Source organism: Ranitomeya imitator, chromosome 1 (assembly GCF_032444005.1).
Source record: "Ranitomeya imitator isolate aRanImi1 chromosome 1, aRanImi1.pri, whole genome shotgun sequence".
In the NCBI taxonomy this organism is placed as follows: Eukaryota; Metazoa; Chordata; class Amphibia; order Anura; family Dendrobatidae; genus Ranitomeya; species Ranitomeya imitator.
The window spans coordinates 360,753,629-360,825,717 of record NC_091282.1 but is presented as its reverse complement, the minus strand read 5'-3'; the positions used below and the strand labels follow the sequence as shown (position 1 = coordinate 360,825,717).

Genomic DNA, 72,089 nt, shown 5'->3' with positions numbered 1-72,089 from the left:
CAAACTGCTATTGGCAGAACACAAAAAGTCCATCACTTTGTGCAGATATAAACCACTTCAATGTACTGAATCCTTATGTACATTATCTGCAAAGGGAAATGTTTACATAGGGAAAACATAACAAAGTAGATGACAGCTCTGCTACACCTCAGAGGCAACTGCACTACAACTTGGGGGCAATACAAATAAACGTAAATTGATAATTCTTTAGCGAGACTGGCTGTGACTGCCTTGAAAATGGCAAAACGCATTGCACAACAAATGCACTTCTTTGAAGAATTTTTTCGTAAACACTTTCATGAATCTGCCCCATTGTGTCAATCTTTTCTGATTGTGGGAAAAACTGATTTTACTAATCTTACAATATTAAATCCTGGTAATCTATACCATTGCTTTTATGATTAATATATGCACCGGGAGGCCAGGAACAAATGTACCATGCATCTGTTTCTACTTGTCTTCTTTGCAATCTTTCTGGACCAGGTCCATGGAGCAGTACAATATTCTCTGCCAGCATTACACACCTTTGTGTATACAGCCCACCAGCTGCAGGGAAGTAGGTTGGATATAAGGTAAAACACCAATGCTGTTAAATGATTCCTAGGATTTGTGGTTCTCCTGAGGAAGAAGTGAGTGCACTACAAAACACAATGAGCATGAAACCACATTACCTGTTCTACCTTCTCAGGTTATTTCTGGACATTTACCGTATATTTATCATAAAGCCAGCAGTGCAGCATATCCTTTTTTCCATATCTATTCATTAATAGGATTTAATCGTTTTTTTTTTATGCTGTTTTTTATTCTGCACAGAGAGAAAGAGGGACACTTTTTTTAAAGCCTGGCAATCAAAGATCATCACATTTCGCAAGTTACCAGTAACAGTTTGGAAGAAATATGAAAGAGGAAATCCAATCATGATAGTCAGTTCAAATTTCCTACTGTAAATTCATGTTACAATATGACATTGGTAGAATTTCTGACCTCAGGCCTTTGTCGTTGCTAGGACCCTACAGTCAAAGTTACCTGCACACTTTGATGTTTAGGTGATGCAAGAAATCATATTTATTATACTCAGTGAAAATAGGAAACAATAGGCAAGATACATGAAAAAATTACAGAGCGACTATACTCAATTATACTCAACTTTATCATTACGTCGCTGTAAGAAAGAAAGATACATAAGTGACGTGTTCATACACAACATCAAAATGATCATGATATCGAATGACAACTGAAGTCAAAAAGGTATTAGATATATTACAATCCATGCTAAAACAGCATAATGACATATGTGGAGTATAAGGTGAACCTGTTGTGTCCCCAATAGGGTGGGGGAGGTTAGTAGGAATGGTCTACAATATAGAGTTAACCTATCCAGGTATTGTGAAGAAGGTAATGGTAGCTGACCTATAGTCATGAAGAATGCTTACTTTAACGCTGGAGATAAAGGTAACTATGGCCTGTAGTGGGACAGTCCCCAGAGTCCGAAATAGTGTGTGCATTTAAAATCAGGGATTGTAATATATCTATTTCCTTTTTGACTTCAGTTGTCATTCAATATCATGATCATTTTTTTTCCATGTTTTGAATGAACATGTCACTTTTGCATCTTTCTTTCTTACAGTGACGTAATGAATAAGACCTAGGACAGGTTGAAACGTCTACAATTGTATATAGTCGCCCTATAATTTTTTCCTGCATCTTGCCTTTTGTTTCCTGTTTTCACTGACTATAATAAATATGATTTTCTTGTATCTGGAGCACCTGCCTGGGCCTAGGGGTTACTTGGTACAGAGTCCAGACGTCATGAAAGAGGTGGTCACGGTGGCAGCGACCCAGTCCGTGGCCCTGGGAGTTCAAATTAATGGGAAAGCCTTTAAAGGGGTTATTAGAAATAAGAATGTTCATGACGCCACCTGTGGTATTCGGTCAAGGGTGACCGATGCTGTTTAAAGGGGTCCTCTGGGGAGTGATGGTACTGAAGCCAGGATGGTATGGCTTCCCACAGGTGAAGCTGGGTCCCCAGGGCTCCCGGGGTATTTGGCAAAGATAGTGTGGTGCCAGAAATAATCAGAGGACACTGGTGGTTTACGGCCACAGTCCAGGGTACCAGCAACAGGTGACAGTGGAGTCCAGGTAGCCTGGAAACTAGTTGAATTCCCTTTGCCAGGTCAAATTGGGAGCCTTCCACTACCTGCTGTATAATAGTCCATGATGTCTAGGGCTTCTTTCAAGGTCCTATCTCACTCCCTGTTCTGGGACAGTACCTGCATGGTAGGTAACGCAAGATGTTTTATAGGGGTCTCTATTCACGGTGACTCCGGGCTCTGTGTGCTACTGTACTTCAGGGTGTAGGTGTGGGCAAGTAACTTTCAATCTCCTGCCCTCCGGTTTCTGCTGTGGGGCATACAGTCCCACACAGCCTCGGACTCCCGGTGTCCGGTTCCTGTGCTTCAGCGTGGAGGGAGCCCAATTGCAGCTCTCCTCCAGCTCCTTGCTTCTCCTGTGCTCCTTCCTCTTTCACTGTCTCACACAAACTCCAGACTGAACTAAATTCTCCTCCAAGCCAGAATATATATCTAGGGAAGTTCTCCTAAAACCGGGTCTAGAGCTCCTCCTTCTGGCCTGGAGTCAGAACATGTTGCATGTACAGGTTACCTGTCAAACGGATCCTCCTCGTTTCCAGGCATGGCATCACCCTTCCCCAGAGGAAGGCAGTACCACTGTGGTACTCGAACTCCTGGGGTGCCACACATCCCCTAAACATTAGAGTGTGCGGTGAATTTTGACTGCATGACCTAATGGTCATTTGACCCATTGCACCAGCACCTCGCTATGTGACAGAGTACAGGCCAAAACCTCCTCTTCAAAGTTTCTAGGACCCTGGCAGTAATCAGTGTATTCAATTCATAGATCATGTCTGCTAGCTTGTTTCTAAGTAACTAATTTGCGAGTGCCACACTATGTGAGAAACATATCCGCAGGATGGAAGCAGCGGCTGCGATGAATAAGAGACATTAAGTTTGTCAATTAGCATAGTGACTTATCAAAGGCAGTCTGTCACGAACATGGAGGCTTTGTATTTAGCATAGGGCATTGTAGATGTCGTAGATAATATTACTGCTATTATGGGGAATTGTTAATGGCATAAAAGCATTAATATAGGGAGTACTGTGACTTGGAGGGGTGCTGTAGCTACTGTGGGTGCATTCAAGAGATACTTTGGTTTTCATAGACACTGTTTTGTAAAAGTGAGGTGCTTGAGAAGTGAACTCTGCAGAGGCCCCAAATGGCTAGAAATTCGGTATGGGGTAATTGAAGCACAATCTTTGACATTTCAGCTATAGCTTTTGGGAGCTGTAGCGACTGTGAGTGTACCAGTGCTTCAATGCCGATAATAAAAGATTCTTCCGACCACCCATTGACCCTAGGTCTGTAAGACAATCCCCACTGTAAACACGTAGTCAACCATCATGACCAGACTGGCCATCTGGCAATTCTGTAAGTGCCAGAAGGGTCTGTCTGGTCGTGAGCCACCTTGTCTGCTACGTTGTTAACAGAGTCGGTGTTCTCAAGACACCCATACTGTTAAGAGTTGTGATGGAGGTATCATTAGAAATATTGGACTTGTAGTAAATCTTGCTTTCCTCCATGCACGGTAATATTAGTAATATATCCCATCTGGTGCATGGGGATTATGATTTCAAATGCCAGGGCTGAAGTTCACCCCCAGTCCATACCTGTAAACCATCCATATGCAGCATCGAGTCAGAATTGATCTCGAAGATGAGGTTAAGCATGGAGATTGGCCTTATGTGGCTGTAAAAACAATTTCACAATCTGTTTCCGGGATATGCGGTGAGAAAGAACTGAATATAGCAGAGAGGCTTGCAGTGAGTAACTCATGACGCCTGGATGAAACCCTAGTAAACATTTGCTATTCTCCATGAGTCTGTAATAACAAAATTGTATTCTTTTTAAACTAAAAAACTGAGCCTATTATTTGTGAGAAACTAATATGCCTTTTACTTTTATTTTGAGTAATAAAAAGAAATTGTGCATGCCCCAGAATTTGTATGTTCACGAGACTTTATTGGGCCCTAAAATATACCATATCACAGGGTAAAATTGTGATACATTCAGTTGTCTCTACAAATTGCATTGGCTTGAATGCTGAAACTTTTAGAATGCTGTCAGTTTTCAAGCGATATTTCTGATTGGTTTATATTCAGTATATATTTATTCATTAAAAATAACCTATATTAAAAAAAATCTCTCCAACTTACCTTGAAAAAGGAACATTTTCCTTAAACTGTTAGAGGCATGATGCTCAAATAGTGAACTTTAAAGGAAACCTGTCACCCCGAAAATCGCGGGTGAGGTAAGCCCACCGGCATCAGGGGCTTATCTGCAGCATTCTGTAATGCTGTAGATAAGCCCCCGATGTTACCTGAAAGAGGAGAAAAAGACGTTATATTATACTCACCCAGGGGCGATCCCGCTGCTGGTCAGGTCGGATGGGTGTCTCCGGTCCGCTGCGGCACCTCCCATCTTCATTACAAGACGTCCTCTTCTGATCTTCTGCCACGGCTCCGGCACAGGCGTACTTTGCTCTGCCCTGACCTTTCCGGCGCCTGCGCACTACAGTACTATCCTCTTCCCTCAAGAGGGCAGAGCAAAGTACGCCTGCGCCGGAGCCGTGGCTGAAGATCAGAAGAGGACGTCTTGTAATGAAGATGGGAGGCGCCGGAGCGGACCAGAGACGCCCGTTTGACCGGACCAGCAGCGGGACCGCCCCTGGGTGTGTATAATATAACGTCTTTTTCTCCTCTTTCAGGTAACATCGGGGGCTTATCTACAGCATTACAAAATGCTGTAGATAAGCCCCTGATGCCGGTGGGCTTACCTCACCCGCGATTTTCGGGGTGACAGGTTCCCTTTAAAGTGAAAGAATATATATATATTTATATTTGAACATCATGCTTCTTTAGCAGCTTAAGGAAAATGTTCTTTCATGGTAATGTGGGGAGAATTTTTTTTAATATAGATTTTTAAAAAAAATGAATAAATATTCAAAGGCAACTTCTAAAAATGAACTCTCCCTCATTTCACCCCAGAGCAGTTCCAATATTCTGCTGGCCTAGTGCAGTGAATTTTCATTGCCCCTTTGAGATGTCAATGTGTCCGCTACGTGTGGTGACAGTTTTCACACATACTGGAGACACTTACACATGTAGACCCATTCAAGTTAATGGGTTTATGCACGTCAGTGTATTTCCACTGACCCTGTGTCTGTGGGCAAAATACGCTGACATGTCCATTTTTAATAGCAGCATGAGCTGCAAAACATCCCACACATGTGCACATTGATGACACATGAATGTTATCCGTGTGTCATCAGTACCACACGTACCGGCTCCAGGGAAGCAGTGGTACAGTTAGCGCTATTCTAAGGCGCCCGGTGCTGAAGACTGCTGACATCACCTGTCCCCTGCTCTGCTGGTGATCAGCACAAGTAGGGGAGAACCCTGAGATTTATATTAAACAGATAACAGTGAAAGCAGGTTGCAGCTGATGGGACTACTACTCCCACCAGTTTACACCTGCTGCCATTAATAATAGTGAGTGCAGGCAGTGGCTGACAACTATTTTTGACAACCAGCCTTTCTAAAGCAGAAAGCTGGGGGCTGGTATTCTCAGGCTGGTAAGGGGCCTTGGATATTCGTCTCCCCAGCCTTAAAAAAGGCAGCCCACAGCTGCCCAGAAAAGGCACATCTATTAGATGCGCCAATTCTGGTAATTTGCCTGGTTCTTCCCACTTGCCCTGTAGCAAGTGGGGTTCATATTTGTGGGGTTGATGTCACCTTTGTATAGTCTTGTGACATCAAGCCCATGGCTTAGTAATGGAGAAGCGTCTATAAGATGCCTATCCATTACTAATCCTATAGTTGTATTGTAAATAAAAACACAGTAAGTATAAAGTCCTTTATTTGAAATCAAAACAAAACACACCATTTTTATTTAAGCAAGCAAGGCTTGCAATTTATAAGGCAATTATTCCTGACTAGATGCCTGTCATACGCTATACCTAGTGCAATACCTCACTATAGACAAATTGCAAATAACAGCAGTATTATTGTAGAATATAGAAGGGTTTTGTACCGTCCCTGAAAAGATATTTTCTTGTACGTGGCAGCAACAAACTCTGAATGAACGCTAGTAACACTGGTAACTTTGATTCATTTTTTATTACAGATCACCGTAAAAAACATGAATTGGCCAATGAGTGCATGGAAAAAAGTAGCAAGGCTTAACCCCTTCAAGACAGAGCCCTTTTTCGTTTTTGCATTCCTGTTTTTCGCTCCCCTTCTTCCCAGAGCCATAACTTTTTTATTTTTCCGTCAATATAGCCATGTGAGGGCTTGTATTTTGTGGGACAAGTTGTACTTTTGAACAACACCATTGATTTTACCATATTGTGTACTCAAAAAGTGGAAAAAAAACTCAAATGCAGTGAAATGGCAAAAATAGTGCAATTCCACAAAGTTTTTGGGGATTTTTGTTACCATGTTCCCTAAATGCTAAAACTGACCTGCCATTATGATATTCCAGGTCATTATGAGTTCATAAAAATTAGAAAAACCATGGCAAAACCGTGCAGGTGAGCAAGTAAGGTCCCACACCAGTGAATATAATATAATATTTAACTATCAGTCGGCACACTGAGGAAGGTCACTGTATGACCAAAACGCTTAACAGAAGTACTACTAATGGATTATATTGAATCTACTCAACTAAATACCAAATCTGAGTGCCAAGTCTTATTATATTACGAGTTCATAGACACCAAACATGTCTAGGTTCTTTTTTATTTAACTGGTAAATAAAATCCAAAGTTTAATAAAAGAAAAAAAAAAGTGCTATTTTCCGATACCCGTAGCGTCTCCATTTTTCATGATCTCGGGTTGGATGAGAGCTTATTTTTGCGAGCCGAGATGACAGTTTAATGATACCATTTTAGTGTAGATACGATCTTTTGATCGCCCGTTATTGCATTTTAATGTAATGTTGCGACGACCAAAAAATGTAATTCTGGCATTTTAAATGTTTTTTGTCATTACGCCGTTTAGCAATTGGGTTATTTCTTTTTTATATTGATAGATCGGGAGATTCTGAACACGGTGATACCAAATATGTGTATGTTTGATTTTTTTATTGTTTTATTTTGAATGGGGCGAAAGGGGGGTGATTTAAACTTTTATATTTTTTTAATTAAAATATTATATAACACTAATAATAATTTAATATAATAATAATAATAATAATTTAATATTCTAAAAAACATTTTTTTTGTTACTTTTGGCATTCTTTAATTGTCTCCATGGGAGGGGGAGGAGGAGGGTAAGGAGGGTAAGGAGGAGGAGGAGAAGGAGGTGCAGGAACTACTGTGGAAGGTGAGGGAAACCCTGATTGAACCAGGGCCCGCTATTCTCGGTGTCGGCAGCACATGTTCCAGCCCAGTGTTTGACTGGTTTCCAGCTTCCAAAATGTTCACCCAGTGTGACGTCAGGAAAATTTAGCATCCCTGACCACAAGCATTGCCATGAGGTTGCGGAAAGCTTCTGTCTCCACAAGCCTAAATGGCTACATTTCCAGCGCAAGTAGTCTGATAGTGTGGCCATTTAGCATTGTGGCCTGTAGGTGTATTTGGATCACCCCCCAAGGGCCGTGGTGTACTCGGTACCGGGTCCTGCGGTTCACAGGGGAATGTCATGGTGGCTGACCCAGTCCGTGGCCCTGGGACGTCCGTGTAAAAGGGAAAGGTCTTTAAGAGAATTGGTCATGACGCCACCTGTGGTATTCGGTCAGGGTGACCGATGCTGCTTTAAGGGGTCATCTGGGGTGATGTTATGGCAGCACAGGTGAAATATGTCCCCAGGGCTACCCGGTGGGTAGATGGTGATATGGTGAATGGCGCAGAGAATAACGAGGACACAAGGTTGCAGTCTTTTTACCTTTACTGAAGACTTCAGCATCCACAGTCCAGAGCACCAGATCACAGGGCAGGCAGAGTCCGGCCAGTTTGAAGGCAAGTCCAGAGTCTCCTTGTCCAGATGGAAATCAGTAGCCTTCCGTTGCGCTGCAGTGGTGTAGTCCCTTACTGCCTATGGCTCCACATAAGGGTCTCACAGATGTGGTGTCTCTCTCTCTCTGTCCCACATAGTCGGATAGGACAAAACCCGTATGACTGGTGTCTTGAGGCTGTTTATAGGGACTCTAGAGTGTCCCGGCCTCTGAGGGGTGCCACCGTGCCTCCTGGGAATAGATGCAGACAGGTAACTTGCAATTAGCTGTCCTGCTGGTCTCTGAAGTAATTCATAAAGATCCTTACTCCCTCGGGGTTCCGGCTACCGGGATTCTGCGCCTCAGAGGGAGGCAGCCTATTCTGGGCTGGTCCCCCTCTGGTATCCTCTCCTTTGCTCTGACTTCCTTCACGCTCGCAGCAATACAGTTCTGCCTTCTGAATGTCTCTTTCTGGGAGCTGCAGCTCTGAGGGCATGCACAGCTCCTTGGACTCTCTGTCCACCTCTGACTACTGTCTGGAACTCTCTAACTGAACTCCTGTCTGGAGCTATGTCAGGAACTAACTAACTTTCCCTACAGAATACCAGTTATATATATATGGGGAGTGACCTAATAAATAACAGCAAAAGCTCCCCCTGGTGGTCTGGAGTATGAAATGTGTTGCATGTTTGTGATACCTGGATGCAGTTATCCTTCTTTGCCTCCAAACGTAGCATCACTCTCCCCGAGAGGAAAGCAATACCACTGCGATGACCAGGACCCTGTGGTGCCACATATTTATGCTTGCGTTCCAAGGACTATGGTAGGGATAACTGAGCGCTGCACTGGGACAATGACATGGTTGCTGATGATAGCTGCTAGTGTGCAACAACAGGTGTAGGGTGGGAGACATCTTCACTTACATCTCGGACAGAGGACTGGCATGCACAAAAAACAGAGAAAGTGGAAGTGGTGTCACCTGCAGGCACTGTTTCTGCACCCTTGCATTCGGCCAAGTAGTCGGATTCTTTGCTTGCATGTGCCTGAGCATGCTGGTGTGGTCAGGCTGATAGTTATGATGCCCATCCTGACGCTGGTATGGCAGATGTTGCAAATGGCCATTTTCTGGGTTAACTGGACTTTTTTGTTTAAATGCGCCAGACTTGGAAATACATAAACCTTGGCATGGCAACTTCACCTATGTTGGTGCTCTGAGGAACAGTTGCCCGCCTTGTGTCTCTGGCCACCCCACTGCCTGTTGTATTCATGTGAATCCGTTGCCCTGTGCACTGATGTCCTCGCAATGCATGTCACCTTCCCAGGTTTGGTCAGTGACTTCATCGTCCACCACCTCATCTTCCACTTCTGCACCTTGGTCCTCTTCCTGACTCGTCCTGACTTGCTGACAAAACACATCACTTGTTCACAATTGTTTCTCATCATCATCCCCCACTTGAAACAGTAATTGCATTTTCCCACTGTGCATTTTCCTTACTTCTTGTGAGTGTGTCTGATCAAATATTTGGGCATCGCTATATGCAATCTCCCAATGTCCAGCTTCAAACAGGCAGAGTGAGAGCCCAGAATCCATAAATGAAAATGTGAACAGCTCTTTGGAGTGTCCAAGTGTGGGATCTTTTGTGTCCAGGCACTCAACATGGTGGAAGGAAGAAGCATCTGGGTGGTGATTATGTTGTCCAGAAGCATGGCTACTGAGACTGAACCGTGTGGAAGACAGAGTGGTGCTGGCAAAGTGACTGGAATCATTCTCTGCTATACATTCAACAACCTTTTCACATTGGCCTGGCTTCAAGAGTGGTATTCTGCTGCCCCCTAGAAAGTGGGATATGAAGTGTGTGTTTGTTGTGCTCCCACAGCAGGCACAGTTTCACCTTGCACATGGTGCTAGCACTGCTCAGTGTCTGGTGTTGAACTCTTATGAGCTGACTGATGTCACCACGAGCATGAGAAAGTCCTCACGCTTGCGGTGCCTTCATAAAGGTCCTGGGAGTTCACAGCCAATGAACTAGGTTCAACTCACTAACGTCAGCGTGAGCACTGTGGGAAAAGTTGTTATGCTTTTGTTGGCTTTTTCCCCGGCTCTCCCCCCCTGTGATGGTGGCAAGTGGGATTCATATTTCTGGGGTTGATGTCACCTTTGTATTGTCCAGTGACATCAAGCCCATGGCTTAACCCCTTTCTGTCATTAGGCGAACTATTCCGTCCATGTGGGGTGGGCCCTTCTTCCCAAAGACGGAATAGTACGTCCAGAGCGATCAGCCGCGCTCACGGGGGGAGCGCGGCCGATCGCGGCCGGGTGTCAGCTGACTATCGCAGCTGACATCCGGCACTATGTGCCAAGAGCGGTCACGGACCGCCCCCATCACAGTAACCCCCGGCACATTGTGATCAAACATGATCGCAGTGTTCCGGCAGTATAGGGAAGCATCGCGCAGGGAGGGCGCTCCCTGCATGCTTCCCTGAGACCCTCGGAGCAACGCAATGTGATCGCATTGCTGCGAGGGTCTCTTACCTCCTCCACCCTGCAGGCCCGGATCAAAAATGGCCGCGGGACTGCATCCGGGTCCTGCAGGGAGGTGGCTTACCAGTGTAATGACCAGAGGTCCGAATAAGATCTAGTGAGTCACAAACCAAGACCAAGGCAGAAATCTCCAACGGTATTTACTCAAAGGCAAATTAATCAAGGTAATATGGAGAATATTAAGGCAGATGCACCCCAAAGATACACTAATTCAGCAGCAGCTGAAATCACTGTGCCACTCAAAGGTCTCCTGAGAACTGTGTACTACAACAGACTAGTAAGAAATTTACCTAACAGGCAACTAAAAACAGGAACAAGTGTAAATTGAATGTAGTGTTATTAAGGAAGCCCCTGGAATGGCACATTGAGTATAACTTACACAACTCTAATATAAGATACACCTCTAAAGTAACAACTTAACACTCTGAGCAGAGATACCCGGGTATCTATAACTATGGTACCGTATCCTGAGATGGATTTCCTCTCAGGCAGGAATCCGCAGAGGCTGTAGCCAGTTCATATCTTCAGCGCCAATAAGTTACAGCAAGCTCCTCTTGTCTTGTCGGCCGATGCCGAGCCCAAACGCCGGGGACTTAGTTAGTGGTCTCACGATGTAGTCTCTGCTTCTGTAGCTCCTAGGAATGCTTCCACGACAATCCGTCCGTCTCTGTATCAGCAGTCTGTCCAGACTTGTTCCTCCACTCAATGCACAGGGAATCCACAGACTTCCAAATTCGTACTGGGTTCTTAGCAAAGTCTCCGTCTTTTCTTAGATCAAGGGTTAGCTCCTCTCCAGGAAACGTTAGCAACACAAGTCTCTCACAGAGTTAAACAAAAGGTTAGCTCTTCTCCAGGGGAACGTTAGCAACAAAAAGTCTCTCAAAAGCTTCTTTTCCTCCAAAAACACTTGCAGTAAATCCACACAGTCTCTTTTTAAGATCTCACAGCAGCTTCTCCTTTTCTTCCCGCCTTTTCTCTCTCAGCTCTCACTTCCTACTTTCACTTTACACTCGAGACACTAGACCCCCCCCCCGCAGCACACATTGTCTCTGGCAGGTCTGTCCTCTGCTGCAACAGGCAAAAACCACAGTGTCCTAGTGCCCTCTCAGTGGGACTACAGTTCACCCTCTTACATGCCACCCCACTAGAGGTTGGCGTCCTCGACATACCTTCCCACTCAAATTCATCTTGAGCATATCGCTGAGGCGGTATTCCTGCCGTAGATCGTGTAGTTCTCCTGAGTCCTACATCAACAGGTGCGACCTTAGAGGGAGCTAGAGTCTCTTCCGTGGTCGTGTTAGTGGGCGTAAGTGGAGTTGTCTCCTCCTGCGGCTCGATGTCCTGTGATACAGCGTCAGGACCAAGCAGTTGACCTGATGCACTCTCCTCAACAACATCCTCCATATCCCCAACATTCTCATCACCCGAGGCCAGATCGGTCACAGGGGGCAAATAAGCAGGCGCAGGAGTAAGCACACCATCAAACTCAAGATCATTCAGAGCTTCCGCCCCTTGGAACATGGCCTCTGGCTCTAGGGGGGTAGGCGCCGAATCTTCAAACCAGCACCGTTGTAACATGTTACGATGCAAATTACGGGTTGGCCCCCCTGTCCCCACCGGTTCGACCTCGTACACTGGAATCTCAGGGTTCACCTGTTTTTTTATCAGATACGGTATCGCCTCCCATCGGTCACTCAGCTTTCCTGACCGTCGTTTTATCCTCACCAACACTCTGTCCCCCGGAGAGAACAGCTCTGTTTGTATAGGTCGCGTGTCCTTATGGACCACCTGTCGAAGGCGGTCGCCCACCACCTGATGCACCACCCTCAACCGCCGCCGATGCTCTCGTACCCACTCGGATGCAGTCCGAAGGGGGGCGGAGGAGGGATCTGGCATGTTCAAATCCTCAATGTCTCGGCCAGGTCTACCAAACATCAACATGTGTGGTGAGTAACCAGTAGTACTGTGCACCCTGTTATTGTAAGCCCACATCTATTCGGGGAAATACTCAGGCCAGCATGTCTGTTGCTGACTCTCTAAGGACCTCAACATTTGCAACAGGGTCCGATTAAAACGCTCACACGCCCCGTTACCCTGAGGGTGGTAAGGTGTTGTTCTCGACTGCTCGATACCATAGAGCTGGTGCAACTCTTTCATCAGCGTCCCCTGAAAGCAGGCCCCTTGATCTGAATGTATTCTCTGCGGACACCCGAACACTTGGAAGAAATGTCGGCACACTGCCTCAGCCGCCGACTTGGCCGTCTGATCTCTTGTCGGCACCGCTACAGCATACTTGGTAAAGTGATCTGTCATCACCAGGCAATAGGAGTACCCTGACGTAGAGTACCCTATCAACACGTAGTCAATCATGAGTAGCTCCAGTGGAGCTGAAGTCTTAATAGACTGTGTGGGAGCCCGCTGCTCAGGGCTTTTGTTGAGCCCACAAATTCGGCACTGCCGACACGCGTCAGCCACCATCCCTCCCAACTCAGGGCAGTAGAGGACTCGCTGCAACCACTGAAGTGTCTTTTCACTTCCAAAATGGGCCCCCTTCTCATGCGCCTCACGAGCGACCACTGGCCCCATCCCCACAGGAATTATCAGTTGGTACCGATGCTGCAGCTCCGATGGCAGGTACACCTTACGATACAAAAGACCTTGCTCCACACACAATTTATCCCATTGTCGAAGGAGTTTCATTCCTTCCATGGACAACTGAGCCTTGTCCTCTGCACTGGGCCAGGCCTTGTTTTGTACCCAACGGCGCACAAGTGCAATGTCCGGACACTCATCCTGGACTCTTGTCCAATCTGAGGGTGTTTTACCCAGGACACAGGGCATCCCGGTGGCCACCCCACTTGAGTGTACCACACTTTGGAAGATAGGTATCTGCCCCAAAGCTGGAGTTTCAGTATCCTCAAGTTGTTCGTCAACATCTTCCCCGGATGACCCAAGGGGCACCCTTGACAATGCATCTGCATTGCCGTTCTCTCGACCAGAGCGAAATTTAATGCGGTAATTGAACTTGGCCAGTCTGGCGACCCACCGCTGCTCCAATGCCCCCAGTTTTGCATTCTCTAAGTGAGCTAGCGGGTTGTTATCTGTCATGACTAGCACCTCAGCCCCTGTTAGATACTCGGCGAAGCGTTCTGTCATTGCCCACACCAGGGCCAGCTATTCCAGCCGGAATGAGCTGTAGTTAGCCGGATTTCGCTCGGAGTCTCTTAAAGATCTGCTGCCATAAGAAATCACTCGTTCTCGGCCGTCCTGCACCTGTGCTAGTACTGCCCCCAACCCATGAAGACTACCATCGGTATACAACAAAAAAGGGGTGTCAAACCGGGCGTAGGCCAGCAATGGGGCACTCGTTAGGGCGGTTTTCACTCCATCAAATGCCTTTTTCTGTAGGGGCCCCCATGGTATGGGGCGATTTCGAGGACCCAGCGCTGTCCCTCTCAAAAGTTCATTCAAGGGACTCACCACTTGTGAGAATTTAGGCACAAACCGCCGATAGTATCCTGCTAGGCCCAGGAAGGCCCGCACTTCTCGCAGGTCACAAGGAGGTGGCCACTCTTGTACCGCCTTAATCTTACTGGCTAAAGGTAGTACCCCGTCCGGGGTCACCAGATGCCCCAAATATTCAATCTGGTTTCGTAACAGTTGACATTTTTTTGGCTTTATTTTCAGGCCGTAGCTCTTGAGCCGCCGCAGAACTTGACGCAGCTTCTCCAGATGATCTTCAAATGAGGTTCCGAACACCACAATGTCGTCTAGATATATCAGGACTGATTCAAAATTTAGATCGCCCAAGCAATGTTCCATCAGGCGTTGGAAGGTTCCTGGGGCGGTAGCGAGGCCAAAGGGCATCCGGTTGAACTCAAAGAGCCCCATTGGCAAGACAAACGCCGTCTTGGCCCGATCTTTTTCAGCCATTGGGACCTGCCAGTACCCGCTTGCCAAATCCAACGTTGAGAAATACTTGGCCCGACCCAGGGCCGACAGGGATTCTTCAATACGGGGTAAAGGATATGCGTCCCGTACGGTGTGGGCATTCAATTTCCGATAGTCCACACAAAATCGGAGTGTCCCATCCTTCTTGCGGACCAAGACTACAGGGGCCGCCCAGGGACTCCGGCTCTCTCGGATCACTTGGTTGTCCAGCATACTGGCCACCATGCTCTTCACCTCTTGATAGAGCGCCGGAGGAATTTGACGATATCTTTCTCTAATGGGTGGAGTATCCCCCGTTGGAATCTCATGCTCAATCGTCTGGGTACACCCGAAGTCCTCTCCATGTCGGGAAAATGTCTCTTGATGTTCCCACAAAACTCTCTCCAACTGCTCCAACTGCACGGGGGTCAGCTTCTCCCGATCCACTCCCATCTGCTCCATGATCACATGAACATTCCATTCCTCCGTAGGAGGTTCAGTCCGGCCTACCTCGACCGCGAATGTCCAGGATGACTGTTGGTCTGGTCGCAATTCGAACCCTGCATTTTCCGGCACCTTCTCTGCCGGCACGAACAGTTCAGCCAGTATGGTCCCAGCGGGAATTGCAACAGCTTCATCTAAAACATTGATGCATCGGACCGGCACTCGTCCATTCTTCACAATCGCCAAAGACCGGGCCACATGTACCTTGGCAAATGAGGAACCCTCTCGGGCGGGCTCAAGTAGCACTTCAAGCCCATTCAATCTCTGTGCAGCTCCCACAGGCAGCATTAAGAGTTCCTCTTGTCTGGGTCCCAGCAGGATCGGGGCCCTCGAAGTCACTCGGACCCGGCCCACCCGGCCACCTGGGACCGCACTTTTCAGCAAGTCGCAACTCAGCACTAGACGGTGTAGAATTCTCTGTGTGGGTCGGTGTCTTGTCGCACGGGCCCAGTATCGGGGTCCTTCACTGGCATACATCCGGTGATTCAAATCTCGCAGCACGTTCATTCCGAGCGTCACTTCCATCCCTCTTCTAGGGGGGTGATCCACCAGTACTACCCCTTTCTGCCCCAGCTCTTGACCAAACATTTTTAGCTGCATCCACACGATCCCTTTGACTGACAATTGACCATTATTTGCGGCGGTCAGTCGTATCACTCGGCCATCCTCTGGAATCACTAGTCGACTGAAGTATCTCTCATATACTTCTAGAGGCATTCAGGGCCGTATTTGCCACTAGGCACTTGAGGGCACGTGCCTAGGGCGGCGGGATGCGGGGGGGCGCCCTTGAGCTAGGTTTTTTCTTTTTTTTTAATTTTTTTATTTTATAAAACTCCGGGGTCAAGTTTCCGCCCCCCCTCCTCCCTCCCCCCTTCCCGCCCCCCCTCCTCCCTCCTTCCCGCCCCCCTCCCTCCCTCCCTGAAGACGTAATACTCACCTTCCTCCAGCGGTGGCTGCAACTGCGTCTCAGCGCCGTCCTGTCTTCAGCGGTCACATGGTACCGATCATTAAGGGTGATGAATATGCGCATATTCATCACCCTTAATTAGCGCTACCATGTGACCGCTGAAGACAGGAAGGAAGACGCTGAGATGCCAGGAAGTTCTGTGCTGCGCGCCGGTGAGAGGTAAGTATGACAGGGAAAAAAAGTGGGGTGCCGTGCACACAGGGGAGGAGGATGGGGAGCCATGCATACAGGGGAGAAGGATGGGGAGCCGTGCATACAGGGGAGAAGGATGGGGAGTCGTGCATACAGGGGAGAAGGATGGGGAGCCGTGCACACAGGGGAGAAGGATGGGGAGCCGTGCATACAGGGGAGAAGGATGGGGAGCCGTGCATACAGGGGAGAAGGATGGGGAGTCGTGCATACAGGGGAGAAGGATGGGGAGCCGTGCACACAGGGGAGAAGGATGGGGAGCCATGTACACAGGGGAGAAGGATGGGGAGCCGTGCACACAGGGGAGAAGGATGGGGAGCCGTGCACACAGGGGAGAAGGATGGGGAGCCGTGCATACAGGGGAGAAGGATGGGGAGCCGTGCATACAGGGGAGAAGGATGGGGAGCCATGAACGCAGGGGAGAAGGATGGGGAGCCATGAACGCAGAGTGGGAGGATGGGGGAGCCATGAACGCAGAGTGGGAGGATGGGGGAGCCATGAACGCAGTGTGGGAGGATGGGGGAGCCATGAACGCAGGGGAGAAGGATGGGGGAGCCATGAACGCAGGGGAGAAGGATGGGGAGCCATGAACGCAGAGTGGGAGGATGGGGGAGCCATGCTTGCAGGGGAGAAGGATGGGGGAGCCATGAACGCAGGGTGGGAGGATGGGGGAGGCATGAACGCAGTGTGGGAGGATGGAGTATAAATATGGAGTATAAATACTGGGCCCTATAAGGGGGACACAGTGTGAGAGGACAGTGTGAAGAGGGGACTGGTATAGAAAGGAGAGGACAGTGTGAAGAGCATGTACCATAAGAAGGACAGTGTGGGGGTCATACTTTGTGCAGACAATATAGTGAGGGGCAATTTTTTATTTGGGAGCATTATAATGACACTTGTATCTTTAAGGGCGTCATGTGGAGACTTTCTGCAAAAGAGCGGCGAAGATGGAAGTCTGCAGAGACGGCTGTGGATGAGAAAACTCATCATGGGATCTGGACAAGATGAAGAAAAGGAGAACGGCTCCAGAGGCGACGTCATCTATCAGGTACCTGGATGTAAATATTATTTGTGATGCTAACTCTCATGTTTTTATATATGTTAGGAGATTTAAAGGGACACTGTCACCTGAATTTGGAGGGAACAATTTTCAGCCATAGGGGTGGGGTTTTCGGGTGTTTGATTCACCCTTTCCATACCCGCTGGCTGCATGCTGGCTGCAATATTGGATTGAAGCTCATTCTCTGTCCTCCGTAGTACATACTGTACCTGCACAATCTGCAATCTTGCCTTGCGCAGGCGTGTACTATGGAGGACAGAGAATGAGCTTCAATCCAATATTGCAGCCAGCATGCAGCCAGCGGGTAAGGAAAGGGTGAATCAAACACCCGAAAGCCCCGCCCCTATGGCTGAAAATTGTTCCCTCCAAATTCAGGTGACAGAGTCCCTTTTAAAGGGGATGTCCAGGCTTGTGATGAGTCTGCAGTCATTCTTTGTGACTGCAGACTTCTGAATTCTCACAGTGCACACTGCACGCTGTCAGGATTCTCTCATGCTGGGGATTTACATTAATGCGATCACGTGCTGACTAGACATGCGTGACCTCCGTCAATGAAAATGAACTGAGCGAGGCCGGGCACATCTAGTCAGAATGTGGTCAGAAGTCTACAAATCACATACTTGTGCTGACATGACCGTCCACCGGCAAGGGAGAATCCTAAAAGTGCAGTGCATGCGTTGTGAGAATTCAGAAGCTGCGATGTCAGGATTCAGCTCTGCAAGTTCCAGTAGTCGTCACATGGACACGTCACTCATATGCGATTTTTCAGACTTAGGGTGTGTGTCCACGTTCAGGATTGCATCAGGATTTGGTCAGTATTTTACATCAGTATTTGTAGCCAAAACCAGGAGTGGGTGATAAATACAGAAGTGGAGCATATGGTTCTATTATAGTTTTCCTCTAATTGTTCCACTCCTGGTTTTGGCTACAAATACTGATCAAAAATCCTGACCAAATCCTGATGCAATCCTGAACGTGGACACATACTCTTATGGTCCTGTGACATCGAGCTTCTCTTCTGCTTCTCTTAGTTTTTCACTGAACATTGAGAGCATTAGGGAGAGGAGCTCGTGGGCACATGACTGCAAATCACATATGTCCTTGGCGGAGGGGGGGCACCAAAATGAATTCTTTCCCCGGGTGCCAGAAACCCTAGATACACCTCTGCTGGTATGCTACTGCGAGCGGTGATTACCGGGTGCGGTGGAGGGAGGTCTGTGCACAGGCAGTGAGGCAGGGACTGAGGGTGTGCACAGAGAGGATGGAGACCCGGAGGCTGCCCGTCCCAGTCTACGCCGTAGCCTAGAGCCCTCATTATCATAGGAATATGGCAGTTAATAAATTGCTTTCTGAAGCTTTATAGTGTAGTTTTAGGTCAGGGAGGGTTGGATAGGGATGAGCTAGCAAGGTGCAGGGACAGGTAGTGATGGCTACTTGCGAACATGTGCGGCAATTGCGGTTTTGCACTTACGATGATACATAAAACACTGCTAGTAGTGTTTTTTCTCATTGCTGCAAGTACCGCATTTGCCGGATGGCGGCAAAACCTCAAGAGCCGCACATGTCTGTAAGTCCCATAGGGAATGAATGAGGCCGAACGCAGTGTTGCCCTAAGTGATCCATTACGCGGCAGATGCGGAAAAACTGTCGGATCTGCTGCAAAAGGCGACTTTCACATCAGCGATTTTTGCCAAAGTCACTGCCGATAGTGTCATACTCACCAAAGGGGGAGGCAGCACTAAAAGTGCCTAGGGCAGCAGAAACTCTAAATACGGCCCTGGAGGCATTATAGTACATTCGGATCCCGTGTCAACCAAGCACCTCATCTTCCGCCCTTCAAACTCTGCTTCTATCACTGGACTACATGCAAACAAATCTTGTTCATTCCGTCGAGGGCTTTGTGTGGGTGGGGCCGCTGCTGCTTGCCCTCTCATGGCAGCGGCCGGGAGTTTAAAGCCGGCGACGGGGTTTCTGGGGCTGTAAGCGCCCGGCAGTAACGCGAGATGTGTCCCTGGCGGCCACACTTCCAGCAGGTGATTGTTCCTCGTGGGCGAGGGCTTGACTCATTCTGATAGGACGACCTGGCCATTTGCGGGGTCACCGTTCCAGGGGGTGGGGCAGGAGGTTCCCGTGAGGTGGTAGAGGCGGGATCAACTGTCAGTTGAGACAATTTCAGCTTCAACTCCTTCACCTCAGCACGCAAAGCTTGTACCACGCTTACAAGCCCATCTCCCCCCGACCCTGATGACACACCTTCCTCCAGCTGGGCACTGTTCACTGACCCCTCGGGAACATAGGCTGATTTCTCTTCCCTTTCCACTGCAGCTCGGTAAATCTGCCATAAAGATAACTCTGGTGCAACCCGGGCCATTTCCAACAGTTTGTCCCGGAGAAGTCTATGGGCTAAACCGGTGATGAATTGGTCCCGGAGCAAGCGGTCTACCTCCCGGAACGCCCCCATGGCCCCCGGGTCTAGTCGCTGCATCTCATTCAACATCTCTTGTAAAATATTAGAGTACTGCATCAGGGACTCACACTCTCTCTGGGGACGATTAAAGAATAGGGACCGAAGCTGGGCCACACGCGCTCGGCCCCCCAAACTCCCCTCTAACAGTTCCAAAATCTTTTCTAATGTATCCCTCTCTGATTCTGGGCGCACCATCACCATACGCCTAATATCACCCTCCAGTGCATTTAATGCCAGCTCAGCGCGTAACGCGGGGGTCAAATTACACATGCGCAGAATACTCCGGATTCTCTCAGCCCAATCTTGCAACGCCATATTGCGCCCATCGTATTTCGGCATGTGCTGAAGTAAAGCTCCTACAGGCACATACCCTCCCGGAGTCGCAGCAGCTGCCAGGGGAACCCCAACCCCCGAGGAGGATGCGGATACAGCGGGGTCATTTCCACCCTCGCCCTCGTCCATGACAAACACTGGATCCTGCCGACTACGCCAAAAATGTAATGACCAGAGGTCCGAATAAGATCTAGTGAGTCACAAACCAAGACCAAGGCAGAAATCTCCAACGGTATTTACTCAAAGGCAAATTAATCAAGGTAATATGGAGAATATTAAGACAGATGCACCCCAAAGATACACTAATTCAGCAGCAGCTGAAATCACTGTGCCACTCAAAGGTCTCCTGAGAACTGTGTACTACAACAGACTAGTAAGAAATTTACCTAACAGGCAACTAAAAACAGGAACAAGTGTAAATTGAATGTAGTGTTATTAAGGAAGCCCCTGGAATGGCACATTGAGTATAACTTACACAACTCTAATATAAGATACACCTCTAAAGTAACAACCTAACACTCTGAGCAGAGATACCCGGGTATCTATAACTATGGTACCGTATCCTGAGATGGATTTCCTCTCAGGCAGGAATCCGCAGAGGCTGTAGCCAGTTCATATCTTCAGCGCCAATAAGTTACAGCAAGCTCCTCTTGTCTTGTCGGCCGATGCCGAGCCCAAACGCCGGGGACTTAGTTAGTAGTCTCACGATGTAGTCTCTGCTTCTGTAGCTCCTAGGAATGCTTCCACGACAATCCGTCCGTCTCTGTATCAGCAGTCTGTCCAGACTTGTTCCTCCACTCAATGCACAGGGAATCCACAGACTTCCAAATTCGTACTGGGTTCTTAGCAAAGTCTCCGTCTTTTCTTAGATCAAGGGTTAGCTCCTCTCCAGGAAACGTTAGCAACACAAGTCTCTCACAGAGTTAAACAAAAGGTTAGCTCTTCTCCAGGGGAACGTTAGCAACAAAAAGTCTCTCAAAAGCTTCTTTTCCTCCAAAAACACTTGCAGTAAATCCACACAGTCTCTTTTTAAGATCTCACAGCAGCTTCTCCTTTTCTTCCCGCCTTTTCTCTCTCAGCTCTCACTTCCTACTTTCACTTTACACTCGAGACACTAGACCCCCCCCCCCCCCCCGCAGCACACATTGTCTCTGGCAGGTCTGTCCTCTGCTGCAACAGGCAAAAACCACAGGGTCCTAGTGCCCTCTCAGTGGGACTACAGTTCACCCTCTTACACCAGCACCTGCTCAGAGCAGGCGCCGGGAAGCCTCCCTGCTGTGCATGTCAGATCGTCGATCTGACACAGTGCACAGCAAAGTGTCAGATCAGCGATCTGTCACTTTACTGTGATGTCCCCCCTTGGGGCAAAATAAAAAAGTAAAAAAAAAAAAAAATTCCTAAATAAATAATAATAATAAAAAAATATTGTTCCAATAAATACATTCCTTTATCTAAATAAAAAAACAATAAAAGTACACATATTTAGTATCGCCACGTCCATAACAACCCGAGCTATAAAACTGTCCCACTAGTTAACCCCTTCAGTGAACACCGTAAAAAAAAACAAGGCAAGAAACAACGCTTTATTATCAAACCGTCGAACATAAAGTAGAATAACACGCGATCAAAAAGACAGATATAAATAACCATGATACTGCTGAAAACGTCATCTTGTCACGCAAAAAACGAGCTGTGATGCAGCATCATCAGCAAAAAAATAAAAAAGTTATAGTACTCAGAATAAAGTGATGCAAAAATAATTATTTTTTCTATAAAATAGTTTTTATCGTATAAAAGCGCCAAAACATAAAAAAATGATAATTGAGGTATCGCTGTAATCGTACTGACCCGAAGAATAAAACTGCTTTATCAATTTTACCAAACGCGGAACGGTATAAACGCCTCCCCCAAATTCATGAATAGCTGGTTTTTGGTCATTCTGCCTCACAAAAAACAGAATAAAAAGCGATCAAAAAATGTCACGTGCCCGAAAATGTTACCAATAAAAACGTCAACTCGTCTCGCAAAAAACAAGATGTCATATGACTCTGTGGACCAAAATATGGAAAAATTATAGCTCTCAAAATGTGGTAACGCAAAAAATATTTTTTGCAATAAAAAGCATCTTTTAGTGTGTGACGGCTGCCAATCATAAAAATCCGCTAAGAAACCCGCTATAAAAGTAAATCAAACCCCCCCTTCATCACCCCCTTAGTTAGGGAAAAATAAAAAAATAAAAAAAATGTATTTATTTCCATTTTCCCATTAGGGTTAGGGTTAGGGTTGGGGATAGGGTTGGGGCTACAGTTGGGGTTGGGGCTACAGTTAGGGTTAGGGTTTGGATTACATTTACGGTTGGGAATAAGGTTGGCATTAGGGTTAGGGGTATGTCAGGGTTAGGGGTGTGGTTAGGGTTACCATTGAGATTAGGGTTAGGGTTGTGTTTGGATTAGGGTTTCAGTGAGAATTGGGGGATTTCCACTGTTTAGGCACATCAGGGGCTCTCCAAACGCGACATGGCGTCCGATCTCAATTCCAGCCAATTCTGCGTTGAAAAAGTAAAACAGTGCTCCTTCCCTTCCGAGCTCTCCCGTGCCCCCAAACAGGGGATTACCCCAACATATGGGGTATCAGTGTACTCAGGACACATTGGACAACAACTTTTGGGGTTCAATTTCAACTGTTACCCTTGGAAAAATACAAAACTGGGGGCTAAAAAATAATTTTTGTGAAAAAAAAAGAAAACTAGTGAAACACTTGGGGGTTCAAAGTTGTCACAACACATCTAGATAAGTTCCTTGGGGGGTCTAGTTTCCAATATGGTGTTACTTGTGGGGGGTTTCTACTGTTTAATTACATCAGGGGCTCTGCAAATGCAACGTGACGCCTGCAGACCAATCCATCTAAGTCTGCATTACAAATGGCACTCCTTCCCTTCCGAGCCCTCCCATGTGCCCAAACGGTGGTTCCCAGCTTACTCAGGACAAATTGTACAACAACTTTTTGGGTCCAATTTCTCCTGTTACCCTTGGTAAAATAAAACAAATTGGAGCTGAAGTAAATTTTTTGTGAAAAAAAGTTAAATGTTCATTTTTATTTAAACATTCCAAAAATTCCTGTGAAACACCTGAAGGGTTAATAAACTTCTTGAATGTGGTTTTGAGCACCTTGAGGGGTGTAGTTTTTAGAATGGTGTCACACTTGGGTATTTTCTATCATATAGACCCCTCAAAATGACTTCAAATGAGATGTGGTCCCTAAAAAAAATGGTGTTGTAAAAATGAGAAATTGCTGGTCAACTTTTAACCCTTATAACTCCCTAACAAAAAAAAAAATTTGGGTTCCAAAATTGTGCTGATGTAAAGTAGACATGTGGGAAATGTTACTTATTAAGTATTTTGTGCGACATATCTCTGTGATTTAATTGCATAAAAATTCATAGTTGGAAAATTGCAACATTTTCAAAATGTTTGCAAAATTTCCATTTTTTTCACAAATAAATACAGGTAATATCAAAGAAATTTTACCAATATCATGAAGTACAATATGTCACGAGAAAACATTGTCAGAATCACTGGGATCCGTTGAAGCGTTCCAGAGTTATAACCTCATAAAGGGACAGTGGTCAGAATTGTAAAAATTGGCCCGGTCATTAACGTGCAAACCACCCTTGGGAGTAAAGGGGTTAATAATGGAGAGGCATCTATAATACATCTGTCCTTTACTAATCCTAAAGTTATATTGTAAATAAACACACAGCCAGAATAAAGCCTTTATTTGAAATAAAAACAAAACACACTTTTCCTTTTTCATTTAAAAATAACAAACACATTTACAGTATACTCACCTAACACCCATTCCATTGAAGTCTTTGTCTACTTTAATAAAACAAAAATTAAAAGCAACCATATCTCTCACTTGTCTGTTTTCAACCTGGATGGTGCCAAGATGTGACCGTCCAGGCTGAGAACCTCTGAGGAATAAGCTGCTGGGAGCTCAGCCTCAGTGACCAGCAGTGACGTCATTGCAGCTATTGCCGGTCACTGAGGCTGCATTCTGCCCTGAACTGCGGTGAACTCTGCACCATGAGAAAAAGTAAGTGAATTTATCGCAGTTCAAGCTCAGTGAGTTCACCGCAGTTCAGCTCACAACGAACTGTGCTGTTCTCACTGAGCTTGAACTACTTACAATAGCTGTAAAATTTGCACACCTCAGATGTACTGGTTACACTGCAGGAGCAATATACCAGTGCTATTGATATCCAACCAAGTCTGGCAGCATGCTTTTGATACACAACTGCTGCAGTAAAAATGATGTCTAATATTTGCCTGCTCAGAACAATTTGCAGAATTAAAAGCAAAAAGAATATTAGCTCTGAGAAGGAGTTTTGGTATCAGTTGCAGGCTGCAGCATAAAGGACATACAATTCATCCTACCCTGTCCTACATGATCCCTTCAGCACAATCTCTCCCAAAATGATACTAACAGCAGTATTATTATCTACTATATAATTGTCTAAGGATCACTTCTGTCTTTCTGTCTATCTTTCTGTCTGTCTTTGTGTCACGGATATTCATTGGTCGCGGCCTCTGTCTGTCATGGAAATCCAAGTTGCTGATTGGTTGCGGCAAAACAGCCAAGACCAATCAGCGAGCGGCACAGTCTGGCGGAAAAATGGCCGCTCCTTCCTCCCCACAGCAGTGCCCGCTCTGTACTCTAATCCAGTCAGCCCTCACACAGGGTTAATGCCAGCGTTAATGGACCGCGGTGTAACGAACTCCATTAACGCAGCTATTAACCCTGTGTGACCAACCTTTTACTATTGATGATGCGTATGCAGCATCATTAGTAAAAAAAATCTAATGTTACAAATAATAATAATAAGAAAAAAAAGGTTATTGTCACCCTCCGCCGTCACATCCTGTCCTCGGCAGTGCAAGCGGCAGGTTCTGGGGCCAAGGATGGTATGCGAAAAGGACCTTCCTTGACATCACGGTTATGTGACCGTGACGTCCTCACAGGTCCTGCGCTCATCCAACCCTGGGACCGGAAGCTGCCGCCTGCACACAGGCGACAGGACTACAAGTGCTCCCTCGGAAGTTGAGTATATGTTTATTTTTTATTTTAACTCTTTTTTAACCTGTTACATACGTGTCTGGGCAATATACTACGTGGCTGGGCAATATACTACGTGACTGGGCAATATACTACGTGGCTGTGCTGCATACTACGTCGCTGTGCAATATACTACGTGACTGGGCAATATACTACCTGGCTGGGAAATATACTATGTGGCTCTGTGTTGTATACTACGTGGCTGGGCAATATACTACGTGGCTGGGCAATATACTACGTGATTGGGCAATATACTACTTGACTGGGCAATATACTATGTGACTGGGCATTATACTACGTGGCTGTGCTGCATACTACGTCGCTGTGCAATATACTACGTCGCTAGGCAATATACTATGTGACTGGGCAATATACTACCTGGCTGAGCAATATACTATGTGGCTCTGTGCTGTATACTAAGTGGCTGGGCAATAAACTACATGACTGGGCAATATACTACGTTACTGGGCAATATACTACGTGGCTGTGCTGTATACTACATCGCTGTGCAATATACTATGTCGCTAGGCAATATACTACGTGACTGGGCAATATACTACCTGACTGGGCAATATACTACGTGGCTCTGTGCTGTATACTGCGTGACTGGGCAATATACTACATGACTGGGCAATATACTGCGTGACTGGGCAATATACTACATGGCTGGGCAATATTCTATGTGGCTGGGCAATATACTACGTGGCTGGGCTGTATACTACCTGTCTGTGCTGTATACTACGTGGCTCTGTGCTGTATACTACGTCGCTGTGCAATATACTATGTAGCTGGGCAATATACTATGTGACTGGGCAATATACTACGTGGCTGGGCAATATACTACGTGACTGGGCAATATACCACGTGGCTGGGCAATATACTACGTGGCTGGGCAATATACTACGTGACTGGGCAATATACTACATGGCTGGGCAATATACTATGTCACTGGGCAATATACTATGTGACTGGGCAATATACTACGTGACTGGGCAATATACTACGTAGCTGGGCAATATACTACGTGGCTGGGCAATATACTACGTGACTGGGCAATATACTACGTGTCTGGGCAATATACTACGTGTCTGGGCAATATACTACGTGGCTGGGCAATATACTACGTGTCTGGGCAATATACTACATGGCTGGGCAATATACTACGTGGCTGGGCAATATACTACGTGACTGGGCAATATACTACATGTCTGGGCAATATACTACGTAGCTGGGCAATATACTACGTGGTTGGGCAATATACTACGTGGCTGGGCAATATACTACGTGGCTGGGCTGTATACTACCTGTCTGTGCTGTATACTATGTCGCTGTGCAATATACTATGTCGCTAGGCAATATATTACGTGACTGGGCAATATACTACCTGGCTGGGCAATATACTATGTGGCTCTGTGCTGTATACTACCTGTCTGTGCTGTATACTATGTCGCTGTGCAATATACTACGTCGCTAGGCAATATACTACGTGACTGGACAATAAACTACATGACTGGGCAATATACTACGTTACTGGGCAATATACTACGTGGCTGTGCTGTATACTACATCGCTGTGCAATATACTATGTCGCTAGGAAATATACTACGTGACTGGGCAATATACTACCTGGCTGGGCAATATACTACGTGGCTCTGTGCTGTATACTGCGTGACTGGGCAATATACTACATGACTGGACAATATACTGCGTGACTGGGCAATATACTACATGGCTGGGCAATATTCTATGTGGCTGGGCAATATACTACGTGGCTGGGCTGTATACTACCTGTCTGTGCTGTATACTACGTGGCTCTGTGCTGTATACTACGTCGCTGTGCAATATACTATGTAGCTGGGCAATATACTATGTGACTGGGCAATATACTACGTGGCTGGGCAATATACTACGTGGCTGGGCAATATACTACGTGACTGGGCAATATACTACATGGCTGGGCAATATACTATGTCACTGGGCAATATACTACGTGACTGGGCAATATACTACGTGACTGGGCAATATACTATGTCACTGGGCAATATACTACGTGACTGGGCAATATACTATGTGACTGGGCAATATACTATGTGGCTGGGCAATATACTACGTGACTGGGCAATATACTACGTGTCTGGGCAATATACTACGTAGCTGGGCAATATACCACGTGGTTGGGCAATATACTACGTGGCTGGGCAATATACTACGTGGCTGGGCTGTATACTATGTGACTGGGCAATATACTACGTGTCTGGGCTGTATACTACCTGTCTGTGCTGTATACTACGTGGCTCTGTGCTGTATACTACGTCGCTGTGCAATATACTATGTAGCTGGGCAATATACTATGTGACTGGGCAAAATACTACATGGCTGGGCAATATACTACGTGACTGGGCAATATACTACGTGGCTGGGCAATATACTACGTGGCTGGGCAATATACTATGTCACTGGGCAATATACTACGTGGCTGGGCAATATACTACGTGGCTGGGCAATATACTACGTGTCTGGGCAATATACTACGTGGCTGGGCAATATACTAAGTGACTGGGCAATATACTAAGTGACTGGGCAATATACTACGCGGGCTGTGCAATATACTACGTGGACAAGCATATTCTAGAATACCCGATGCGTTAGAATCGGGCCACCATCTAGTTGATTATAATTACCCCTAAGAAGGGCTGTTATTGTAGCTGAAAAAATATAAATGTGGTTGAATCCTGTCTATACACAGCTAAAATTCTGTCCCTCTTTCAGCAGCACATCTCCCTGCTCTGCCTGTTTCCACGTTACAGTACTTATATAAACCTGATAATGCTATTCAGCCAGCCAATCACAGTAATGTCAACACCGAGATTGCAATGGCATTACAGTGACTGGCAGTTAATCCTCGCATATTTATTGGCTTTCTAAAAAGTGCCAAACATGCAGGGCGGAGACTCAAGCTCCTGATCGAGGATTCAAAAAATACTACACTGTGTGCAGAATTTTTAGGCAAGTTGTATTTTAGAGGATTATTTTTATTATTGATCAACAACTATGTTCTCAATCAACCCCAAAGACTTATAAATATCAAAGCTTAATATTTTTGGAAGTTGGAGTGTTTTTTTTTTATTTTTTAGATTTAGCTATCTTAGGAGGATATCTGTTTGTGCAGGTAACTATTACTGTGCAGAATTATTAGGCAACTTAATAAAAAACAAATATATTCCCATCTCACTTGTTTATTTTCACTAGGTAAACCAATATAACTGCACAAAAATTAGATATAAACATTTCTGACATGCAAAAACAAAACCCCAAAAAATTAGTGACGAATATAGCCACCTTTCTTTATGATGACACTCAGCAGCCTTCCATCCAGAGATTGTCAGTTGCTTGATCTGTTTACGATGAACATTGCGTGCAGCAGCTACCACAGCCTCCCAGACACTGTTCCGAGAGGTGGACTGTTTTCCCTCCCTGTAGATCTCACATTTTATGAGGGACCACAGGTTCTCTATAGGGTTCAGATCAGGTGAACAAGGGGGCCATGTCATTATTTTTTCTTCTTTGAGACCTTTACTGGCCAGCCACGCTGTGGAGTAGTTGGAGGCATATGATGGAGCATTGTCCTGCATGAAAATCATATTTTTCTTGAACGATACCGACTTCTTCCTGTACCACTGCTTGAAGAACTTGTCTTCCAGAAACTGGCAGTAGGTCTGGGAGTTGAGCTTCACTCCATCCTCAACCCGAAAAGGTCCCACAAGTTCATCTTTGATGATACCAGCCCATACTAGTACCCCACCTCCACCTTGCTGGCGTCTGAGTCGGAGTGGAGCTCTCTGCCCTTTACTGATCGAGCCTCCGGCCCATGCATTTGGCCCATCAAGAGTCACTCTCATTTCATCAGTCCATAAAACCTTTGAAAAGTCAGTCTTAAGATATTACTTGGCCCAGTCTTGAAGTTTTATCTTGTGTTTCTTTTTCAAAGGTGGTCGTTTTTCAGCCTTCCTTACCTTGGCCATGTCCCTGAGTATCGCACACCTTGTGCTTTTTGTTACTCCAGTAACGTTGCAGCTCTGAAATATGGCAAAACTGGTGGCAAATGGCATCTTGGCAGCTTCACGCTTGATTTTCTTCAATTCATTGGCAGTTATTTTGCGCCTTTTTTGCCCAACACGCTTCTTGGGACCCTGTTGGCTATTTGCCATGAAACGCTTAATTGTTCGGTGATCACGCTTCAAAAGTTTGACAATTTCAAGACTGTTGCATCCCTCTGCAAGACATCTCACAATTTTGGACTTTTCAGAGCCCGTCAAATCTCTCTTCTGACCCATTTTGCCAAAGGAAAGGAAGTTGCCTAATAATTAAGCACACATTATATAGGGTTTTGATGTCATTAGACAACACTCCTCCTTAGGGTTGAGCGAAACGGATCGTTCATTTTCAAAAGTCGCCGACTTTTGGCAAAGTCGGGTTTCATGAAACCCGACCCGATCCCTGTGTGGGGTCGGCCATGCGGTACGCGACTTTCGCGCCAAAGTCGCGTTTCGTATGACGCGCTTGGCGCCATTTTTTTCAGCCAATGAAGGGGCGTGGGCAGAGTGATGACATAGGCGTCCACGCCCCTGAAGGGGCGTGGGCAGAGTGATGACATAGGCGTCTACGCCCCAAAGACCTATCGCCATGTTGTCGTTTGTGCGCTGTAGCGATTTGCAATGTGTAACACCAGCTTTTCAGTTCAGGGACGGACGGAGGAGAGAGAGAGAGAGAGAGAGAGAGAGAGAGAGAGAGACCCTAAAAAAGTCAAGATCGCTCAACCCTACTCCTCCTCATTACAGAGATGCACATCACCTGATTTACTTCTATTGGTAGTTGGCTCTCAAGCCTGAACAGCTTGAAGTAGGATAACGTGTAAAAAGTATAATGTGATCAAAATACAACTAATAATTCTGCACACAGTGCAGTAACGAGCATTACGAGTGCACTGATGCTTGAGCAAGTAACGAATAGTGACTAACAAACTTCACTCATCACTAGTGATGCCTTCTAACTATGCAGATCAACCAAAAATGGCTGCTGCATTTCCTGCCTCTGATTTTATATAGACTATTATAATCTTTCCTAATTGGCTGTGCTACAACACATGGTATGATAGCAGCAACACATTATGCTGTTCAGCAGAGTTGATATGATCCTTCTCTGACTGATGGATAAAGTGCCAAAACCATATTAGGTGATTCAAGCGTAAAGAATGGCATATTTTTTATATTAGCCAGGCTCTGCAAATTTCTAAAAATTAAATAAATATCAAATTGCTCATCTTTACTATAGTAACAATCTTTGAGTTTATTTACTTTACATTTCAGTCATAGGGGATTTTGATTTATTGTTGTTAGGAGGCCCTGACTTATTTTTCATTTTGCAATATATACAGTATATAGTGCTGTGCTTGCCTCCATCATAGTTGTGCACTCCTCCTACCTTTCCAAAAAGTATAGTAAATATAACAGAAATGAAAGTTAAGATATTAACCCCTTAGCGACCGCCGATACTCCTTTAAACGGCGGCCGCTAAGGGTACTTAAACCACAGCGCCGTTAATTAACGGCGCTGTGGAAAAAGTAAATAGCACCCCCCAGAGTCGGATTTTCTCCGGGGTCTCGGCTGCCGGGGGTAGCCGAGACCCCAGAGAACATGATTCGGGGGGTTTTTAACCCACCCCGCATTTAAAAACGCGATCTCTTTTTAATTTCTCTATCCTCCGTTGTGATCGCACATCGGATAATAGAGAAAAGGGGTCCCAGGTAGCCCCCCAATACTTACCTATCTCCCCCGATGCTCCTCGTGGCTCCCGGTGGGCGCCGCCATCTTGAAAATGGCGGGCGCATGCGCAGTGCGCCCGCCGGCCCCGCGAGAATCTTTGGGGTCTCGGCTGCCGGGGGTAGCCGAGACCCCAAAGAGCATGATCGGGGGTCGGTTTTAGCGACCCCTGTTTTGCGATCGCCGGTAATTAACTGTTTACCGGCGACCGCAAAAAAAAAAAAAAAGCTAAGTGTAATTCTCTGTCCTCTGATGTGATCGCACATCAGAGGACAGAGAAATAGGGGGATTCGGGGACCCTATCATACTCACCTGTGTCCCTGGATCCTCCTGCTGCTCCTCCTGGCCGCCGGCATCTTCTGGGCAAAAGAAAATGGCGGGCGCATGTGCAGTGCGCCCGCCATCTGTCTCCATCTGCCGGCCGGCAGGAGAAGAGCAGTTGGGGCTAAAATTAGGGTTAGGGGTAGGGTTAGGGGTAGGGGTAGGGGTAGGGTTAGGGGTAGGGTTAGGGGTAGGGTTAGGGCTAGGGTTAGGGCTAGGGTTAGGGCTAGGGTTAGGGGTAGGGGTAGGGTTAGGGGTAGGGCTAGGGTTAGGGGTAGGGTTAGGGGTAGGGTTAGGGCTAGGGTTAGGGCTAGGGTTAGGGCTAGGGTTAGGGCTAGGGTTAGGGGTAGGGTTAGGGCTAGGGGTAGGGTTAGGGCTAGGGTTAGTGGTAGGGTTAGGGCTAAATTTAGGGTTAGGGTTGGGGCTAAATTTAGAGTTAGGGTTGGCGCTAAATTTAGGGTTAGGCTTGTTTCACACTTACGTCGGTACGGGGCCGTCGCAATGCATCGGCCCGACATACCGACGCACGTTGTGAAAATTGTGCACAACGTGGGCAGCGGATGTAGTTTTTCAACGCATCCGCTGCCCAATCTATGTCCTGGGGAGGAGGGGGCGGAGTTACAGCCACGCATGCGCGGTCAGAAATGGCGGATGCGACGTACAAAAAAAGTTACATTGAACTTTTTTTGTGCTGACGGTCCGCCAAAACACTGATCCAGTGCACTACGGACGCGACGTGTGGCCATCCGTCACAATCCGTCGGCAATACAAGTCTATGGGCAAAAAACGCATCCTGCGGGCACATTTGCAGGATCCGTTTCTTGTCCAAAATGACGGATTGCGACGGATGCCAAACAACGCAAGTGTGAAAGAAGCCTTAGGGCTAGGGTTAGGGTTGGGGCTAAAGTTAGGGTTAGAGTTGGGATTAGGGTTAGGGTTTGGGTTAGGGTTTGGATTAGGGTTGGTATTAGGGTTAGGGTTGGCATTAGGGTTACGCTTGGGATTAGGGTTAGGTTTGGGATTAGGGTTAAGGTTAGGGTTGTGATTAGGGGTGTATTGGGATTAGGGTTAGGTTTGAGGTTAGTGTTGAGATTAGGATTAGGGGTGTGTTGGATTTAGGGTTTTGATTAGGGTTATGGTTAGGGTTGACATTAGGGTTGTTTTGGGGTAAGGGTTGGGATTATCATTAGGGTTAGTGATTAGGATTATGGATCGGGTTGGGATTAGGGTTAGGGGTGTGTTGGAGTTAGGTTGGAGCTAGAATTGGGGGGTTTCCACTGTTTAGGTACATCAGGGGGTCTCCAAACACGACAGCCAATTTTGCGCTCAAAAAGTCAAATGGTGCTCCCTCCCTTCTGAGCTCTGCCGTGCGCCCAAACAGTGGGTTACCCCCACATATTTGGCATCAGCATACTCGGGATAAATTGGACAACAACTTCTGGGGTCCAATTTCTCTTGTTACCCTTGTGAAAATAAAAACTTGGGGGCTACAAAATCCTTTTTGTGGAAAAATATATATATATTTTTTTTTATGACTCTGCATAATAAACTTCTGTGAAGCACTTGGGCATTCAAAGTTCTCACCACACATCTATATAAGTTCCTTGGGGGGTCTAGTTTGCAAAACGGGGTCACTTGTGGGGGGTTACTAAAGTTTAGGTACATCAGGGGCTCTGCAATCGCAACATAATGCCCACAGACCATTCTATCAAAGTCTGCATTCCAAAAAGGCGCTCCTTCCCTTCCGAGCTCTGCCGTGCGCCCAAACAGTGGTTTACCCCCACATATGGGGCATCAGCATACTCAGGATAAATTGGACAACAACTTTAGTGGTCCAATTTCTCCTGTTACCCTTGTGAAAATAAAAACTTGGGGGCTACAATATCTTTTTTGTGAAAAAAAAAATATTTTTTATTTTCACGACTCTGCATTCTAAACTTCTGTGAAGCACTTGGGCATTCAAAGTTCTCACCACACATCTAAATAAGTTCCTTGGGGGGTCTAGTTTCCAAAATGGGGTCACTTGTGGGGGGTTACTACAGTTTAGGTACATCAGGGGCTCTGCAATCGCAACATAATGCCCACAGACCATTCTATCAACGTCTGCATTCCAAAAAGGCGCTCCTTCCCTTCCGAGCTCTGCCGTGCGCCCAAACAGTGGTTTACCCCCACATATCATGCATCAGCGTACTCGGGATAAATTGTGCAACAACTATTGCAGTCCAATTTCTCCTGTTACCCTTGTGAAAATAAAAACTTGGGGGCTACAATATCTTTTTTGTGGAAAAAAAAATATTTTTTATTTTCACGACTCTGCATTCTAAACTTCTGTGAAGCACTTGGGCATTCAAAGTTCTCACCACACATCTAGATAAGTTCCTTGGGGGGTATAGTTTCCAAAATGGGGTCACTTGTGGAGGGTTTCTACTGGTTAGGTACATCAGGGGCTCTGCAAACGCAACATAATGCCCGCAGACCATTCTATCAAAGTCTGCATTCCAAAACGGCGCTCCTTCCTTCCGAGCTCTGCCGTGCGCCCAAACAGTGGTTTACCCCCACATATGGGGTACCAGCATACTCAGGACAAATTGGACAACAACTTTTGGGGTCCAATTTCTCTTGTTACCCTTGTGAAAATAAAAACTTGGGGGCTAAAAAATCTTTTTTGTGGAAAAAAAAAATATTTTTTATTTTCATGACTCTGCATTATAAACTTCTGTGAAGCACTTGGGCATTCAAAGTTCTCACCTTACATCTAGATAAGTTCCATTGGGGGTCTAGTTTCCAAAATGGGGTCACTTGTGGGGGATTTCTACTGTTTAGGCACATCAGGGGCTCTCCAAACGCGACATGGCGTCCAATCTCAATTCCAGCCAATTCTACATTGAAAAAGTAAAACGGCGCTCCTTCACTTCCAAGCTCTGCGGTGCGCCCAAACAGTGGTTTACCCACACATATGGGGTATCGACGTATTCAGGAGAAATCGCACAACAACTTTTCTGGTCTAATTTCTCCTGTTACCCTTGTGAAAATAAGAATTTGTGGGCAAAAAGATCATTTTTGTGTAAACAAAAGCGATTTTTTATTTTCACGGCTCTACGTTATAAACTTCTGTGAAGCACTTGGGGGTTCAAAGTGCTCACCACACATCTAGATAAGTTCCTTAAGGGGTCTAGTTTCCAAAATGGTGTCACTTGTGGGGGGTTTCCACTGTTTAGGCACATCAGGGGCTCTCTAAACGTGACATGGTGTCCGATCTCAATTCCAGCCAATTCTGCATTGAAAAAGTCAAACGGCGCTCCTTCACTTCTAAGTTCTGCGGTGCGCCCAAAAAGTGGTTTACCCCCACATATGGGGTATTGGCGTATTCAGGAGAAATTGCATAACAAAATTTATGGTTACATTTCTGTTTTTACACTTGTGAAAATAAAAAAAAGGTTCTGAATTAAGATGTTTGCAAAAAAAAGTTAAATGTTCATTTTTTCCTTCCACATTGTTTCAGTTCCTGTGAAGCACGTAAAGGGTTAATAAACTTCTTGAATGTGGTTTTGAGAACCTTGAGGGGTGTAGTTTTTAGAATGGTGTCACACTTCGTTATTTTCTATCATATAGACCCCTCAAAATGACTTCAAATGTGATGTGGTCCCTAAAAAAAAATGGTGTTGTAAAAATGAGAAATTGCTGGTCAACTTTTAACCCTTATAACTCCCTAACAAAAAAAAATGTTGTTTCCAAAATTGTGCTGATGTAAAGTAGACATGTGGGAAATGTTATTTATTAACTATTTTTCGTGACATATCTCTCTGATTTAAGGGCATAAAAATACAAACTTTGAAAATTGCAAAATTTTAAAAATTTTCGCCATATTTCCGTTTTTTTTCATAAATAATTGCAAGTAATATCGAAGAAATGTTACCACTAACATGAAGTACAGTATGTCACAAAAAAACAGTCTCAGAATCAGCGGGATCCATTGAAGCGTTCCAGAGTTATAACCTCATAAAGTGACAGTGGTCAGAATTGCAAAAATTGGCCCGGTCATTAAGTACCAAATTGGCTCTGTCACTAAGGGGTTAAATATATTACACATTTGCATATATTAGTGTGTATATAAATAATGCTGCTGCATTTTTGTGTTTGTATTTTTAAGAATTATTGTCCAACACTGAACTGCAGATTCAAGAAGCCTCACTAATAGTGTTGAGCATTCCGATACCGCAAGTATCGGGTATCGGCCGATACTTGCGGTATCGGAATTCCGATACCGAGATCCGATATTTTTGTGATATCGGGTATCGGTATCGGATCAATAGAAATGTGTAAAATAAAGAATTAAAATAAAAAATATTGATATGCTCACCTCTCCGGCGGCCCCTGGACATCACGCTGCTAACCGGGAGGCTTCTTTGTTTAAAATGTGCGCCTTTAGGACCTGCGAATGACGTCCCGGCTTCTGATTGGTCGCGTGCCGCCCATGTGACCGCCACGCGACCAATCAGAAGCCGTGACGTCATTCGCAGGTCCTCAATTCCTAGAATTAGGAGTTTAGTGAATGAGAATGACGTCGCGGCTTCTGATTGGCCGCGTGCCGCCCATGTGACCGGCACGCGACCAATCAGAAGCCGCGACGTCATTCTCATTCACAAAAACTCCTAATTCTAGGAATTGAGGACCTGCGAATGACGTTGCGGCTTCTGATTGGTCGCGTGCCGGTCACATGGGCGGCACGCGACCAATCAGAAGCCGGGACGTCATTCGCAGGTCCTAAAGGCGCGCATTTTAAACAAAGAAGCCTCCCGGTTAGCAGCGTGATGTCCAGGGGCCGCCAGAGAGGTGAGCATATCAATATTTTTTATTTTAATTCTTTATTTTACACATTTCTATTGATCCCAGGGCCTGAAGGAGAGTTTCCTCTCCTTCAGACCCTGGGAACCATGAGAATACCTTCCGATACTTGATGTCCCATTGACTTGTATTGGTATCGGATATCGGTATCGGCGATATCCGATATTTTTCGGGTATCGGCCGATACTATCCGATACCGATACTTTCAAGTATCGGACGGTATCGCTCAACACTACTCACTAATGCTTTGTGACTCTGCAAATTTATTACCTCTTTTAAAAACACATCAATATCATGTTGTCTTAAAAGCAAATATTTGGCATCGTGCATTGGTATTACGTTTAGTTTATGTCCATAATTGCACTTAGATCTGTTTCTATTTGCACTAACCTCCCTGCTGGTAAATGAATCATTAAGCCAACTTGTTCCATTTCTGTTTTTAAAAAAAAAGTTCTTCTGAATATTATTCTATATTTAATGCAGTAGTCAGTAGGGGGTGCTGTGGGCCTAAATGAGGATGCACATTGCCTGAGGGCTGTAAAAGCTCACCTAGAAATGTAAATAGTTGAAAAAAAAAAATACTGCAGCTACTGTATCCTCCATGGAGAACTTATCATAGGGTTGAGCAAGCTATGGAGTAATATCGAAGCAAAATTCATCGGGGTTATTTGCCATGCATTAGTCAGGGACACTTGCGAGGCATGGATTTCCGCGGTACTAGAACATTTTAGGTGCACCAGTATTAGTCATCTTATGCATTAGAGAGGTGGGTGGGGTAGAACGCAATGTGTTGGAGTCTGATTCCGAGATATCGCAGGCAGACATGGGAGAGCTGCGTATGACTACTCGGATACCTTCTGACACTACAACACATTATGGGCAAATTACAGTAAAAGTGAGTACCTATGTAATGTTGTTCTGTACTTTCAGTTCCTATATGTGGATTACTGACCGTTGTTACAGCAAGTTTTGTAATGAGGTCTTCTTGAGTAAGTAGCTACTCTTTATTTCCGTAGATTTCACAATTTATTTTGCAACTATTTTTCGCTGCCTGCTACTTTTCAATATCAGATAGCACAAAAACCAAAACATTTGTCAAATAATGCTTGTACTATACCAAAAGAGAAAGGTATGCCCTATAAATAGATAAGAGACATTTTTAATGAAATATTAATACTAAAACTCAGTGTTATTCTTTTGAAAAATCCTCATATTTTTCATGTATAGAGAGACGTATGCATCCTTTTATGGTAGAGCCCGACTAACTTTTATCAAGCTCAAAAATCAGATAGACGTTTTCCCTCTGTCCTATTCCATAGATATGTCAGATCATAGAAAACCACAAGCAGATTAATCCCTGAAACTAACATGACATAACACGCATTATTCCTTGTTTTCAATCACTTATGTGATAATAAAAAAAAAAAAACGCACTGTGTGAAATCAATGAGACTGAAGAGACACAGTTCAGCAGCATTTACTCTGACAGATAATTGTGAATTGAGTTCTTAAAAACGGTTGTTTCACAATAATCTTGCATTGTAAACAGGCTGCCGATCACCCGATGAGCTAGAAAAATGCTCATTCATCAGGTGAAATGATCTATTGCGCAGCGCATAAGATCATCGCTCTTGGAGGGGCATCGTCTTGTGTAAACAGGAGCAATGGCAGCCTATGTGCGCTGAGCAATCAATTATCGATTCAACGTGCATCCTTTACCACTGTCTGCCTGTGTAAACAAGCTAATAAATGATCGATCAGCGGTCATATCATGCCGCTGGTCAGTACATGGAAACGGACCGTTAGTTAAAAATACCATCTAAAGTGCACTCTTTTTAGAATAATGAGCATAAAAATGTATTTGGGCTAAAGAAGACGATTAACATTTACATGTATAATTACATGGGCAGCACGGTGGCTCAGTGGTTAGCACTGCAGCGCTGGAGTCCTGGGTTCAAATTCCACCAAGGACAACATCTGCAAGGAGTTTCTTTGTATGTATTTAGATTGTGAGCCCCATCGGGGACAGTGATGATGATGTGTGCAAAACTGTAAAGTGCTGTGAAATATGTTAGTGTTATATAAAAATAAAGGTTATTATTATGAACTACATAAATAGTCCATACAAAACATATCGTAAAAAGTTGAAAGAATATGTGAAATTCCCTCAAAAGACAAATGGGGCACTCCCTCTGAAGAAAAGGCTTCTTTACCATAAGAACTATTAGGCTATGTGCGCACGTTGCAGATTTGCTTGTGGAATTCTCTGTGCGGTTTCTGCATCTCGTGACAGAAAACACAGTAGAAATTCGGCGTGGATTTTCATGCGTTTTTGTAAATCCATAGAGCTAAATAAAGATATGTTATTCAAAACACCAAATTGTGATTTAATTTTCTTGTTCAACCTCTTCAGCCAGATACCCTCATTAATATTAAATAAAGACACACACACACCAGCCTATGTAGGAGCATGAACATAATTAGCCTACTGTATATATGCTCTAACAAAACAGCAATTGTCAGAAATCTGTGTCAAATGCAATACTTGATGATTTAAAAAAAAAATAAATTTAAATTGCGTGGGCGCCCTCGTGATTTTAATAACCAGCAGAGGGAAAGCCAACGGCTGAGGGCTGATTTTAATATTCTTGGAAAGAGCCAATAGCCATAAAGGTTCCCAGGTTATTAATATCAGCTGACAGCTGTTTGCTTAGCCTTTACTGGCTAGTTTACAGGGGAACCCCAGAAAAAAATTGACATGGAGTCCCCTTATAAAATCAAACCAGCAAAGGCTAGGCAGACAGCTGTGGGAAGATGCTAATAGCCTGGGAAAGAGACATGGCTATTGGCACCCCCCAGGCTAAAAATATCAGCTCTCAGCTGCCCCAGAAAAGGTGAATCTCTAAAATGTGCCAATTCTTGCACCTAGCCTCACTCTTCCCACTTGCCCTGTAGCGGTGGCAAGTGGGGTTCATATTTGTGGGGGTGATGTCACCTTCCTTTTTATTGTCAGGTGACATCAAGCCCATGGCTTAGTAATGGAGAGGCGTCTACAAGACACCTATCCATTACTAATTCTATAGTTGTATTGTAAATAAAGACACAGCCAGAATAAAGTCTTTTATTTGAAATAATCACACAGACTCCTTTATTGAATCTTAATTTGCCATACTTACTGAACGACTGATCCCCGACGCCCTTGTCTCCCGCAACAAAAATAAAATAATAAACCAACATACTGTATATTACTATCCTGTCTGACATAGCCCATTTAATACCGAGTGTCCCACGACGATCCCAAGAGATCTCAAGAGTTGTGACCGCTCTACATTGCCTCCGGCGATACACTGACAGGAGGCAATCGATCTGGTAGTGTATCACTGAGTCACCGTGAGAGTTCACTGGAGACCATCAGCTCCTGTGCTCTCACTTACGGCACCACTCCTTGAGAACTTTCCCACGCAGCAGTGCCGTAAGTGGGAGCACCTGAGCTGATCAGCTAATGAACTCTAGTGAACTCTCACTGCGGCTCAGTGATACGCTGAGGAAGTGATCACCTCCTGTCAGTGTATCGCGAACAGCAGGGTGAGATCGACGTGGGACACTCGGTATTAAATGAACTACAGTGGAAAGATGAGTATACGCTAGTTTATTATTTTTGGTTGCTTGCAGGAGACAAGCCCCCATTATTCTCCGCTCAGGCATATTCTCCGACCACACACTCCTCCCCCTTCTGACATCATTTCCCTTTGACAAATCGCAGCATTTTATGCACCAAATCTGCAGCAAATGCGTAGCAAATCTGCAAACCTTTTTACACCTGCGTTTTTGCTGCGTATTTGACGCTTCCACAGGGTGATGGTAAACCAAACTCTGATGCCTTTCTGGTGTCTATTGCGCACTTAGTCATAGAGTTACAATCACCATGTGGAACCTTCAGACAAAAATAAGGACACGATATAGACAAAAATTAATCAAACACCCCAGCAATACAGCAGTACAGAATATAGCATAGATAAATATTGCGTGTCTACACCAGCTTTTTCTAGTATATTTAAATAGGACGTTTTTATCAAATTTTTCATGTTCAACTGAACACAGGATGTAATAGGTGCTGCTAAGAATTTTTGTTACGTCCAGGGGGACGTTAGCATTTATTTTTCACTGGGGGTTTACAATCTTCCCTATATGCTATTGACCAATCATAATCAGGCATCAACAGACAGGGATGAAAGAAAATGCCCCATATTAGCATAGAACTGGCTTTCTTCTTAGCAAGATGTGTAATGATTAGAGATGGGTGGACACCTAAATGTTTGGGTCTGGACAAAGAGTTACAAAAAGTTCAGGTTGAGGTACTAGAACCGTACCTGGACCCAAACCCAAACCCGGACCCCATTCACTTGAATGGGGGACAGAACATCCAGAGTTTGCCACACTGTCATGTGCATGACAGCGCAAGAAACACCACTTCTGATCGGCAGTAAAATCATCACCGCAGGACCGACAGCCACGGTTACCATGCTGTCAAAAGACAGTGTGAACGCACAGCTGTGATCGGAGGTATAAAGATTAACTTGGGTCACTGGGGTCGGCTGATGGGACTACTGCTCCCATCAGCCGAACCTTCTGTCGCTAATAACAGTGAGAGCAACAGCTGCTGTTGAGAGTATTCATTAGCCGGTGCCTGCGCTGTAAATAAATAATATAGAAGAAAACGTTTATGGTTCACCTATATTTTTGATAACCAGCCAGGCAAAACTCACAGCTGGGGCTGCAACCCTCAGCTGTCAGCTTCAACAAGGCTGGTTATCAAGAATAGAGGGGTCCCCACTCCCATTTTTTACATTATTTAAATAAATAATTTAAAAAATGGCATGGAGTCCCCCCCAATTTTTGACAACCAACCTTGCTAAAGCAGACAGCTGGGGGCTGGTATTCTCAGGCTGAGAAGGAGCCATGGATATTGCCCCCTAAGCCTTACAATAGCAGCCCGCAGCCACCCAGAAAAGGCGCATCTATTAGATGATAGCAAGCCTTGCTGAAGCTGACAGCTGAGGGTTTGCAGCCCTCAAGCTGTCAGTTTTGCCTGGTGATTATCAAAAATACAGCGGAACCCCCGCCAGTTTGATTATTTACTTATTTACAGTGAAAACTCCTGTCAGCCGCTCCTGCCTCAGTTATTAGCGGCAGTAAGGGTCGGCTGATAGGAGCAGTATGGATGAGAGATAAACTTTATACCTCTGATCATAGCTGCGGGTTCACGCTGTCATTTGAGAGTGTTGGAACCGCAGCTATCTGACCGGCAGGGATGATTTTACTGCAGATCAGAAGCAATGTTTGCCGCTCTGTCAGGCACATGACAGAGCCACAAACACCCAGTGTTCGAGGGGCCAAACTCAAACAGTAACATAGACTTCCTGGTGAAGTCAGTGTTCGGTGTCCGTGCCCGAACAGTAGGTGTTCAGTACGAACGCCAAACTTTACTGTTAGATTTCGCCCATTTCTAGTAATGTTGACGGCAGCTCTAATCTCACTGTGGAGTTATTACAAGTTGACTAGAGCAGACACGAATGTGATTACTAGCAACTTCTATGTTTCATTGCCACATACTGTAGCACAAACACTTCTAGAAGAAGTACAGTAGAGTTGCATCCCAATACAAACACTTTTAGCAGCTCTCACAATGCTGCCAGCTGAACTGTACTGCACATCCCCTGACTGCTCAGAGATGAAAGCTGTTAGTAATAACATTGAAGTCTGCTGTACTCATGGTAACTTGCAATTTATCTGCAGGGAGATCATAGTTGTCTGTCATCTACCATGCAGTCTGTTACTTAGAGCGCTGATGCTGTTTTTTGGTGCCTCTCCTGAATCAGAAATAGCAATATTTGATGATATGTTAGTGCTCTCTTCCTATCTGTCCTTCCAAAGAAAATGCATTTTTGTCTTTACAATCAGATACTTCCTTTTTATTTTCTCTCTGCAATAGCGCCCTGAAGTCATTCAACTAATAACTGAAGGGTAACCTCTCTTCCAGAGAGTACAGAATCTGACTTCTACTTACACGATTTTTAGGGTATGTGCACACGTTGCAGATTTCCTGCAGAACTGCAGCTTTTTTTTCCGCGCAGAAACGCTGCAGATCTGCAAGTGATTAACCGTACAATGTAAACCAATGGCAAAATAAAAATGCTGTGCTAATGGTGCAGAAAATTCTGCACAGAAAACGCAGCAGATTCAAAAAAGGACCATGTCAATCTGCAGGGGTAAAAAAAGGAAGAAATCTGCACAAAAATCTGCAACGTGTGCACAGACCAAAAAAAGGTGCAGATTCTGACCTGCTTTTTCTACCAAGAAATTCAGAATCTGCACAAAAAATTCCACAGTCAAATCTGCAACATGTGCACATAGCCTTAAAATACTCACCAAGGCTGCATAGACCTAGTTTTTGAGGCTATGTGCACACTGGCGAGTAGCCAGCGCATGACTCAAACGAGTGCTATCCGATGTGTCATTTGATAGCACTCGCTTCAATGTTATACTATGGAGCAGTGCCGACTTGTTTTTTTTTTATCACGTTAAGTCAGCATACAAGCCTATGGGTGCCTGTGAAACTTTGGACTGCGCTCAGAGTGCAGTCTAATTTACATCAACTCACAGAATGGAGAAGATGGAGAAATTAAGCTCTCTGTAAAATGACACTCTTATCATGCTCACAGTAGAGCCAAGGGTTATATGCATGTAGCATCTGATTCTCTCGCACAAGAGAATCACTTCCACAAGGAGAAAAGATACTTCTTGGATCCTGGTCAGATGCCTCTGACACAGGCAAACCAGATCTCACGCTTTGCACTGATGAGGGGCAGTACCCCAAAACACAGTGTCTGCAAATTGAGATTCTGGTTTGACTTTTATCCTAAGTCATGTGACAAGGCTCGTTAAAGGGTTGACATTGACTTATAGGATTGCTACTTCCAATAGGTGGCGCTAGAGTTCTAGTCCTCTTCCTCTCTGAAGAGACAATTTGCATACTCCTCAACAATGAATCTGGAACATCAAGAAGGAAAAGTCCAAAAGTATCCCATGAGCAATTTTTTCAATACGACACTGCTACACCACATGTTTCTCATGGTACTTTGATCAGCATGTATTGCCTAAACGTACTACCACTGCCAGCAGCAGATCTTGATGATTTGTGTGTTGAGCAGCAGTTAGTGTAGTAGGACATTCCTCTGACAACCATTATGAATCTGATCAATAGCATGCCGTAGCATGGAATAGCATGCCATAGTAAGATGAAAAACATTTTCACTTTTTCATCATTTGGACTATAACCACATAGCACACCTTGGTATTGATGGTCATTGGCATTCCTTGCACCTGTTTTCATCTAGATATTACACAATATATACAGTTGTGGTCAAAATTTTGAGACCAACAATAATGTTGGTTTTCACAAAGTTTTCTGCTGAAGCTTTTATAGTGGCAATTTGAATTACGAGGGGTGTTCATTAAAGATTTTCTTCTCTACTTAGGTGCCACCTAGGGACACACACTTCTCCCTCCTCTTTAAACAACTGGAAACACCTCGCTTGTAAAAGTCAACAGGTTGCTCCAAAAGCCACATTGTGACTTTGGAAATCAGAGTCTCATCATCTGGAAAATGCTTGCCCTTCAAAAATAACTTTACTGTTGGAAAGAGGTGGAAGTCCGATGCTGCGAGTGTTACGGATCTGCAACACAGGACTAAGGTAGACCCACCGACGTTCCTAGGTTAATCTCAAGCGAAGACCTATAGATAAGGGGAAGGGGTACCCTAAAAGAACTAAGGACTGGGTACAAAAATGGGTCACATCCTAGTAGAAAACACAGAGAAGGCGGCAGAAACCAATAGAAAACAGAAACTAAGGCTAGCAGAACCAGAGGTGCCAGTACTGCACAAATAACACACACAGAACACAAAGCAAAGCACCAAGCTAGAGCCCAAGCAGATTAACACTGTTGTCCAACAAGGACCGGGAGGCAGGTGCTGGTTAATAAAGAGTGATACAAACACCTGACCCAAGACAAACCCAGCACCAGAGGAAAAAGACCAGCAGCCAGAACTCCACGAGAAAATGGCGGATAGTAAGAAACTAAACAGATTCTAACAGCGATGTCGGGTGAATAAGGGGGATGTGGTAGAATTTCAAAGCCACAGAGGCATCCCTCTATTTGGGCAACATGTGGGTTGTGAACTGGTGCATTGTCTTGCAGAAGGCTGACACCTTTGGTGAGCTTGCCACATCTCTTGGTTTTGATGGCCTCCCGCAATTTCCGCTGCAGTAAAGCATAGTATGCCCCAATGATCATGGTACCCTTTGCTAGGAAATTCATCAATACTACTACACACTGGTCCCAAAATACTGTGAGCACGACCTTGGCTGCCGAAGTTTGGGCACGCATCTTCTTTGGAGGCGGTGAGTCATGATGCTTCCATTGCATCGACTAAACTATATTCTTAGTATCATAGTGATGGACCCAGCTTTCATCCTGTGTGATCACTCTGTTGAAAAGGTCCTCCTGGTATCCATGGCACATCGTCAATAGAACTTGAGAGCATTCGACTCGTTCCTGCTTCTGGAAAGGTGTGAGCAGGGAGCGGACACCCTATGCATGTCAAGATGGCCTTGGATGATTTTTTCCACAGACCTCCACACTAATCTTGACATTTTGGGTTAGGTGAGAATGGTTACGCAGTAATTTTCCAAAATGGTTACCTCCACTTGCTGGATGGTGTGTTCACCAAGAGCAGAGTGGAGTCGCCCTGGAATTGGGGCTGTTTGCACTGAAGTCCAACAACATTTGAATTGTCGATGCCAGTTCTTGACTACACCATATGATGAGGAATCATCACCTTAAACCTCTTTCATCTAATCGAACGTCTCTTTTGGTGTGCGGCCTTTCAAGTAAAGGAACTTGATGACTGCTCTGTATTCCACTGGGTCCATTATCAAACCTCACACCACATCAGCACCTTTAAAATCAAGACCGTTATCAGCTCTGAGTTGCAAACTGGCACGTAACCTATAGAGACTTATATCATTACACATGTGTAGTTTCAGCGTCCTCTGATAAATAGAAATGGGTCAGGGGAAATATTAATGAACGCCCCTCATAACTCTAGATTGTTATGAAGAGTAATCAGATTAATTGAAAAAATAATACAAAGTCATTTCTTGCCATGAAAATTAACTTACTCACAAAAACCCATATTTCTACAGATTTTTCATTCCTGCTATAAAACGAACTGTTTAAATAATTTCAGTGATTTTTCAGTGATTTTTTTTAACTTAGGAGAAAGTATTAAGGAGAATAAGACATCTCCTATTACTATCATACTGCTCGAATTATAAGAACACAAATTGTCTTGTTCGGTTAACCATGGTTACCTTCAAGGAAAAACATGCAGTCTTATTTATGTTACATCAAAAGGGCTTTATAGGCAAGGCTGCCTGTAACATTACCCCTAAATCAACCATTTATCAGATCGTAAAGAACTTCAAAGAGAGAGGCTAAATTTCTATGAAAAAGGCAGAGTGCCCAAGAAAGTCCAGCAAGTGCCATGACTGTCTCCTAAATAGGGTTCAGCTATGGAATCAGTTACCGTTGCGGGGTTACCGTGACAGTGTGGAGCCAGAAGACCACAGCGTCTGATTGCTCCTACGTCGGCGCTGAGAAGAAGCAGGGGTTAGTCGGCTATGTTGGAAATCCCTGTGCTCACAGCTGTGCTCTGTTAGCCACTCCTTTTCCTTTTATAATCTGTGCTTTGATACAAATCCTTGTCAGAGCTAGCTTTATTGCTGCATTGCTAATGGAGGAAGAGCAGTTCATATGAAAAGTAGGGTTGAAGGAGTTATTAGTGACTGTTGCTTGATTTATATGTGTGGTTATTCCTTATCCTTCTCTATTTTGGTTTATTTTCCTACCTTCACATCCCGATAAATTTCTCTGTTATATGTGAATTAATATTTTGTATGCCTGGAGTTTTCTGTTAACCCTTGTTTGTGTTGCATTGTTTGTCGGGTTGGTGTACTACGGTGCACAGTAGCGCCCCTCTTCCCTGCATAGGGAAAAGAACAGAAGGAGGGCTAACTCAGGAGATAAGACAAGGGTGGAAGCCCAGGCATCTTCACCTTCGGAAGCATCCCAAAGAGTAGGGTGAGGTAGGGTGACCCCTTGTGTTAGTGACCCGGAAGGGTCCCTGGTCACCCGACAGCTGTGTTGTCACAGTTACAAAACAGTTTTTAGATATGTGCACCTCACATGTAGCACACTAAGGTGACCATACATGATGCAGTTTGAAGAAATGGATTAATGTACTCGATAAATCTTATAAATGGAAGGAAATTGTGGTATACCATATTAAATGTATGCATATCTCTATTTTAGGGACTTTTATTTGGTACTGTATAAGGATTTGATCTATTTAAGATTGCTCACCACACCTGGCTGTCTGCAGTTTATTTTCATTTAGAAGCCAATATGACATATTATTAGGATGCACATAATACTAGTGCTAGTTTTCTGGGGAGGGCTAGGATAGTGTTTAGTAGGGCTAGCAGTGATTGGGGACACCATTTGCAGTATACATTTTAGGATTCCAACCTTCACAGCTTGGTAAAGGCCAATATTAGGGCACAAGAGAGTTTTTGCTAGTTTGTATAGAAATAAGACCTTTGAACAATCTGTTGACTAGACAAATATTGCTTGATCATTAATGAACTATTGTGTAGAAATAATTCTGTAAGGGTACGTGCCCATGATCAGGAAATAGTAGCATTTTGGATACAGCGTATTTCCGCTGTGTCTAAAACACTGCGTTAAATCCACATGTGTTCATTGAAGAATACGGATTTACTACATCCAGTACATTCTATTGTGGAAATTTCTGTTGCGGAGACTAGTGTCTCCGCAAGAGAAATCGTCATGCTGCGGCTCGTAAATACGCACCGCGGGTGAGTTTACGCAGCATCAAATAAAAGCACAGTGGGCATGGGATTTGTATAAATCTAATCCACTGTGCTTGTAATGTGCCCACAGGGCAGTGTGGTAGTCGGTACCGGGTCCGGTCGCAAAACGGGGATGTCACGGTGGCTGCGACCCGGTCCGTGGCCCTGGGCATCAGCGTTAAAAGGGGTTAATGAATGTTCAAAGTTTGTTGTGATTCCACCTGTGGAGTTTGGTCAATAGGGGGACTGACGCTGCATTAAAGGGGTCCCCTAGGTGATGTTGCGGCAGCCCAGATGTTACACTTCCCACAGGTGAAGCAGGGTCCCCAGGGGTCCTATGGTGTGTGGCGTAGATGGTGTAGCTGGTGAATAAATGGAGGAAACAAGTGATAAGTTTTTACCTGGTTTACTTTGGGTGACAGGCCACAGTCGAGGATACCAGGCACGGATTGATGGAGGTCCGACCGACTCAGAGGCAAGTGGGAGTCCTCCTGTACCAGTAGAGGTCCGTGAGCCTTTTCAAGTAGTGCTTGTGTGTGAGGTCCCTTCGGCCTTAAAGGGACACTGTCACCTGGATTTGGAGGGAACAATCTTCAGCCATGGAGGCGGGGTTTTGGGGTTTTTGATTCACCCTTTCCTTACCCGCCGGCTGCATGCTGGCTGCAATATTGGATTGAAGTTCATTCTCTGTCCTCCATAGTACACATAATTCCCATAGTCCTATTTCAGACAGGCTGAAGTCACTTCAAATATCTATGATTCACATATTCCTTTGTTACCCGCTGGCTGCATGCTGGCTGCAATATTGGATTGAAGTTCATTCTCTGTCTTAAATAGTACATACCTGCGCAAGGCAAGATTGCCTTGCGCAGGCGTGTACTACGGAGGACAGAGAATGAACTTCAATCCAATATTGCAGCCAGCATGCAGCCAGCGGGTAAGGAAAGAGTGAATCAAAAACTCAAAACCCCGCCTCCATGGCTGAAGATTGTTCCCTCCAAATCCAGGTGACAGTGCCCCTTTAAGCTTGCTGGCAAGGTACGCTCTGCGCTGACTGTCTCTGAGGGTGCCCAGCCACAGTTCCCCTCTGAGCTCTGTCTCTTTCTGATGCTCCTTCCCTTCCGGGCAACTGCACATACAACCCTTCAGGTTGTTGCTCCTTTCCAGAGGCTGCAGCTCCACGTGGCTTCCAGGCCTTTCACGTCTGCTCCAGACATCCTCCCACTTCAGTGTCTCCCTACAACTAACCTAGCTCCTCCAAACCAGGAAACATAAAGCCTATGGAAGCTCCTCTGAATCCGGGTCTTGAGCTCCCCCTCCTGGCCTGGATTCAGAATGTGTTGCATGTAAATGACTTACCTGGTGAAGAGAACTCCATTGCCTCTGAGCATGACATCACCTTCCCCGAAGGAAAAGCAACATCACTGCAGCAACCGGTCACCTGGGGTGCTGCACTTGTAATCTAGAATGCATCCAAAACGCTGCTATTCTTGATCGTGGGCACATACCCTAATTAGCATAGTGATGTTGTGAGAGGTTGTTTAGGAGATAATTCAGTTAACATGGAGCCATTATATTTCCATTCCTAAGTGTATGGGTGAATGTTTGCCTTTTGTATTGTCAGTATACATCCATAATAACCATAACCATGTTCTTCTGATCAGGTTTATGTGATTCCTGAGTGATGACAATGTTTCTATGTTTCTATTGATATAGCTGGGGAACTATGGTAATTGTTCATGCTGTACTATCTAAATACTAAAGGATTAGCCTTATAAACCCTGTTCACAGGACTATGCTCTCTACATGGGAGTCTATTTGTGTACTCCTCATCATAAGAAACCCATTATACTTGTTTGACTCCAATATCCATTTTTATTTGATTTTTATTCCTTTTCTTGTTGGACTATGTATATTTTTAAAGCATCTCCTAAAATAATGTTTTTATGAGGTAGGGTTTTTATAAAGGTTTCTTCAACATCCTCATCCATATATCTTACCACCAAAGTATAGAAACCCCTCTACTCTATTAATTGAGTAGTTTGTAAAAATAATTCACTAATGGTTCAAGGCCTCTTCTAACTTGAATTCATAAAATAGAACAAATGAATAGGTGTCATTTCATCCATTTATAAATGCTCTTATTTGTGGAATGTGTCATCAGTCATGTATTGAGTAATTACCGCTCATTGTAATCCTGCCTCTGATAACATGGAGCCTTTCTGAAAACTGTTCCTGAAAGAACTGGAAGTATGAGTCAAAAAATCCCCAGTGGCCAGTATGAAAATTGCAAGATTAAAAATTTTATTTTTTTAAATGATAAACGTTGGCCAAAATTTGTTTAAATGCCCCAAAATCTGATTTAAATACCAGGTTATTTTCTGGTGACACATTTCCTTTATTGTAAAATTGATTTAGGAAAAGGTAAAATGGGGCTACTAGATTAATGTGGAATACCGATGCCATAAACAGTAAAAATTGTCATTTTGGCAGTTGATTTTTTTTTTCCTCGGTTAATCATTTATACATGAGAAAAACATACATTGCACCTCCTGGGACTTGAACCTACTGTTTCTCATGAAAGGAGCCCCAACTTGTGCCTCTATGGGTGGGCCCCTTATAAGGGAACGGAGAGAAGGCTAGATGTGCAGCCATTTATGTATTTCGAAGGGTATGAGATGAAACCCAGTTTAGGTCTCTGCTGAGTAGACAGCCTTGCCTAAATACTCACAATAGACAGTATGCATTTATTGTAGTCTGCATAATTGGGTTCACTTCAGGTTACATATCTATCATATCTACAGATCTTCAGTACTGATATTGTAAAGTTGTGCATTGTGCACTATATCCATTGGGCACAGTTCAATCAGTCACACCAACCATGTAGTACATATTTCAAGGATATTTCCCAATTTAGGCAGCGTGAAAGCATAGTGTCCTATACATACTTCTCTCCACTCCCAAAACTAGTGGGGCCTCGGACTGGACCATGAGTTAATAATTGGGCAAGTAGAATGAATACTAAATAGTTCACATTCTTGTATCCCCTTCCACAAGCCATAGAGGATGCAAGATATCCAATCAGTTTGGATAATCCTATGTCCATGTGTCCATTTTTTTGAAGTTTGTACCAACCTACCATAGGTGACAAGAATAACACTTTCTCTACACTAAGGCTAGTTTTGGAGTATGTGGTGGAGAAGATTTTGGATTCTCGTGTTTCGAGACGGAAACTCTAGTACCTGGTCAAGCGGAAGGGTTATGGTCAGGAAGATAATTCCTGGGTTTTTGCCTCTGATGTTCATGCTGCCGATCTTGTTCGTGCCTTTCATTTGGCTCATCCTGATCGGCCTGGGGGCTCTGGTGAGGGTTTGGTGACCCCTCCTCAAGGGGGGGGTACTGTTGTGAATTCTGTTGTCGAACTCCCTCCTGTGGTCGTGAATGGTACTTCGGCGAGTTCTGTCTATGGGCTCCCTCTGGTGGCTGTGAGTGAAGCTGCTGCTTCTGAGGTTCCTTACACAGGTGGCGTGGTTTATCCTTTGGTTGGCTGCTCTATTTGACTCCTCTCGGATCGTTGCTCCATGCCAGCTGTCGATGTTTTTGCGTTGGTTCAGTTCACTCCTGGATCTCTCTGGTGACCTGCCTTCTCCTGCAGAAGCTAAGTTCCTGATAGTCATTATTTGTTCACTGTTTTCTTGTCCAGCTGGTTTTCATGATTTTGTCTTGCTAGCTGGAAGCTCTGGGATGCAGAGTGGCCCCTCCGCACCGTGAGTCGGTGCGGAGGTCTTTTTTGCACACTCTGCGTGGTCTTTTGTAGGTTTTTGTGCTCATCGCAAAGTTACCTTTCCTATCCTCTGTCTATTTAGTAAGTCTGGCCTCCCTTTGCTGAAAACTGTTTCATTTCTGCGTTTGTGACTTTCATCTTTACTCACAGTCAATATATGTGGGGGGCTTCCTTTACCTTTGGGGAATTTCTCTGAGGCAAGGTAGGCTTTGTTTTCTATCTCTAGGGCTAGATAGTTCTTAGGCTGTGACGAGGTGCCTAGGTCTGGTCAGGAGCGCACCACGGCTATTTCTAGTGTGTGTGATAGGATTAGGGCTTGCGGTCAGCAGAGCTCCCACATCCCAGAGCTCATCCTGTATGAGGTTTAACTATCAGGTCATTCCGGGTGCTCCTAACCACCGGGTCATAACAGTACAGCTGGCCCAAAGTATTAATGCATCTCAATAGAGGGATAAGAAAACTTCTGAGACCCTTTTTTTTTTTTGCACTGTGTTTTGTCTTTCTTTTCCCCTAGACCTTTGGGTGGTTCAGGACACAGGTGTAGACATGGACATTCAAGGTCTGTCCTCTTGTATGGATCATCTCTCTGCAAGGGTACAAAACATTCAAGATTTTGTGGTTCAGAATCCTATGTTAGAGCCTAAAATTCCTATTCCTGACTTATTTTCTGGGGATAGATCTAGGTTCTTGAATTTCAAAAATAATTGTAAACTGTTTCTAGCTTTGAAACCCCGCTCCTCTGGTGACCCCGTTCAACAGGTAAAAATCATTATTTCTTTGTTGCATGGTGACCCTCAAGACTGGGCATTTTCCCTTGCGCCAGGAGATCCGGCATTGCGTGATGTTGATGCGTTTTTTCTGGTGCTTGGATTGCTTTATGATGAACCAAATTCAGTGGATCAGGCAGAGAAAATCTTGCTGGCTTTGTGTCAGGGTCAGGATGAAGCGGAGGTTTACTGTCAGAAGTTTAGAAAGTGGTCTGTGCTTACTCAGTGGAATGAATGTGCCCTGGCGGCAATTTTCAGAAAGGGTCTTTCTGAAGCCCTTAAGGATGTCATGGTGGGATTTCCCATGCCTGCTGGTCTGAATGAGTCTATGTTTTTGGCCATTCAGATCGATCGGCGCATGCGTGAGCGCAAAGCTGTGCACCATCTGGCGGTATTCTCTGAGCATAGGCCTGAGCCTATGCAATGTGATAGGACTTTGACCAGAGCTGAACGGCAAGAACACAGACGTCGGAATGGGCTGTGTTTTTTCTGTGGTGAATCCACTCATACTATCTCCGATTGTCCTAAGCGCACTAAGCGGTACGCTAGGTCTGTCACCATTGGTACGGTACAGTCTAAATTTCTTTTGTCCGTTACTCTGATTTGCTCTCTGTCGTCCTATTCTGTAATGACATTTTGGTCTTTTCGGATGATTGGGAATCTCATGTGAAGCAGGTCAGAATGGTGTTCCAGGTCCTTCGTGTGAATTCCTTGTTTGTGAAGGGGTCAAAGTGTCTCTTTGGAGTTCAGAAGGTTTCATTTTTGGGTTTCATTTTTTCCCCTTCTACTATCGAGATGGACCCTGTTAAAGTTCAGGCCATTTACGATTGGACTCAGCCGACATCTGTGAAGAGCTTGCAGAAGTTCCTGGGCTTTGCTAATTTTTATCGTCGCTTCATCGCTAACTTTTCCAGTGTTGCTAAGCCGTTGACTGATTTGACCAAGAAAGGTGCTGATGTGGTCAATTGGTCCTCTGCGGCTGTAGAGGCTTTTCAGGAGTTGAAGCGTCGTTTTGCTTCTGCCCCTGTGTTGTGCCAGCCAGATGTTTCGCTCCCTTTTCAGGTGGAGGTTGATGCTTCTGAAATTGGAGCAGGGGCTGTTTTGTCGCAAAGAAGTTCTGATGGCTCGGTGATGAAACCCTGTGCCTTCTTTTCTAGAAAATTCTCGCCTGCTGAGCGCAATTATGATGTGGGCAATCGGGAGTTGTTGGCCATGAAGTGGGCATTCGAGGAGTGGCGACATTGGCTTGAAGGAGCTAAACATCGCGTGGTGGTCTTGACGGATCACAAGAATTTGTCTTATCTCGAGTCTGCCAAACGGTTGAATCCTAGACAGGCTCGATGGTCGCTTTTTTTCTCCCGTTTTGATTTTGTGGTTTCATACCTTCCGGGATCTAAAAATGTGAAGGCTGATGCCCTGTCAAGGAGTTTTGTGCCTGACTCTCCGGGTGTTCCGGAGCCGGCGGGTATTCTTAAAGAAGGGGTAATTTTGTCTGCCATTTCCCCTGATTTGCGGCGGGTGCTGCAAAAGTTTCAGGCTGATAGACCTGACCGTGTCCTACGGAGAAACTGTTTGTCCCTGATAGATGGACTAGTAGAGTTATCTCGGAGATTCATTGTTCGGTGTTGGCTGGTCATCCTGGAATCTTTGGTACCAGAGATTTGGTGGCTAGATCCTTTTGGTGGCATTCTTTGTCACGGGATGTGCGTTCTTTTGTGCAGTCCTGTCGGATTTGTGCTCAAGCTAAGCCCTGCTGTTCTCGTACCAGTGGGTTGCTTTTGCCCTTGCCGATCCCGAAGAGGCCCTGGACGCATATTTCCATGGATTTTATTTCTGATCTCCCTGTTTCTCAAAAGATGTCGGTCATTTGGGTGGTTTGTGATTGCTTCTCTAAGATGGTCCATTTGGTACCCTGATCTAAACTGCCTTCCTCCTCTGATTTGGTGCCATTCTTTCTCCAGCATGTGGTTCGTTTGCATGGCATTCCAGAGAATATCGTCTCGGACAGAGGTTCCCAGTTTGTTTCAAGGTTTTGGCGGTCCTTTTGCGCTAAGATGGGCATTGATTTGTCTTTTTCTTCGGCTTTCCATCCTCAGACTAATGGCCAAACCGAATGAACTAATCAGACTTTGGAGACATATCTGAGATGCTTTGTTTCTGCTGATCAGGATGATTGGGTGTCTTTCTTGCCTTTGGCTGAGTTCGCCCTTAATAATCGGGCCAGCTCGGCTACTTTAGTTTCACCTTTTTTCTGTAATTCTGGTTTCCATCCTCGTTTCTCTTCAGGGCAGGTTGAGCCTTCGGACTGTCCTGGTGTGGATGCGGTGGTGGACAGGATGCAGCAGATTTGGACTCATGTGGTGGACAATTTGACATTGTCCCAGGAGAAGGCTCAACGTTTCGCTAACCGCCGGCGTTGTGTTGGTCCCCGACTTCGTGTTGGGGATTTGGTTTGGTTGTCATCTCGTCACGTTCCTATGAAGGTTTCCTCTCCTAAGTTTAAGCCTCGTTTCATTGGACCATATAAGATTTCTGAAGTTCCTAATCCTGTGTCATTTCGTTTGGACCTTCCAGCTTCTTTTGCCATCCATAATGTGTTCCATAGGTCGTTGTTGCGGAGATACGTGGCGCCTATGGTTCCCTTCCTTGATCCTCCTGCCCCGGTGTTGGTCGAGGGGGAGTTGGAGTATGTGGTGGAGAAGATTTTGGATTCTCGTGTTTCGAGACGGAAACTCCAGTACCTGGTCAAGCGGAAGGGTTATGGTCAGGAAGATAATTCCTGGGTTTTTGCCTCTGATGTTCATGCTGCCGATCTTGTTCGTGCCTTTCATTTGGCTCATCCTGATCGGCCTGGGGGCTCTGGTGAGGGTTTGGTGACCCCTCCTCAAGGGGGGGGTACTGTTGTGAATTCTGTTGTCAAACTCCCTCCTGTGGTCGTGAATGGTACTTCGGCGAGTTCTGTCTATGGGCTCCCTCTGGTGGCTGTGAGTGAAGCTGCTGCTTCTGAGGTTCCTTGCACAGGTGGCGTGGTTTATCCTTTGTTTGGCTGCTCTATTTGACTCCTCTCGGATCGTTGCTCCATGCCAGCTGTCGATGTTTATGCGTTGGTTCAGTTCGCTCCTGGATCTCTCTGGTGACCTGCCTTCTCCTGCAGAAGCTAAGTTCCTGATAGTCATTATTTGTTCACTGTTTTCTTGTCCAGCTGATTTTCATGATTTTGTCTTGCTAGCTGGAAGCTCTGGGATGCAGAGTGGCCCCTCCGCACCGACTCACGGTGCGGAGGTCTTTTTTGCACACTCTGCGTGGTCTTTTGTAGGTTTTTGTGCTGATCGCAAAGTTACCTTTCCTATCCTCTGTCTATTTAGTAAGTCTGGCCTCCCTTTGCTGAAACCTGTTTCATTTCTGCGTTTGTGACTTTCATCTTTACTCACAGTCAATATATGTGGGGGGCTTCCTTTACCTTTGGGGAATTTCTCTGAGGCAAGGTAGGCTTTGTTTTCTATCTCTAGGGCTAGATAGTTCTTAGGCTGTGACGAGGCACTTGGGTCTGGTCAGGAGCGCTCCACGGCTATTTCTAGTGTGTGTGATAGGATTAGGGCTTGCGGTCAGCAGAGCTCCCACATCCCAGAGCTCGTCCTGTATGAGGTTTAACTATCAGGTCATTCCGGGTGCTCCTAACCACCAGGTCATAACAGACGACCTGCGCCGAACGCAACATGTTGCATTTTCGTGCAGGAAGGGATAAAGAAGTCCGCATCCCTCCGCAGCCCGGATAAACGCTAGTGTGAAACTAGCCTAAGAGACAATCTTTGCCCCTGCACTGATTCCTGTTATCCCCTAGTACAGCATGTTTCACCATTTTTATAATCTTTTCCACAAAAATAACCATTTGGATGTCACAAGTTTCTAAATATTATATTTTCTAATACACATAGGTGGGGAACAGAGGCAAACACAGACAGCAGATGGCCCTTGTGCAAGATGAATATATGGGCTCTCCGCAATTGAGTAGCTCATCATAATGTACCCCATTATGTGTCTGTGACAGAAGTTGCTTATTGCTTTGGAAATGGACCCACTTATCTCTTAAGCTCCTGTGCGACTACATAGGTAGCAACCATGGCTACCACCAGGAATTTCAAGGCCCCATACTGGCAACATTTTTGAGTCCCCTTGATACTGCGCTCAGGCTCCACGCCAGCAATGCCTCCACACCTCAAACCTTCCACAGTCCCACTGCCTAATTTTGGAAAAACTCCACTTCTGTACAATGTCCTCATCAATGACACATTAACAGTTGCCATGGAACACCATATCACATACATAGCCATCAGCTTTTGTTTTGGCCAAAAGATTTTATAAGCCTTCCACCACGACAAGGTAGACTTTTATGGCCGAGCCCTACTCTACTCTAACCTATTAAGAATTTCTTAAAATACCCAATACTCTTTTTAGGTATATTTTCATTTATTTTTCTATAAAGGATTATGTCATTCATTTTTTAAAATGACCATGACCAATAATACCACATACAACAGACAAATAACATCACACCATGGTCAGACCACATATTAGCACGACATAGTGAATGATTAACCGCTTTACCCCGGGCCAATTTTTACAATTCTGACCACTGTCCCTTTATGAGGTTATAACTCTGGAACGCTTCAACAGATCCTGGTGATTCTGACATTGTTTTCTTGTGACATATTGTACTTTATGATAGTGGTAAAATTTCTTTGATATTATCTGCGTTAATTTGTGAAAAAAACTGAAATTTGGCAAAAATTTAGAAAATTTCGCAATTTTCCAAATTTCAATTTTTATGCAATTAAATCACAGAGATGTCACACAAAATACTTAATAAGTAACATTTCCCACATGTCTACTTTACATCAGCACAATTATGGAACCAAAATTTTTTTTGGTTAGGGAGTTATAAGGGTTAAAAGTTGACCAGCAATTTCTCATTTTTACAACACCATTTGTTTTTAGCGACCACATCTCATTTGAAGTCATTTTTAGGGGTCTATATGATAGAAAATACCGAAGTGTGACACCATTCTAAAAACTGAACCCCTAAAGATGCTCAAAACCATATTCAAGAAGTTTATTAACCCTTCAGGTGTTTCACAGGAATTTTTGGAATGTTTAAATAAAAATGAACATTTAAAGGGACTCTGTCACCTGAATTTGGAGGGAACAATCTTCAGCCATAGGGGCGAGGTTTTCGGGTGTTTGATTCACCCTTTCCTTACCCGCCGGCTGCATGCTGGCTGCAATATTGGATTGAAGTTCATTCTCTGTCCTCCATAGTACACATAATTCCCATAGTCCTATTTCAGACAGGCTGAAGTCACTTCAAATATCTATGATTCACATATTCCTTTGTGGAAAGAGTATATCCCAAATGAAAAAACGAAGTGAAGAGAAAGAAATGTAAATATAAAAAGTATAATATTTATTAGCAATAATTAAAAGGTTTAACATTCAAAAAGCACAAAATGTAGATAAAAAACACAGGGGGGGGGATTTCAACACCAGACACAAAATCTGGGGAGACGGACCTGCTCCGTGCTGGCACAGTAAATAAGCCTAAAGTATCACATATATGATAGTGTTAATGGTGACACCAATATTTATAAAAGGCTAGGTAACACTGCACTGCACAATAATTAACTCATAGCAATCAAGAATAACTAATGTATAGCCACTTTGCAGAGTATTCTCCCAATGAGCTGGCACAAAAAGATTAAAAAATGTATTCAGTAGTGCAATAAGTTATGCTAACAAACGGAAGGAACAAGTTCATATAAGCGGCCAAAAGGAGAGGAGTACCTACTAGTGGGTAACAATGGGCGCTGGGGATCCGCACCTGCCTCCTGCCACTGGTATTAGGCACTTCACTGCGCTTTCATCCACACTGAGGTAATTAACCCTGTGACCATCAGTAAGAGTTCTCTTGTTACCCACTAGTAGGTACTCCTCTCCTTTTGGCCGCTTATATGAACTTGTTCCTTCCGTTTGTTAGCATAACTTATTGCACTACTGAATACATTTTTTAATCTTTTTGTGCCAGCTCATTGGGAGAATACTCTGTAAAGTGGCTATACATTAGTTATTCTTGATTGCTATGAGTTACTTATTATTATTGTGCAGTGCAGTGTTACCTAGCCTTTTATAAATATTCGTTTTTTCCTTTGGGATATACTCTTTCCACAAAGGAATATGTGAATCCTCCATAGTACACGCCTGCACAAGGCAAGATTGCAGCCGTCACACACTGAAAGACGCTTTTTATTACAAAAAATATTTTTTGCATTACCACATTTTGAGAGCTTAAATTTTTCCATATTTGGGTCCACAGAGTCATGTGAGGTCTTGTTTTTTGTGAGATGAGTTGACGTTTTTATTGGTAACATTTTCGGGCACGTGACATTTTTTGATCGCTTTTTATTCCGATTTTTGTGAGGCAGAATGACCAAAAACCAGCTATTCATGAATTTCTATTGGGGGAGGCGTTTATACCGTTCCGCGTTTGGTAAAATTGATAAAGCAGTTTTATTCTTCGGGTCAGTACGATTACAGCGATACCTCATTTATATCATTTTTTTATGTTTTGGCGCTTTTATACGATAAAAACTATTTTATAGAAAAAATAATTATTTTTGCATCGCTTTATTGTGAGGACTATAACTTTTTCATTTTTTTGCTGATGATGCTGTATGGTAGCTCTTTTTTTGCGGGACAAGATGTCGCTTTCAGCGGTACCATGGTTATTTATATCAGTCTTTTTGATCACGTGTTATTCCACTTTTTGTTTGGCGGTATGAGAATAAAGCGTTGTTTTTTGCCTCGTTTTTTTTATGGTGTTCACTGAAGGGGTTAACTAGTGATATAGTTTTATAGGTGGGGTCGTTCCGGACGCGGCAATACTAAATATGTGTACTTTTTTTGTTTTTTATTATTATTTAGATAAAGAAATGCATTTATAGGAATAATATATATATATATATATATATATATATATATATATATATATTTTTTTTTTATTATTTTCTTTTTTTATTTTCTTTACACATGTGAATATTTAGTTTTTTACACTATAACATTGCCCCGGGGGGGGGCATCATGTTATAGTGTAAGATCGCTGATCTGACACTTTTCTGTGCATTGTGTCAGATCAGCGATCTGACGTGCACTTCTCCTGGCTTCCCGGCACCTGCTCTGAGCAGGCGTAGTGAAGCCACCTCCCTGCAGGACCTGGATGCTGGAGGAGGAAGTATGAGACCCTCTCAGCAACGCGATCACATCGCGTTGCTCCGGGGGTCTCAGGGAAGCCCGCAGGGAGCCCCCTCCATGCGCGATGCTTCGCCAATACCGCCGGCACACTGCGATCAAGTTTGATCGCAGTGTGTCGGGGGTTAATGTGCCGGGGGCGGTCCGTGACCGCTCCTGGCACATAGTGCCAGATGTCAGCTGCGATAGTCAGCTGACACCCAGCCGCGATCGGCCGTGCTCCCCCCGTGAGCGCAGCCGATCGCGTATGACGTACTATCCCGTCGGTGGTCATACGGGCCCACCCCACCTCGACGGGATGGTACGTCATATGTCAGAAAGGGGTTAATACCATATACAAGAAACAAATACCACCACACCATGGCCAGGCCACATATTACCACCACATAGTGCCATTATACACAGGAGCTCTATACATAGTATGCAGTGTCAGTGTACAGGTAATACAGGGATCAGCAGTGACATTATACACAGGAGCTCTGCATATAATGTCAATGTACAGGTAATACAGTAATCACTAGGGGTTCTGTATAGAGTGACTTGATCCTGGCCCCATATGTCATCCCAACCTAGCCCTCAGTGTCTCATTCCTGGCCCCCTGTGTCTCATTCCTGGACCAATATGTCATCCCATCCTGCTCCAGTGTCTCATTCCTGGCCTGATATTGCGTCTTTCAGCACAAACATTTTTTTTTTAAAGCTTCTCCGCGGTTCAGCGGCATCCTCATCCATTTGATGCCCGGACGCGCTATGCAGGCCGAATCCTGCCCCTGGGGCCCAGTGAGCAGAAGCAAAAAGAGGGAGGTTGGACCGGGCCCCCCCTTGCATCTGCTCACCAGGCCCCATATACCAGTAAGGGCAGTAATGCTCTGACGCCGACAATGAAAATCAACAGTGTGTCCGTTTCTGGTCAGCATCTCTGACTCTCTGACTTACACTTAAGTTATATTTGTTGTACTAGGGATTATAAATCTTCATGCATATTTTACCAACATAAATAAAAAAAACTAGTACAACAGTCTTTTTACTGTCTTTTTCAACATTTGGCAGGAGATGGACGCATCCATACGTGATCTCTCAGAGGCAATAACTTATATCTCAAGCTGACTTGGTGGCATGAAATACCTTTAGAACTTGAGCTACTCCTTTTCAAGAAGTTTGATAACTATCTGAACTATCTGTGCTTCCCACTCACTGGGAGTTTCTGAGTAATCTAATATATTCCCTTTTGGTAGCCCAGCCTGGAAGTTTCTTTATAATAACTGTAAAACTCATTCACTTTATAAGTACCTTAGGACAGAGTTGAAGCTGGGCTTTAATTCACCCGGGGACAAGGATTCAGTTTTCTAGCTATTGTCTGTTGCGCATATTCTCTACAGCAGGTGAGGTAAAGTGTCTTCTGTCTTGTTCTTGGCTTAAAGTTCCACAATGGGCAGAATAGTGATCAGATATACTATATTTAGGAAACTGCTTTATTTTTCAGATCTATGTAAAGTCATATGTAATATATGTGTGTGTATGTCCGAGATTGGCATCTGCACCGTCGCAGCTACAGCCACAAAATTTTGCACAGTCACACGTCTGGACCCCGAGATCGTTATAGGCTATGTTGTGAGGTGAAATTTTAACCACGCACTTTCCAATTCACCAAACAATTTTGCCCCTATCTACATAATGGGGAAAAAGTGAAAGGAAAAGTGTTGGAGGCAAATTGACAGCTGCCAGATGTGAACAAGGGGGACTTAAAGAATGAGAGCAATGGCGCCAAAGAGTATATACCATACAGTTGCTAAGGTGGGGCCCCGACATTGGATACTCACCACACAGTGGGATATGAACACACAGACAAAATGCGCCACACACTACCACGTGCTTGAACACATATACCACCCTCAGCACACATTTCACCACACATACACCAACCTCGCCACATAAAAGTCAAAACACAAAAGTCGCCGCTCAAAACTCGCCACGCGCAAAACTCGCCACATGCAAAACTAGGCTCACGCAAAACTCGCCACACATGCAAAACTCACCTTATGGGAACACTCGCCACACGCAAAACTTGCACCCGCGGAAAAATTGCCACATGCACAAAAGTTGCAACACATGCAAAAGTTGCCTCACACAAAACTTGCACATACTCAAAAGGCACCACACATAAAACTCGCCACGCGCAAAACTCGCCGTGCGCAAAACTTGCAACTTGCTACACTAACCTGTCACATGCAACTCGACACACAAAAAGTTGCTACACGCATGTCGCCACACAAAACTCATCTCACAAAAGTCACTACATGCATGTCGCCACACGCAACTCAACACACACAACTTGACACACGAAACTCACCCTAAAACACACACAAGTTTGGTATTATCCTTCAAAATAAAAATCTGATTAATAAGCAGACAAACTACAAGAGCAACAAATGTACCATCCGGCAGCTGTCAGTCACATGACCTGTCTATTATGTGTATATGTGAGCTAATATATACTGCCAGGGGGGAGGGCTTCCTGTTGGCTGGGGATTTATCAGGCTGCCAATTTAGCTTACAAATACTGAGGTAAAAATACTGACCAAATAACGTGTGAACGAGGTCTAATACAGGAGGAAATGACATACAGATATATACTATGTACAGGGGAGATAACACACAGGTATATACTATATACAGGAGAGATGACACACAGGTATATACTATATACAGGAGGAGATTACATACAGGTATATACTATATACAGGAGCAGATGACCTACAGGTATATACAATATACAGGAGGAGATGACATACAGGGATATGCTATATATAGAAGATGACATACAGGTATATACTATATACAGGAGAAGATGACACACATATATATACTATATACAGGGGAGATGACACACAGGTATATACTATATACAGGACAGGAGGAGATGACATACAGGTATATCCTATATATAGGAGGAGATGACATATAGGTATATACTATATACAGGGGAGATGACACACAGCAGGTATATACTATATACAGGGGAGATGACATACAAGTATATACTATATACAGGAGATGACATACAGGTGTATACTATATATAAAGGAGATGACAAACATGTATATACTGAGGTGAAAATGAGAGGTGTGAGGTGAAAATGAAAAGGTGTGAGTGCAAAATGAGAGGAGTGAGGGAAAATAGTGGAGTGATCGGAAAATGACAGATGTGAGGTCGAAATGACAAGTGTTAGGGGGGAATGAGAGGAGTGAGGGGGAAAATAAGAGGTGTGAGGGAGAAAATGAGAGCTGTGAGAGGGAAAATGAAAGATGTGATGGGGAAAATGAGAGGCGTGATGGGAAAATAAGAGAAGTGAGGTGCTATAACTAACCACAGATATTTACTATGCCCAGGCAACGCCGGGCTCTTCAGCTAGTTATTTATAATAAAACACTATGAAAAAACATAAATTATTATTTCACAATTTATGGATTGATTACTATACACAGAACTATATACAGCACCTCAGTTTGTGATAATGTTTTCTGACATTTATTCTCCAGTTTGCAACTACCTGACAGAAGACTACATCATCATGCCGGAGGCAGTAAGTAACAATACTTTATAATCTTATTTGTAAGATTTCACAACAAATTGTCATTACGTGCTTCACAAACTTCTGACTGACTTATGAACACTGTAACTTTGGCAATAAAAGGATATTTTTATTAAAATTCTATGGAACAATTTAACATTGCCAAATTATTAGAATTCCTGTAAAAATGGAATGATTGCATGAAAAGTTGTGCAATTTTTGTTAGTTATTTTTTTGCTAGTCATTTGTCATCTTGAATGTGTACTGTATAATACTGTATATAAAAGAGAACTTGAAGAGACTCCCTGCCCACATGCAGTATTAGAGCATTTAGACTCATTAGACTTGTGACCATTTATCAGTCAAAGCAACGAAAAACTTCAATGAGTGACTCGTACCCAGAGATGGCTTAAGGGGAACCTGTCACCTCGGAAAATGCTATTTATCTGCTGATATAGGGTGTCGTGCAGTGACCCATGTTACAGCGAGGGGGCGCTGTGTGTGCGCTTCAAGGTGCACTTGGAGGCATAATTATGATAGTGAATTAGGGACTGGCATTGTTGTAAATGGCTGGTATGTGTCGCAGAGGTGCTCTGCACTGTAAGCCCAAAATGATATGGTTATGCTGGTTCCACAAGTGTTTGTTGTGTTTACTTATAAGGGAGGGCTTATAGGGCTAGTTTGAAGAGTGGGTCGAACCAGCCACACACACACATCACCCACCTATGTCAGAGGTTACAGCTACATAATGTGACTAGGATGTGGGTCACATGGTTCACAGTGTATGGACCTGGAAGGTTCAGAGTGTGAGTTCTGGAATAGCCTGTGTGTTGGAATGTCCTGGGATGGACTGGATTCCTGAAACCACCTACTGAGGCTATGGACTGAATGGTCAGTGTTTTAGAATGTCCCGGGATGGACTAGATTCCTGAAAGCACCTTGTGAGAGTGTGAGTCCTGGAATGGTCAGTGTGTTGAATTGTCCTGGAGTGGACTGGAGTCTTGAAAGCATCTGCTGAGAGTGTGAGTCCTGGAATGGTCAGTGTGTTGAATTGTCCTGGAGTGGACTGGAGTCCTCAAAGCATCTGCTGAGAGTGTGAGTCCTAGAATGGTCAGTGTGTTGAATTGTCCTGGAGTGGACTGGAGTCCTGGAAGTACCTGGTGAGACCATTGACTGATGGCCTGTTTGTTGGAAGTGCCAGGGACTGAACTTCCTGGAAAGCGCACGGAGAGGCCGCATCTACAGAGCCTGTGATGGCTACTGTGTTGGGGAAGCTACAGTTCCTACTGCGGGTCTGGACTATCTGAGGTGCCCTAGTCACAAGGACGGTGATCCCAGTGAGGCAGGGAACCCTCCCTGGGAACTAGCACTGACAGGAGTCAGTGTGTAAAGCCGGTGCTCCTGTAAGGTAACTCCAGATAACCGGGGGTTACAGGCAGAGTCGTATCTGCTATTGGAACAGACTGTTAGTGGTTAATGTGTTCCGTTGATGTATACAATGAACTGTAATGAACTGTTTGTGATGCGGTTTATGACGTTTAATAAACTGGAATAGACTGTTTATGTGGAGAAACCGTGCCTGATTGCTTTAATCCCATGCCAAGCGAGTGTCCCCCAACCCACTCAGGTAGCGCTTTCACCACAAGGGTTAAGCTGCAGATAAATAGCATTACAATACAATGCTGCCTTACTGAAAGTGCGGCTACCCTTCGTACAGGGAACCACTGTTTTCCTTGTGGGCGAGCATGGAGTGGCAACAGTCATCGCTCGTAGTATCACTCACTATATTGTGAGTGATGGCTATCAGCATGCTCCAGCACTTTGACTGACAGCTCGTTCTGCAGCACATTTGTATACTTACCGATGCCACTCACAGTATAGTGAACTGTGCTGTGAGCGGTGACTGTAGCTGCTCTGTGCACACTCCAATAACTGAAAGCTGGTGGCTTCTGGGAGGAAATCAGTTCATTTTCTCCTGGTAGCTGCACTTTCTATAAGGCTGCCAGACAGAAATGTAATGCTAATTTTACAAGGTGACATGTTTTAACCTTTTTTAATGAGCAATACCAGCACACGTGAAACTTCTGGATGTTTCAACTGCTGGATCAGCATCCCATTCAGACAAGGGATTATTGACATAGCACAAACTTCACAAAACAAGCAACTTTCTAATTTAATTTGTATTAAAAATCCTCTCCATTTTCAAGAACAGAAGAATTTTTAATTTTTTTTGCATACAGCTCATTGCCTTATTTATCAGCCACCTCTGCAAAATATCAGAGATGGCCAGTTTCCTAGGCAAGAAGCACAGCACAAGTGTGTTCTGAAGCAGATCGGATCTCTTGATAAATAGATAGATAGATAGATAGATAGATAGATAGATAAAAGATAGGTAGATAGATCTATAGATGGATAGATAGATAAAAGATAGACAGGTAGATAGATTGATAGATAGATAGATAGATAGATAGATAGATAGATAGATAGATTCAAGAAAATACATTTTCTGATGCCGTCTAATATTTATTAAGAATGTGTTCACCAGTGAAATATCATATCATGGTAAATAATATAGCTACTAATATAATAGCAGACAGCACGGTGGCTCAATGGTTTCCACTATGGACTTAAGGTACCGTCACATTAAGCGACGCTGCAGTGATACCGACGATGTCGATCGCTGCAGCGTCGCTGTTTGGTCGCTGGAGAGCTGTCACACAGACAGCTCTCCAGCGACCAACGATCCCGAAGTCCTCGGGTAACCAGGGTAAACATCGGGTTACTAAGCGCAGGGCCGCGCTTAGTAACCCGATGTTTACCCTGGTTACCGTTGTAAATGTAAAAAAACAAACACTACATACTTACATTCCCGGTGTCTGGTCAGGTCCCTCGCCTTCAGCTTCCCGCACTGACTGAGCCGTACCGTAAAGTACAGCGGTGACGTCACTGCTGTGCTCTGCTTTACGGCTGTCCGGCGCTCACCAGTCAGTGCGGGAACTGGTTACCAGTGAAGACTTCGCTGAATCGACGCCGATTCAGCGATGTCAGCGGGTAATCCAGCGACAAAATAAAGTGCTGGACTTTCCCCAGCGACCAACGATCTCCCAGCAGGGGCCTGATCGTTGGTCGCTGTCACACAGAACGATTTCGTTAACGATATCGTTGCTACGTCACAAAAAGCAACGATATCGTTAACGATATCGTTATGTGTGCCGGTACCTTTACAGTCCTGAGTTGAAATCCCACGAAGGACAACATCTGCGAGGAATTTGTATGTCCTCCCCGTGTTTGCGTGGCTTTCTTTCCGGTTCTCTGGTTTCCTCCAACACTCCAAAGACATACTAATAGTGAGCCCCAATGGGGAGAGTGATAACAAAGTTTGTAAAAGTGCTATAGAATATATTATAGCTATATAAGTGGGTAAATTATTAACTGACATTTATCTTTTTATTACCAGACTGTAAATCTTGGACTGATAGTAACTGGCAATATAACCCCTACGAACTTCACTAAGGAGCTTGACACCGGATCTAGCCTTGGCATTGCTATCCTCTCAATTGCTTTGATTATTGGATTTCCGGGAAATGCCTTTGTCATCTGGACTGTGCTGACCTGTATGAAGAAGCGGACTGTCACCTGCAATCTCATTTTACATTTAGCCATTGCAGACCTCTTTGTCATTCTCACAGCACCAGTGTTTATCCATTTACTAGCTACTGGTAGTTGGATATTTGGGAATATTATCTGTAAGTTGTGCCATTACATCAGCTGTTTGAGTATGTACGCCAGCATCCTCCTCATCACCTCAATGAGCATAGACCGATTTCTTGCTGTCGCAAAACCATTAGCTTCTGTAACCATAAGAACTAGATCAACTCCTAACCATATGATTTTTGCACTATGGTTGTTAGCATCTCTCTTGGCCATTCCCATGCCACTTTACCGCGAGGTAATGCCCTATAACAATAAGCTGCTGTGTATAGCTTTTCATGGTTCTTCAGGACATGTGATCTTTCAATATCTTTTTGAGTTTATTACAGGTTTTGCATTTCCATTCTCCATCATAATATCCTGCTATGTCTACATTGGACTGAGGTTACGTACTGCAAAGTTTCAGACCAAACATAGGACAAGCCGTTTGGTCATCATGATCGTAGTAACTTTTGCCCTCTTCTGGTTTCCATATCAAGTAATGAATTTTATCCAAGTAACAGGAGAATTATTTTCGGCAGAAAAACTTATAAAAGCGGCCAAAACTGCAAGGCCCACTGCTACAGCTTTTGCATTTTTTAGTAGCAGTGTTAACCCTATTTTATATGTATTTGCTGCTGGCAACTTCATAAAGACTGCTGGAGCAGAATTTATGGCCAAGCTCTTTGAAGGTATTGGCGCTGATTCCCATACTTTACGCAAAGTCTCCCGCATGATTCACCAGAAGATTCGGGAGGAATCTGTGGAGTTGGACAGTATGAACAAATGAAGTTTTTTGTTTTGCTTGGAAAAAGCAATAATAATTTTCTCACATATAATTGCAGCATACATACGTATATATATTAATGTAACTTGTCAGACTAAAACACATTTCAGTTATGTTACGAAATATAACAGAGCAGTCTTTTTGTGAAGTGATGTTACGCAGTGCAAATATTACAGACAAGGCTGCTTTCACACATCAGGTTTTCGCCGTCAGGCACAATCCGGCGAATTTTGAAAAAAAAAAACAGATCTGGCAAAAGTTGTAGCCGGATCCGTTTTTTTCCCCATAGACTTGTATTAGCGCCGGATTGCGACGGATGGCTTCACGTTTTATCAGTTTTTTGCCGGATCCATCGAAAATTAGTTTTCCGGCGGCCGGAGAAAACGTACATAGGAACGTCTTTTCTGTGCGGCAGAAAAACGCACAGTGACAGTTCCGGCGAGGAACGGATGAAACGTGTGCTGAAATGATGAATCCAGTGACCGATTCCGGTTTTTCATGCATTTTTCCATTCAAATCATGCATTTTCCTTTCTGGTCTCGGTCTCTCTCTCTCTCTCTTGCTCTCTCTCTCTCTAAGTCCAAACTCTATTGGGGTGCGTAAAAAAAAAAAATGGATTCAGCAAAAAATAACGGATCCCTCACATCAATTTTTCACAATTTGTGCCAGATCTTTTTTTTTTTTCAAAATTTGCCGGATTGTGCTTGACGGCAAAAAACTGATGTGTGAAAGTAGCCTAAGTGGACGTTTTGACATTCAGATTCGCCAGTTTTGCTGAATTTGATTTGCGGTGAATCTCAATAATGCAAAACTTCTCATTGCACTGAGGTCTCTTTTGAGCTCTTTTACGCAAATTCAGCCTTGTTAATGACCAAGTGACTTCAACCTGGCTGGCTAGGGAAAAATGGATGATAATTGATAATAACAGCCTATTTAACAACACACTGCGATATCAAACTTTTAAGGCATGTACAGGTCTAATATTGGACTATTACAATAACAAAGTGTGCAAAGGCATTATCTTTTTTCATATAACGCATATTCTTTATGAGATAAACAGTTGTGATTAAACTTATGGAATATGGAGAGTTTTCTTTTATTACTTAAGACTTGTCCATCTCACAAGACGGGAAGTACATTTTATCCGGCACAAGTCTTGGTTTCAGAATTTTTCTCCAGTAGCACCATTATGCAGAGGGCTACTAAAATGCCCCTCTTGTTTGCAGTTTGTGAAAAATAAAAATAAATGCTGTTATTAAGGTGCCGTTATTCCACTACATCACAGATCAATCAATTTACAGTGACACCAGCTATGCAGGTTCAGTGCCTCCCTATCACTTGAATCTTTGGATTAGTATTCACAGACTGAGACTACCACTACATTTTCAATGGGTTTCAGCACTACATGATACATCACTGTGAGATTTAGGTCTTTTTTCTATCGCTATGTTAAATGAGCTGTGGGATTGATCTGCTTATGTCTAGCGAGTATGCTATGGTGTGACGCTGGAGTGCCCCCAAGGGCTAGGGGTACTCGGTACCGGGTCCTTCAGTTCTCAAGGGGGATGTCACGGTGGCTGACCCGGTCCCTGGCCCTAGGGACGTCCGTTGTAAAACGGGAAAGGTCTTTAAAGGGATATGTTCGTGATGCCACCTGTGGTATTCGGTCAGGGTGAACGACGCTGCTTAGGGGTCCGCTGGGGTGATATTATGGCAGCTATATGGTATACCTTCCCACAGGTGAAGTATGTCCCCAGGGCTTCCCAGTGTATAGATGGTGGATGGTGTGAGGCGCAGTGAAGAACGAGGACACAGGGTTGCAGTCTATTTACCTTTTACTGAAGGCTTCAGCATCCACAGTCCAGAGCACCAGATCACAGGGCAGCGGGCGTCCGGCCGGTTTGGAGGCAAATCCAGAGTCCCCTTATCCAGGTGGAAATCAGTAGCCTTCCTCTAGCACCTGGGTGTTGTAGTACCTTACTGCTAAGCTTCTCATAAGGTCCTCATAACTGTTGTAGATGTTCTAGATGTTATGTCTCTCTCTGTCCCCCAGATGGATAGGACAAACCCATATGACTGGTGGCTTGAGGCTGTTTGTAGGGACTCTAGCATGCCCTGGCCTCTGAGGGGTGCCACCGTGCCTCCTGGGTGTAGGTGCAGACAGGTAACTTGCAATTAGCTGTCCTGCCAGTCTCTGAAGTAAAGCATAGAGATCCTTACTCCCCTAGAGGAGAATGATATTAGTGCAATGACCAGGACCCTGGGGCCCTGCAACTTTGTTAAAATTAAATTATGCAAAACATGCATTGTAAATACATTTTTATATTGGTTCTCCTAGGGTGTTTGATGTGGTTTCTGTTTAAACATTTATTTCATATTGTTATCCCAATAATAATGCATAAATACTACAACATTGTTAGGTTTTGCCATTTACCGCTCTACAGGATATTTACAAAGTATTTCTTAAGAGATTTCACAGCATGTATTAACTTGTAAAGAGCTTTGGTAAATTACACATATGTACAGAGTCTGTGTGACGACAAGAGGAGTTTTCATTGTTTTGTATTGCGTATTTCATTGTTATTCAATAGGCACACCATGTGCTCCTCTATGCTGTTCTGTGTGTTCAGGCAGTTTACTAAAATATTGTATGTCTAAAATATAATAATCTACAAGATCTTACTATTCCTTTTTGTGCCCCTAAAATCCCTTGCTATAGCTGGGATTGCATAGACAGATTTTTGTTCATAAACAGCATCGATCTACAATAAATCTAGTCTACTCGTTTATTGGTTCTCGTTTATTGCTCTTTACATGGGTCAATGCAAATTGCATGGCAACCAAGCTTTGACGGTTAGTCTGATTGTTTGATCTTCATATAATTTGCATGTTATCAGCAACAAATCCCCTGTTTATATGGGGCGCCATTCTGCCTGCAAGAATGATTTTGTGTATAGATAATCCAATCAGCCAAAGAACAATTATTTTGCTGGTTCGTTAGCTGATCAATGATATGTCAATGCAGCTAATGATAGTTTTAGGAATGCTCATTAGCTGTCAGGTTCCCATAAACTGATAATTGCCCTAATACTTGCTGCCCATGTAACAGGCCATTTCTGCATGATTGCAAACAATATGTTTAACTTTGAAATGCTGCGGTGTTTCAGAGGAAAATACATTTTCATAGCCGCCAAGCTGCAGCTCTCCTTGAGTGATAGGTCTCTCCCTATAAAGGGATGCAGACCTGTCCCTCCAAGGCAGCGGGTGGAGAGAAATTGCCAGGAACCCACCTTTCTGATTAGTCATACATGCACTCATCCCCCCTGCTGTTGTCAGTGTCGGCGGCCAGTGCTGCTAGCCAGACATACTCACTCGCGGAGCTGATCCGTCTTCTGGTAGTGGCCGCCGCCACTAGGAGGCTCACGTTCAGTACCAAACATCGGCAACTACCAGAAGACAGAGCAGCTCCGTAAGTACCTCTGGCTGGCGCCAGCTGGCGCCGACACTGATAACAGCTGATTGGCGGGGGGCTGGGTGTCAGACCCCGACCGATCTGACATTCATGACCTATCCTTAGGATAGGTCATAAATGATAAAGCAGTGGACGTCTTTAAACATATAGCTGAAATCATATTGGGCAGCATGTATCAGCTTATAGGTTCCCTTGAAGAATTTATTTGCTATCTGAAATATCATCATATGCATGAAGCTTTACTTGGAAATTTTCATAAAACATAAAATGTTTTGTGGCTTAAAACATATGTACAAATAATACAGATTAGTGCTTTCAGTATAGTTATAATTTATGGGTAAATGAAGGCAAATACAGTAGCTCACTAAAAAATCCTACAAAGACCTTGATCTGGCTTCATGTAGTTAATACAATTCCAGGCTCCAAACATCAGAAAAATTGAAAAACAGCAGTTTTAGGGCAATAATAATGTGATATTTCTACTTTAATTTTCCACAATATACAGTATATGGAACTAACAAGAAATAATAAAAACGGAGTCTTTAATGTCATAATACAACTACAAAGTGACTATATATTTGTTACCTGCAGTAAGTGGGTATTAACCTTGACAGAACGCTATGCTTATAATTTATGGAGGAAAAAATGACAGTAGGAGAAAATATTTGGCTATGTGTCCAACAAGTAGTAAAGTAGAAATTACATTTGATCAGTAATCTATAACTGATAAAATTCTTTCTGATAAAATGTTGGGCTCTGAAGCTGAGAAATGTTTAGAAAAATACATTTTGGGCACCAAAAACATATATTTTATTTAATGGTCATAGAGGGCTAGAAAAAAAAATGTCACAAAACCGCTCTAGCCAGTCAGTGTCATTGCACTGTTATTCTGCTCGGACAGAACTGTAAAGGCTGCAGCCAATCACCTGCAGCGGTCATGTTATTGGTTGCTGTGGTCATGTGTAGTGTTGAGCGATACCTTCCGATATCGGAAAGTATCGGTATCGGATTGGATCGGCCGATATTCAAAAAATATCGGATATCGCCGATACCGATACCCGATCCCAATGCAAGTCAATGGGACCAAAATATCGGAATTAAAATAAACCCTTTCTTTCCTTGTAGGTTCATTCTACATGAAGGAAAACAACTAAGAATAATGCAGGATGTATTTGGGGAGGTGGCGGAGACATTAAAGTCATAGAGGTTTAGCCCAATCAAATAGAATAGCCTTATTTTTTTTTTTTTAAAGACGTTCGGAGTGACAAAGATATTGACTATGTAATTTTTTTTTTTTTGTCAGATATTGATGTTTCACTATTCCACGCCCTTCCCCTTCTTTTTTTTAACTTTTCCCACACTTTCATCTTTATCATCATCAGCATCTTTCACATCAACTTCTTCTTCACCTTATTCATCTTCTTCTTCATCTTCTACATTTTTTTTTATTACATTATTCATATTCATTTTCTTCAACTATTATTATTCTTCCTATTCTACTTCTTCATCATATTCTCATTTGTGACAGGCATTCCCGTAGCTGTTATCTATAAAAGTTTGAAAATTA

The 72,089-nt window shown here is 44.3% G+C and overlaps 1 protein-coding gene across 3 annotated transcripts; it reads left to right on the top strand.

Annotated features, from left to right (window-relative positions):
- The first annotated feature begins 36,771 nt into the window (after positions 1-36,771).
- Positions 36,772-69,837, top strand: LOC138672755 (leukotriene B4 receptor 1-like). Of its 3 annotated transcripts, XM_069761103.1 has the most exons (4): positions 36,928-37,054; positions 43,698-43,913; positions 62,542-62,585; positions 66,031-69,837. In XM_069761103.1, the coding sequence occupies exons 3-4, from the start codon at positions 62,574-62,576 to the stop codon at positions 67,051-67,053; spliced, it is 1,035 nt and encodes a 344-aa protein (XP_069617204.1). In that variant the 5' UTR covers positions 36,928-37,054; positions 43,698-43,913; positions 62,542-62,573; the 3' UTR covers positions 67,054-69,837. The 3 variants fall into 3 exon arrangements, with proteins under 3 accessions (XP_069617196.1, XP_069617204.1, XP_069617188.1); XM_069761095.1 differs by lacking the exon at positions 43,698-43,913 and having other exon boundaries at positions 36,772-37,054; XM_069761087.1 differs by lacking the exons at positions 36,928-37,054; positions 43,698-43,913 and adding an exon at positions 44,498-44,621 and having other exon boundaries at positions 66,031-67,195.
- The last annotated feature ends 2,252 nt before the right edge of the window (positions 69,838-72,089 follow it).

Coding starts and splice junctions, on each gene's coding strand:
- LOC138672755 (XM_069761087.1), top strand. CDS start 44,507: ATGATCATGGTACCCTTTGCTAGGAAATTCATCAATACTACTACACAC. Junction 44,622..62,541: donor ACGCATCTTCTTTGGAGGCG/GTGAGTCATGAT, acceptor TTTATTCTCCAG/TTTGCAACTACCTGACAGAA. Junction 62,586..66,030: donor ACATCATCATGCCGGAGGCA/GTAAGTAACAAT, acceptor TTTTATTACCAG/ACTGTAAATCTTGGACTGAT.